Consider the following 72,089-nt stretch of genomic DNA (forward strand, 5'->3'; position numbering starts at 1 on the left):
CCATTCGGAGGTGAAGATCAGGGTCAGTGTTATGGTGATGGTCAGTAGGGTATTCGGGGAGGTCTTCGGGGAGGCAGGTCAGGTGGTAGGGTAGATGGTCATAGAGGAGGCCGAAAGGGCCATTTCTATGCTACATCAGCAAGGGGAGAGGCTTAGGCACCAGATGATGTTATCACAGGTACTATCCTTATTTGTCAACAGTCTGATTCTACTTTATTTGATTTGGGTTCCTCATTTTCGTATGTGTCTAGATATTTTGCTCCCTGTCTTGGTATTGTTTATGAGTCACTTGAGGTGTCGTTGTGTGTTTTGACCTCGGTAGGTGAATCTTTAGTAGTAGATCAGGTCTTTAAATCTTGTGTGGTGACTATTCATGGGCGTGACACTAGAGTTGATCTTATTTTTCTTGATATGGTGGATATTGATTTTATTCTGGACTAGTTATCCCCTCATCGTGCGGTCATTGATTGTTATGCCAAAACCATTACCTTAGCTATGCCTAGTATCCCGCTGATGATATGGCAGGACTTTTGTAGTTGCATGTCAATTGGGGTGATCTCTTTTGTTCATGCCCGGTGGTCATGGCTAGTAGATGTTTGTCATACTTGGCTTGTGTTAGAGATATGAGTAGGGAGGGTCATATAGTTGATTCAGTACCTACAGTCTGAGAGTTTGCAAAGGTGTTTCCTGCAGATCTGCCTGGCCTCCCTCCTGACCGCGATATCAACTTTGCCATTGACATAGAGCTGGGTACCCATCTTATTTTCATCCTACAATACCGCATGTCCTCCACAGAGCTCAAGGAGCTCAGTGTTCATCTTTAGGATCTCTTGGATAAAGGATTTATTTGTCCTAGTATATCACCTTGGGGTACCCCTGTCTTGTTCATTAACAAGAAGGACGGTACTATGTGGATGTTCATCGATTACAGGCAGCTGAACAAGTTGATCGTAAAGAACCATTACCCGATGCCTAGGATTGATGACCTATTCAACCAGTTCTAGGATGTCATGGTGTTTTCTAAGATCAATTTGAGATTCGGCTACCATCAGTGGAGGATTAGGGAAGCGGACGTCCTTAAGATCGTATTTAGGACTCATTATAGCCACTATGATTTTCTAGTGATATCTTTTTGGTTAACTATCACCCTACCATATTTATGGACTTAATGACCCGGGTGTTTAGGCCATAGTTGGACTTATTTATCTTAGTCTTCATTGATAACATTCTAGTATACTCGCGGAGCTGGGAGGAGAATGAACAGCATTTGAGAGTAGTGCTCCTAACTTTGAGAGGTTAGTGGCTTTATGCCAAGTTCTAAAATTGTGAGTTTTGGCTGGAGTCCATAGCATTCTTGGGGCACGTGGTGTCTAAGGATGGCATTATGGTGCATCCAGCGAAGATTGAGACTATTCGTGATTGTGCCAGGCCCACCTCTGTGACTGAGATTTATAGTTTTGTCGGATTAGCAGGGTACTACAGGCACTTTGTTGAGGGAGTTTCTACCATAGAAGTACCTTTGACTCAGTTGACTCGTCAGGATGTTCCATTTGTATAGTTGGTGGATTGTGAAGGATCTTTCAGTGACTCAAGGAGTTTTTTACCACCGCTCCTATATTGACTCTTCTAGTTGAGGACGAGGGATTCACCATTTATTGTGATGCATCTATCATTAGTTTGGGTTGTGTATTGATGTAGTAGGACCAGGTTATTGCTTATGCGTCAAGGCAGCTTACGTTTTATGAGCGCAACTACCACACTAATGACTTAGAGTTGGCAGAGGTAGTTTTTGCCCTTAAGATTTAGAGGCACTACCTATATGAAGTTTGATGCGAGATCTACACTGATCATAGGAGCTAGGTCAGTATCATGGTTTTATGCCACCTCTAATTTTAGGTAGTGCTCAAAGTCTTGCTGGTGATGCTTCAGGTGTTCAGAATGAGGTCGCTTAGGATCCTTTTATGCTTCCATAGGTCAACTAGAGGTTGAGGATCAAGGTATTGGTTGTAGTTGCCTAATTTTGTTATTTTGCTCTATAGTGCTCATTTTATGTGATTTTGGGGTTTTCATAACCATACGTGTCTACTTGGCTTGTTAGTTACCTCTTGAATATTGTGACTGCTTTATCTGGACTCATGTGCATATCTTTTAGCTCTGTAGCTGATTTCTTTTAATAGTGGATCGACTATGTTGATTTCCTATTTTGAGTACTATCGCTTGAGAAACTCATCATTCTTTGTCTTGGTTGTTCCGTTTCGAGTTTGCAGCCGGGCTAGTTAGCTTTTCCTTTTTGTCTCCCTTACCAGTGATTTTACGGTGGTGCCATTGCTTGTTAGATAGGTGGATAGACCTTCTTTGTTTGATACTGGAGTTGTGGTACTGGTGGTTTTGGTTGGATTAGAAGGTTGCCGTAGTTAGAGGTTGTCCCATTGGGTTAGTGGTTGAATGGTTGTTTGTACAATTATGCTTAACTAGCTTTAATTTGATTAGTAACCCCCCTACCATTCTAGTTTTCTTGGCCTAGACAGTTGTCCTCATTACTTTGCATCGATTAGTTTGTAGTTGAAAGGTTGGTTGTCAAGGTAGTATGTCATGGAGGTGTAGCATCTTTGGAGTTACGATAGATTCTGCTTGTTGATTCCTCTTTATGCCTTATTGATATTTCTAGTCCATAGGCTACAGATTTAAGGTTTTCTCTCTTTTACTTATCTGGTGGAGATGTTGGTTGGAAATCTCATATATAGGATAAGTTCAAGGTAATTCGTGGAGTGTGGGATTTTGAATTTGTTCAGGATGGAAAGCTTGATTTCAGAATACTCGGTAGATTGTGGTGTTTGTAAGTGGGAGTAGATGCCCTTGGACTATTACTGATTGGTTGTCCATGCTTGTGTCCTACTAGCTTGGTTTCCCTTGGACTAGGAGGATTGGCTCAGACATAAAGTGGCAGAGTGTTTTGTGGGCACACGATGCCAGTTTTTCAGAAGTTTCTATGAGAGAAGTGAGTCATTGGGGTTGAACTGAAAACGTTCTTGTCGTTTGCGGTACCATTGTCCTTTGGAGTGGAGTGTTCAGTTCCAGAAGGTGAGTTTCAGCTTGGGTTCTTGGTTTTTCAAGTTGAGAATGGTATTTCAGGCTTTGCCCAGGGTATTTCCTTATTTTATTTGTTTTCATCCTTTGATGTTTAGATAGAGTAAGTAACTCTTTCGATGCTGGTGTTGTATGGTTCGGTAGGCAATTTTTGAATGGCATTGAAGGTTTTCAGGATAGCTAAGGACTGGCAGAACGCCCTTAGTGTCTTAGAGAAAAGGATTTGGAAGCATAAGACAAGTATTTGGAATTTTGAGTGAGTTGTATCTACCATAGTTCTTTATTGCTCATTTCAATGGTTTTGGTTTAGTTTGGTCTTCCTCAGTTGAAATCCGGAGTTTTTGGTCAAGTTCGGGCTAAGCTAGCGAGAGTTGGAGCCCAAGAAAGGACTAGAGGAGTTTTTGGAGTTGGAAGTGAATTTGAGGATTTTACTCTCAGCCTAAGTTCTGTGATGGTGTTGTTCGACCCTAAAGGGTGTCTAGTTCTAGAAAAGCGTGCGGTCTTGGAACCCTCATCATTTTATGCCTTCCAGGCTGTGACTATACTTTTACTTTCACATATGAAAGTTCTTTTAGTAGTGAATGTTGTAATGAAACTGAAGGTCATTTTTTGAATTTTTGTAAAATGACCAATTTAACTCTCCCTTTAGTTTCTCTGAGCCATTTTTGATTGGTACTGGGTGTTCATTTTTAGAAAATCCTATGAAAAGTTAAGTTTTTGGAAATTTTGAGTTTTCATAAGCTTTATGTTACGCCCCGAGAGGGTACCCTAGACGTGACCGGCACTCAGGAACCATTTCTGGCTCCCAAGCGAACCACATAGCCTGATCACACATCCGTTCATTCATTTAATCAGCGGAAGACTTAAAATAAAGAGAATATTTGGCGGGCAACTCAAATCATCAATCTAACTCAAAGGATAAAGGCCATGGGCCAACAAATCAACTCCAATATTTGTCATTTAAAATAGTTTGAAAAGAATAATTCAAGGAACGAAATACTCAAACGACCCATCACTATCTAGTCTATGAAGTCTCTATCACTATTATATAAATGGTGCGAATGACATGTTCATTGCTATCTCAAATCAAAATGAAAGGGCTAACTCAACGCAAGAATAACATAAGAGGTGTCCTCCGAATGTAGGGGAGGACTCACCAATACGCTGAGTGTGAATAGATCCTCAATGGTGCTACTATTGACGATCTCTTAAACCTATCTCTGCATCATGAAACGATGCAGGTCCAAATGGACGTCAGTACGTGGAATATACGAGTATGTAATATGGCAGAATGAAACATACCTCAAGGAAGAATAACGTTGGTTCAAATATCTCAAAATCAGAAAGATAAGAAAGACTCAATCAAAGTATCATAAGTCTAAAGTAAGAATACATTTTAGATAAGGACCAATCATAAACCCTCCAATCCAGTATAATCAGGTACGATACAATCCAATTAAGTCATTCAATCTAATCCATACTGTTAACTATAAGTCAATCACATATCATCTAATCCAATCTAATCACATATCCAACCAAATCATGTACAATCCAATCATATATTCATCTAACCCAATCCGATCATATACACTCAACTCAACAATCAACTCAAAAGACTCAACTCAATAAATATACAAATTAAACTATGCAATGTTTTACAATTCAACTCAATCATCTACAATCACAATCAAGCCAATCATCTCAAGCACAAACAATTCAATTGGAAATTTCTCTAATCGACAACTATCACCATATGAGCGAGTGATAGTACAACAAACCGACATTGTTGCCGCATCCGTTCAGACCTTGCCAGGGTATGGACGAATCAACCAATCATGGATCTAATCCAACCAAGTCCTATCATGTCAGGACAATAAAATGGGAAGCATCCAACTTTAACGGTTCAATCCCCTCCTACGTTTGGTGACGTAGTTTATTGGTTCGAGTATGGACTATACTCTTACCCAATTCGGTGCTCGATACTCCTCCCAAGACTCAATATGCTCATATCTATCAAGTGATTAAGATACTCAAAATACTCATTTAGTCTTATTGGACTCTTTTCAAAACACACCTCAAATCTGGCCTCATTGGACCTTCTTTCAAATCGACTAATCTCAAATCATCAAACCCTTCTCTTTAAAATTTATACAATCTCAACTCAATCTCAAAAATCGACATTTTTAAAGTAGAAATTCTCAACTCATTTATATTCAAAATACTTGTGTTCAAAAATAATTAAAAGACTTCTCAAACTCAACTCATGCTTAAACTCTTTTTAAATCATAGATAAAAATAATCATTCTTTAGACTCAAAATAGTGTATAAATAGTTTATGCAAAAAGGTTCACACATTCTTTATTTAAAGCTCTTGCTCAAAAGATCATTTATTTTCAAAATATTCATAAGACTCCAATCAACTAAAGCTATGCAAATCACATACCACATAATCACATTAGACTCCAATCCACTTCATCACACAACATCCTCATCAACATAACCTCTTCATTCACATCATCATCAAATATCATTATTCACATCATCATCAAACATCATCATCACATCATCATCATCATCATCAAATATTATCATCACATTAATCGCCAAACATCTACTCCAAAAATCCTTATTTTAGTCTTATGTTCAATTTATAGAAGCAAAAGGACATTCCTAACTATCCAATTCATTCTTTTCATTCCAATCAATACACATATACACAAAACCATCCCTCTAGACCTCAAGACAGTTATGACAAAGAAATCTTATCTTGGGTTCATGTGAATGAGACATGAATCCATACTCACAACAAAACTCAACTCAAGAATACCATCAATACCTATAAATCTATATCCAAAGATACATTTGTAGCCAATAATATGAAAGATAAATATTTAGTAACTCAAGTCATTAAAATCATCCATCAATTTTTAGTATATAAAGATATTTTAGGGTTTAGGAAAAATTTCAAGAAAACCATCCTAAAAGGTTCAAATCTTTCACAACTCCTATAAAACACATACATGGGCATATGGAAGAACTCAATCCATATTTTAGGTTAGCCTTACATACCTTGTGAAGACTTTGAGGAGACATTGATGTTAGGCCTTCAATGGGGGAGGCTTGAGTCCTTGAAACTCTTGAAGGCACCCTTTGTTGGAGATAGATTTGGAGAAGAAGAAGAGAGGGAAAATATTAGGGCTTTTAGAGAGAGAGAGAGGGACTGAAAAATGGTCCCAAAAACATCCAAGGATAGTGTATATATAATTTAGGGAAATACCCAAATTACCCTTTCTCAAAATTCCGGAAAATAGGCTAAAAATGCTCCTGGCGCGATAGTGGCGCGTCGCGCCACTGCAGCGCCAAGTCGAATAGGCTTAAAAAACCCTGCAACCCAATAGTGGCACGTCGCGCCAGGGACCAAACTGCTGAGGCTGTTTTGTGGTGCGATAGTGGCGCGTCGTGCCCTTACAGCGCCAAGCCTATATTTTCTAGGTTCTGGAAAATAGGCTTGAAAATCCTGCACATCTCGTAGTAGCACACCGCGCCAGGGACCAAACTACTGAGTCTTGTTCTTGTCCCGATAGTGGCGCATCGCGCCACTTCGGCGCCAAGCCCAGGCTTTCTGCAGTCATAACTTAGGCCTGAAATTCCGACAGTACCCGTCCGTCTTAGGATCGTCATATATTTTGACTCCAAACTCCAAAAATTACACTCTTAGTGGCGTTGGAAAGAAGACTCGATGACCTTTAATTTAATAGGTCATGGGCCACCCAGATCGTCATATTTCAAATGATATGGTCATTAGAATTCGACTCTTATACAAACTATTTCGACAACTTACCCAAGACGAATCCTTTTGGACTTAGCTTGGTACTAGGGATCCCTTATAGCCCCACATCACCTCTAACACTCTTTAATTACTTAGCAACTCATCCTAACTCATGCACATGCTTCACAATAATTGAGTTCGACCCTACACGAATATAAGAAAGGTCCGAATCTTAGGGAAAAATTTTGGGGGGTGTTACCATTTCTCCCCCTTGGGATCATTCATCCTCGAATAAAGATCAAGAAAAGATGCACTCGAGGAATGAATAACAATCGATACTCAATCAAATCAACAATCAACCAATCGAGAATTTTAGACAATCAACTATCCCCGCTCGAGAATAAACAAATCGATTTAAGTCAAGAGTAGGGACCTTCGTTATTCTCATTATTAGGCACGAATAGAACATCGAAACTTTGTCAATCGAATCATTCAAACATCTAGATCATCAATCGTCGAACTCCAATTCATGAGTGACATCCTCAATCCCCTTCACAATTTCGTAAGGCCAATATATCGATGCCCAAGCTCCCCTTTCTTTCCAAGCCTCATAACACCCTTCACATACATCCAATCATTCCCTCAAAAGTCAACAATAGCCTTCTACTATCACTCTTATAGTGACTACCACACACCTAAGCCTATTACTCTAAATACTTCAACCACATCTAAGAATTGTCATGCTTACGTTAACACTTCTACCTCCATTATTGTATGAGCTCTTACTCGGAGACACACTAACATACTTTTACCTATCTATTGCACACCACAAGGTCTCATCTCACTCCTCTTCCACACATATATCCTCAACTAGAGAAGTACAACACAACTATCATAATCAAGAACACTCACTCTTCCCCATCTACTCTCACTCAACTCCGTCTACTATCATCTTGGTCAACTCATCATAATTGAAAGCTCAAGACTTACTTTGGTTTATTACCCTATCACCTCCCCCTTAGCTCAAAGGCATCAACTAAATAATACTAACTAGTCACCCAAAGTAACTCATAAATTTAGAACCTCCTATAACTCTACACTATCTCATATGCACATTTTTAAGCCTCTCCTTACCCAAATAACTTAGCATCAACTCACTATTTACATTTGAGGGTCACATACCCCTCCATTCATAGCATACACTTCTCTCAAGTTAATATCTTAATCTCTCGCATACGTCATGTCAAGCCTACTAAATAAAATCTTAAAACTAGCACTATCACAATCATTCATTACACCTCATTACTCACCTCATAGATACTTCACCCTAGTTGTAGGCCTCAATCAATCACCATTCTCACTATTTGAGTCCTACTCCCCTAACTCCTTCTTTCTAAATCCACAATCATCCTACCAACCATAGTTCACCATACCTCGAATCACATTCCATCGAATGGTGACACTTATCACCTAGATACGCAACTTCCTCCTCGAAGGTAATATTCAAATTAAGATATAGAGATGAGGTTCTAGGATACATCTTGCTCTGACTCAACGCACGATCCATATGAATGAGAGTACATCCTTCCAAACCAATAGAGTTAAACACATAAATTAGCTCCTCTCAAGCCTTGTGTAGTCTCTTCATTTCCTCAAGACGTTATCTTAACTCATCAATAAAAATCCCATATTTACGGTTTCAACTACCTTGAGTATGAGGGGTAGTCGAATGGATATGAACAACGCATGAATTTGAAGAGAACTTTCATAGAGTTAAACTCTATCGCATGAACTCAGAATATGAAAGAAGGGAAACAATTCTCAATGTTCTATAGCCTCCTGATTATAAGTGTGGTGCACAACACACCCATAAACAAGAGTCTACTAGACACAGCTTCATAGACTCCCTAGGACTCTTGAACTTTGTGCTCTGATACTATGTTTGTCACGCCCCAAAAGGGTACTCTAGATGTGACCGGCACTCAGGAACTATTTCTGGCTCCCAAGCGAACCACATAGCCTGATCACACGTCCGTTCATTTATTCAATCAGCGGAAGACTTAAAATAAAGAGAATATTTGGCGGATAACTCAAATCATCAATCTAACTCAAAGGATAAAGCCCATGGGCCAACAAATCAACTCCAATATTTGTCATTTAAAATAGTTTGACAAGAATAATTCAAAGAACGAAATACTCAAATGACCCATCACTATCTAGTCTATGAACCCTCTATCACTATTATCTAAATGGTGTCAATGACATGTTCATTGCTACCTCAAATCAATATGAAAGGGCTAACTCAACGCAAAAATAACATAAGCGGTGTTCTCCGAATGTAGGGGAGGACTCACCAATATGCTGAGTATGAATAGATCCTCAATGGTGCTACTAGGGCTGTTCACAGTTTTGGTTAAAACCAAAACCAAACCAAAAATTTAACCAAACCGAATAAAATAACTGATATTTGGTTTGGTTTGGTTTGGTTTGATTTTAAATTTGAATAATCGATAATATTTGATTTGGTTATGGTTATAGAAAAAAATAACCGAACCAAACCGATAATTATATACATAAAATTTATAATTATTTATATATATAATATTAGTTTTTCATAAATAATTAAAGATATTTTATACCTTTTAATTATTAATTTAATATTAATCTACTTATTTTTAAGTCATAACAATCCAAGCCCAACTCTCAAGCTCAATTATAAATTCTAATAAACACTAAACAACAGTCCAAGTCTAACAATCCAAGTCTATTAGCTCAATTCTCAAGTCCAATTCTAAATCCTAAATTCCTAATAAGCACTTAAGCAGCAGACAGCAACATAAGATAAAAGTTAAAACTTTAAAACTCTAGTATTTGTTTTCCTTTTACATTTATATTCCTCTCACGTTGGTTTCTCACAAAGTCACGGACTCACAGTCATAGACTAACAGTGAAGGCTCAAGAGCAACCTCAACTCCTCAACCCTAAGTACAAGATTTTCAAATTTTGAGAAGGTTTGTAAGAAATTTTTCAAATTTTAAATTGATTTTAAGTTGTTTTCTTTTTTTGTTTCGAATGTTTAAGTTGTTTCCTTTTCTGTTTCAAACCTCTATGAGCCGTGAGGAAAAAAGAGCTTCGTAAGAATTTGAAGAATGTAGAGAGAGAATATTTGAATTGTCTCGGCTAGTCATAAACCGAATAACCGAACCAAACCGAACTAAACCGACAATAACCAAACCCGTGGTTATTATTTTACTTGGTTTAGTTATGGTTTTAGACATTTAATAACCGATTAAATTGGTTTGGTTATGGTTTTAATCAATAACCAACCCAAACCGAACTATGAACACCCCCTAGGTGCTACTATTGACGATCTCTTAAACCTGTCTCTGCATCATGAAACGATGCAGGTCCAAATGGACGTCAATACGTGGAATGTACGAGTATGTAATATGGCAGAATGAAACATACCTCAAGGAAGAATAACGTTGGTTCAAATATCTCAAAATCAGAAAGATAAGAAAGACTCAATCAAAGTATCATAAGTCTAAAGTAAGAATACATTTTAGATAAGGACCAATCATAAACCCTCCAATCCAGTATAATCAGGTACGATACAATCCAATTAAGTCATTCAATCTAATCCATACTGTTAACTCTAAGTCAATCACATATCATCTAATCCAATCTAATCACATATCCAACCAAATCATGTACAATCCAATCATATATTCATCTAACCCAATTCGATCATATACACTCAACTCAACAATCAACTCAAAGGACTCAACTCAATAAATATACAAATTAAACTATGCAATGTTTTATAATTCAACTCAATCATCTACAATCACAATCAAGCCAATCATATCAAGCATAAACAATTCAATTGGGAGTTTCTCTAACTGATAACCATCACCATATGAGCGAGTGATAGTACAACAAACCGATGTTATAGCCGCATCCATTCATACCTTGCCAGGGTATGGATGAATCAACCAATCATGGATCTAATCCAACCAAGTCCTATTATGTCAGGACAATAAAATGGGAAGCATCCAACTTTAACGGTTCAATCCCCTCCTACATTTGGCGACGTAGTTTAATAGTTCGAGTATGGACTATACTCTTACCTAATTCAGTGCTCGATACTCCTCCCAAGACTCAATATGCTCATATCTATCAAGTGATTAAGATACTCAAAATACTCATTTAGTCTTATTGGACTCTTTTCAAAACTCAACTCAAATCTGGCCTCATTGGACATTCTTTTAAATTGACTCATCTCAAATCATCAAACCCTTCTCTTTAAAATTTATACAATCTCGACTCAATCTCAAAAATCGACATTTTAAAGTAGAAATGCTCAACTCATTTATACTCAAAATACTTGTGTTCAAAAATAATTAAAAGACTTCTCAAACTCAACTCATGCTTAAACTTTTTTTAAATTATAGATTAAAATAATCATTCTTTAGACTCAAAATAGTGTATAAATAGTTTATGCAAAAAGGTTCACACATTCTTTATTTAAAGCTCCTGCTCAAAAGATCATTTATTTTTAAAATATTTATAAGACTCCAATCAACTAAAGCTATGCAAATCACATACCACATAATCACATTAGACTCCAATCCACTTCATCACACAACATCCTCATCAACATAACCTCTTCATTCATATCATCATCAAATATAATTATTCACATCATCATCAAACATCATCATCACATCATCATCATCATCATCATCATCAAACATTATCATCACATTAATCATCAAATATCTACTCCAAAAATCCTTATTTTAGTCATATATTCAATTTGTAGAAGCAAAAGGACATTCCTAACTATCCAATTCATTCTTTTCATTCTAATCAAAATCATCCCTCTCAACCTAACTATCCAATACACAAAATCATCCCTCTCAACCTCAAGACTATTATGACAAAGAAATCTTATCTTGGGTTCATGTGAATGAGACATGAATCCATACTCCCAACAAAACTCAACTCAAGAATACAGTCAATACCTATAAATCTATATCCAAAGATACATTTGTAGTCAATAATATGAAAGATAAATATTTAGTAACTCAAGTCATTAAAATCATCCATCAATTTTTAGTATATAAAGATATTTTAGGGTTTAGGGAAAATTTCAAGAAAACCATCCTAAAAGGTTCAAATCTTTCACAACTCCTATCTAACATATACATGGGCATATGGAAGAACTCAATCCATATTTTAGGTTAACCTTACATACCTTGTGAAGACTTTTGAGGAGACCTTGATGTTAGGCCTTCAATGGGGGAGGCTTGAGTCCTTGAAACTCTTGAAGGCGCCCTTTGTTGGAGATGGATTTGGAGAAGAAGAAGAAGAAGAAGAAGAGAGGGAAAATATTAGGGCTTTTGGAGAGAGAGAGAGAGGGACTGAAAAATGGTCCCAAAAATGTCCAAGGATAGTGTATATATAATTTGGGGAAATACCCAAATTGCCGTTTCTCAAAAATCCAGAAAACAGGCTAAAAATACTCTTGTCGCGATAGTGGCGCGTCGCGCCACTGCAGCACCAAGTCGAATAGGCTTGAAAAACCCTGCAACCCAATAGTGGTGCGTTACGCTAAGGACCAAACTATTGAGGCTGATTTGTGGCGCGATAGTGGCACGTCGCGCCCTTACAGCGCCAAGCCTATATTTTCTGGGTTCTGGAAAATAGGCTTGAAAACCCTGCACATCTCATAGTGGCACACCGCGCCAGGGACCAAACTACTGAGGCTTATTCCTAGCGCGATAGTGGCGCGTTGCGCCACTGCGGCGCCAAGCCCAGGCTTCCTGCATTCACAACTTAGGCCTGAAATTTTGGCAGTACCCGTCCGTCTGAGGATCATCATATCTTTTGACTCCGAACTCCAAAAATTATACTCTTGGTGTCTTTGGAAAGAAAAATTGATGACCTTTAATTTAATAGGTCGTGGGCCACCCAGATCATCATATTTCAAATGATATGGTTGTTAGAAGTCGACCCTTATACCAACTCCTTCGACAACTTACCCAAGACGAATCCTTTTGGACTTAGCTTGGTACTAGGGATCCCTTATGGCCCCCACATCACCTCTAACACTCTTTAATTACTTAGAAACTCATCCTAAGTCATGCACACGCTTCACAATAATTGAGTTCGACCCTACACGGATACAAGAAAGGTCTGAATCTTAGGGAAAATTTTTTAGGGGTGTTACACTTTAAGTGTTCAAAAGTGGTATCTGGGGTGAAGCAGAGATATGGGTCTCCGAATGGAATTCTGTCTATTCCAACAGCTCCGGAATATGGAAATTGGCTTAGGAGAGTTTATGGAATTAGTTTTGGAGTTATAACGAAAATTTGAGGTCTTGAGTTGGGATTTTGAGGAATTTTAGGCCAAGGATTGACTTTGGTTTACTTTTGGAATTTCGATGCTCGGAATGAAATTCCAACTACTCTATTGGATTTTAGGGAAGATTTTTGGTCTAGAAGAAGTGTTGGTTGAATTTTTAGAGGTCCCAAGCCTGTTTTGGTATTTTGATGGCCTAAGTCGGTTTAGTTGTGACTTTTTGAGTTTTGGGTCAAGGAGACCTCCAATTCAAATTATGACAATTCCATCATCTTCGGAATGGCCAAATTAGGCTAGAAGCATGGTCGTTATGAGTTTCGAGGCAATCGATACGAGTTTGGGGCCATTTGGCTCTTTTGACTTTAAAAGTTAGCCTATTATTGACTTTGGTTAACATTCATGGAAAAAATGCTCGGATGAAAATTCTAATACCGCAGTTAGTTCTGAAATATCGAGTTTGGTCTAGATTGACTCTCTGTTCACTTCCTGAGGCTTTCGATCTAATCTCGAGGCCTGTTGTTGAATGTGGCTTAAAATGACACTTGGGTGTAAACGCACTTTTCATTAAAATCAACTAGTATGATATTTTTAAATGCGTCATTGAGTCCAGAACGTCGAATTTGGGTAGGTAGCATATCTTATTTACGTGCAAGGGGTTCAAAATGAATCCCGAACTCCCAGTCGGAGATTTTTTGGACTGTGCAAAACAAAGTGCAACAGTTGCTGGTGCACTCCCATTTTTGTGCATTTTTTCCAACTTTAAAACCCCATAACTTGAGTTCTAGAGCTCCAAATTGGGTGATTCAAAAGAAAAAATTGTGACATTTTTCAAGGAGAACATATTAGAAGCTCGGAAACTAAATTAAGGTAGTCGATTGAGGTAAAATCTTGATTCTAGTTGTTGCAATGCCCATTTTTGGAGTTAATTTTTGAAAAAAATTGAGAATTTATTTCTTCGTCTATATAAATCCAATTTTAGTGATTCAAGGGTCTACGTTTAATATAATTTTTTGGGAAATCCGTTGGTGAGCTCAGAAACTTGAGGGGAGGCTTCATGTAAGGAAAATTTACGAAACTAGTTGATACCTTTAGTCATTTTCAGATTTAATTTATGTTAAATTTTGGAGAATTGTATCTTGTTAATTTTAGCTCCGTTTTTTGTGATTTTTGAGGCTAAGTTTTGGGGTCCTTTGCAAGGAACGTTTAGTATGTCTGGTTTGAGTCGTAAGGGTTTCATTTGTGAGAAATCACTGATCAAAGATGCTTCCATATTCATCTTTTTTGTTAAAATTTGGGAATTTATTGCATGACCGATTCGTGTCATTTTTCAACCCCCAGGTTGTGCTCAAATTAAATTGTTGAGCTTGGGGTGCTGTTTTCGACTATTTTTAGGGGTCAATTCCGGACGCGGGTCTCACATTTTCTATTTTAGAGAACGAAATTGGTCCGTCTCCAAAAATTATAAAATTAATGTCTAAACGACCGTAAAGACGTTGTGATTCTATTTTTGATAGCTTCGTAGCATTTCGAGGTCATTCAGAAGGGAAAAGCTCCGGTACATTGCTTTGGAGCACACATGTTCAACCTATAGGTAGGCTACGACTTTCCTTCCTTTAGATTGAGCTTGAATGTGTGAAAGTATGTTGAGATTGTTGGAATTTGGATTGGGTAGCTTATTTTTATATATTAGGAGTTAGAAATCATGTTTTAGTCTTTCATTGGGTTTTTAGGATAATTGGAGGTATGTGATCGTTTCCGTTATTTTTTAGTGTTGTAAGTGGAGTTGAATGCATATGATGTTGTTATTGTGGAGCTTATTTGCCTTAGTATAGTGTCACGACCCAACTCTGTAGGCCGTGACTGGTGCTCGAGTTGGGCACCCATACGTACCTGTAGCCCCACTGTTTGGGAGTTCTTAATTTTTCTAGAAAGTTTTTCTCTCCCTCAGCTGTCCTAGTTACGTTTTGGTGGTGGAATCGTCTCTGAGAACTCGAGTTCCGGTTCGCTGCCCAGAGTCAGGTAATTTTCTTTTCATTTTTCCTTTAATCTTATTTCCTTCTTTTAGAATTATGTTTAATTGTTAGCTGTGTGTAGATGATTAGTTTAGGAATTATCTTTCTCGTCTTAGTATATTTTTTACGCTTTAAATATTTCCAGTAGCTTAATTGTTTCAGTAGATTATGAGGTCTTTATGTTAAGTATTTCAATTTGTGTTTAAAATTTTGCTCTTTCTATTATTGTTTCGATCTTAGCTTATTTCTCATCTCATTTAGTATAGAATATGATCTCATTTTAAATTGAATCTAGATTCCAAATGATAGCATGTCTCCAGTTCATAATTATTACAATCTCCCTCCCTGTTTCGTCTGAATTGACTATTGTTTGTTGTAGTAACATACTCGTCTAGTTCATAGCGTTAGAATGTTGACTTTATTTGGTTCACATGTTGTGTTTTGAATATCATGCGGTTTGATAGCTTATGTTTGCCTCTTGTTGGCTCAATCCTTGTTTTAGGATCATATGTCGTATGTCCTGCCTATTCACTAAGTTTTGGCTTAATTTTTGTTCTAAATGCTGATTAGTTGCTCCAAAGGTCTAACAGTTGGTTCGCCTCATTTATAATTAATTGACTGTAAAGGTAGTCTTTTCTCTAAATATGTTGGTTCAACTCACATGTTTTAATCTGCTGCTTGTCAAGATGTTCAGCTTAGTTTACCTTTCTAGCAATACCAAGTGCTTGTCTTAGTGTTAGATTCTAATCTTGACATGTTATTGCCCTTTTAGATGTATTTAGTACAGTTAAAAATGTTGCTTTTAAGTCGTTTGAAGCATGAATCCGGTCATAAGACTCGTCGATTTCTAGTTACAAATGTTGTGTTCTCGTATCCCTGTTTCCTTGTTGAATAGTCTTCTTGGTAAGATTACTAGTTTCGATTTCTTATTACTAAACAAGATGACCAATTTCTCTCTTTGTTTACACTGGTAGTGTAAATTATGTATGGTTTGTGACTTGTCTAAAATTCAATAGCGGTGGTTAAGATATGCTATTTTTTCTGCTAGCATGCTCCTTCCATTTTGAGTCACATGTCGAATGTAATTTGGTTTTTTACAGATTCTTGATCACTGTTGTATGCGATCCACTCTTACCATTAATTATTCATCGTTAATCTGCTTAGTTGTCTAAAGCATGAGGTTATTTATTGAAGTGTGAATGTAGCGATGTTTCATTCTGTCTAATATCTCGTGGGAACATGCTTCTTTGTTGACATTTTTCTTTTAGATTTCTTACTTATCGTGAAATGAGTTTATTGTAGCCCTCTCTTTTTCATCCTTATTTGCTCACTCTCTCTTCAAGATTTACATCAACTCCATGTGTATGATAAGTTGTGAAATGTTTCCTTTCTTTCTTTAAAATATGTTCAATATCAAAATTTTTAACTTGTTCATATCTAAGTCTTTAGCATGTTTAAGTGGACAACTATTTCAGCTTTGAGCTTCCTTTGGCATAATTTAATCAGTTTGAGTATTTTCATAGTCTGTTCTTAGTTAATTTTGGTTCAAAAACTTGATCTTAATATGATTTAAGCTTTTCTTTAAATCTGTTTTAAGTTGTAGTTGTTCTCCAGTTTCCCCGTCCCTAGTATTATGTCGAAAAAATTGCTCTATTTGTGGATGCTCGTAGTCCAAGTGTTCAGATCTGTTGATGTTGGTGGCTGGAATATTATATCTTTAGGTAGTATTTTGGTTCCAAATCAATTCTTTTTTTATTTCAAAATTTGTGTTGAACCTTGTGATATTAGCCACTCTCGTTACGAATGTTTGTTGAATTTAAAACTTATTGTATGTGCTGCCTAGGAGGTTGCAGCCATGATTTTGTCCAATTCTTTATTTATATTAGAGTTACATGCATAGTAAAAAATACATCTTGCTTCTGTTTATGTTTTGAAGAGTACATGTAATATCCTTTTCTTTTCTCTATTTATTCATGGTTTTGTTATAGTTTCCTCGCAATAATTTTCCTCCTTTTCCAATAACTATTTACTTATAGCTTGAAAGTCAGATATGATTGCTACTTGAATTGTTCTTATGTTATGTGAATTTATGTTTCAAAATCAAGTTAGATAATTTTAATTTTCTTAGCTCTTGTGTTCTCTTATTTGCTGGTGTGAATCTGTCACTCTAAAGATATAGCTCTTAAGGTTTATGGCAAATATTTAATTATCCCTGCCCTACGTATTCTGATTTTCTGTTGCTCAAATATATGCCTTGACTGAAATTTATGATTATGTTGTTTCTTGGTTTAAACATGACGGAAATGTATTAGGACTGGAAGTTGTCCTCTATGTTTCTGTTGATTTTTTCTTTCATTAGGAAGAGATTTAATTTACTTTGTTAAAAGTTGTTTGAGTTAAACTAGCCCCTCTTGATTATTTATTAATCCTTATTTCCTTCGTTTTTCTTTGCACGAACTATCTCGCGAGTCCACTGGACTCCCCCATTCTCTCAATTGCATCTCTTCTTCTCGAGTCAACCCCCGGCAAGCCGTGTGAAAGGGAAGCTAATATAGTTGGGTTAAAACCCATGAATGATAGCAGATCGCAGCAGCAGCCCCAAAGGGCTAAAATAATTGAAAGTATGGACTTAAAAGGGTCCTATTTGATCAATGGCTACGCGAAGCAAAAATGGGAGATGCCTTTTACTTTAATTCTTTACTTTATTTAGCGTTTTACTTTTGTGAATTCATGATATTTGTTGCTAACTTCTTGACTTTTTAATTAACTTGGATGAATCCTCAATGGGAAAATTAGAAGTTTTTCAATGATTTATTTTTATTTTTATTTCACTATCTTATTTACTCGAGTTAATTATGTATGCCAATTTGTCTTCTTAGACGAACTTCGGGACTTTGTAAGAATGACTTGGGGATTTTCTATATCGTTTCATAGTTGTTGAACAAGGTTTTTTTTAATCCGCGTTTGAATTTGAACTAATTATTTAGTTCAAAAGCCTAACTATGGATAAAATTGTTAAATTAGAATTATTTTAAAACTTTACGAGCGTCGAAAGAATTTTAGTTATTTCTAAAAAACAAGATTTTTCAAGTAATTCAAGCTTTCTTGAAATTAGCCAAACTTTAAAATTCACCGGTCAATCGCATGTTAGCGGATTCTTTAAGATGTGTAAATTTTTTTTAGAGGATTGTTTGAATCCTTACTCTATTTTGGTTTATTTAAAGAGTTTTTTTTGTTTTTAAATGGTTTCTTAATTTTTCTAAAATTAAGTGGCGACTCTAATTCCTATTTTTTCTAACAAAATTACTTAAATGAACATTTTTCGCCAAGTTATGAAACTTAGTTTTTGACATCGGATCGTAACAGCAGTCTTCATTATACAACCTCAAATATCATGAATACCTTATTTCAAATTCAGAAAATTAAAAAAGAAGAATAACTAACTAATATAATCTTGACGTTGTTGTTATGTTCAATATTTATGTTAGTTTAATCTTCTTATTAGTGTATAATTCAAGATTAGACTTTCATCAATTAGATGTATTTATTTTGCAGTTTTCTTAATTTACTGATTTAATTTTTATATGCATACACATGAAGTAAGAGTGAGATGGTTTTGACATGTGAATTAGAGATGCACAAATGTTTCAATGAGGAGTTACAAGAGGTTGGATATAGTGGGTGGGAGGAGAGGTATAGATAGACCAAAAAAGTATTGAGGAGATGTGATTAGACATGACATGACGCATTTTCAGATTACAGAGATTATGACCTTTGATAGGAGGTTGTGGAGGTCGCGTATTAGTATAGAATGTTAGTAGTTATGGAGTGTTGTCTTGCTTTTCGAGGGGTTTAGCCTCATTTTTGTAGTGTATTGCCTTTTGATTTCATCATCATCAGTTGTTTATTGTGTTTTAGTTATGACACTATTGTGTGGTTGTTACAATTTTCTTATTAATTGCTTTGTTTTTTTGCCATAGTTTTTCGTTTTTTCATACCTATTTTGATATGTTATAGTTAAGCTAATGGTCCTTCAAAATAACTCTTTTACCCTTCACGAAATAGAAATATGACGTGCGTCACTTTACCATTTTTAAACCACTTGTAGAATTTGAGTATATTATATATTTTTTCTTCGTCGACTAAGTTTAAAAGAAAAATCTTTAATGAATTCATCACTCACTAATAATACATGTACGTTATTTTATTAAGAAAGGTGCCCGCAAAACCATCGTAACATTTTACTATTATAAAAGAAAATATACTACTAAAATGTTGTTAACTAATTGTAATAAGTTGCTTTTGCTGAAGTAGAATATATCTTTTTCAATTTTCTCCCAAAATATCAACTTCAACCTAAAAAAATATATACTCCCATCTTAAAAAGCCAGTGTAGCTAATAAATAGTTCTCCTAGTACTCTACTATAATAGTATAATAATTCAAACCCCCTACGGGTGTCCTTCCATTCTCACATGTTAAAGTCTCTGTTCTCTGCAGTAGTTCTTTGTTGTAAAGGAGAAGAGATGAAGTTTTAAGATAAATTATCCATCCACAGTGGCATTTTACTCAAAGGCCTGAAAAAGGAAAAGAAATCGAACATGTTCTTCCCTTTTCCTATTCACAGCATGTGACATCTGACACATTCTTCATCTTCAACTGAAACTTGGATCGGTTACACGCACGCATGTATTGTTGCTTGACGTTATCTTTGATACCAACTCAAGGATTTGGTTAATATTATTTTCTTTGCGGTCAATGGCTGCTTCTTCCTCTAGAGGACGAAGTAGCTCGCCCTTTCAATATCGTATGCAATCCAGTCCCTTTTCGTCTTCATCATCTTCAAATTCCTTCATGAATGGTCGCCTTATGCCTCGATCAGTCTCTTCTTCAACCACACCCTTTATTGGCTCCGGCTCTGGCTCCAGATCCATGACACCCAGCCGGAATTCACGATTTCATGGGAACCGTTCGCCGGTTAATTATCCCTTGGCTGAGGAGTTGATTAATGAGCCGGTGGATGTGTCCAGATCGGCAGAGAGTATTTCCGTCACTGTTAGGTTTCGGCCAATGAGGTAAATACTAGATCTAGCTGATTTGATTTGGATCTATGTACTGCTTTATTGGAGGAATTTGAGCTGTTTTAAGGTTTGAATTGAGTTTCCTGACAATGCGGTATGGATTTGGTGTTATCGTGTGGTGTGTGGTGGCAGTGAAAGAGAATATCAGAAAGGTGATGAAATTGCGTGGTACGCCGACAGTGATAAAATTGTGCGCAATGAGTATAATCCTGCAACAGCTTATGCCTTTGGTACAATTCTAACCATTTTTGAGTCTTTTCATGATTTTGATTCTAGTGGCTGTGAAAAATTTAGTGAATTATTTTGGGAATAGTGTGGAGTTTAAATATTTTCCCCTATCATTTCTTAGAAACTGACATTGCCTTTTATGATGGTTATTCCAAGTTTAATTTTAAAATATTTTTCATATTTTGATATCTAGATAAAGTATTTGGACCTGATACAAGTACCCAGGATGTTTATGAAGTAGCTGCGCGACCCGTTGTCAAGGCTGCAATGGAAGGCATTAACGGTATGATAATTGATAGTTGACTTGTAATATCTGCGAGCATGTCAGCTTTTGAGCTAGACGGAACATGTCTATGAGTCAATTTCATTTTACATAATTTAGTTCAAAGGCCATGTTTGAAGAAAACTAAACTCTGCAAAGGGATTAGCAATAGTCGAGCTATCTACCCAATGTACTGATAGTACTAGGCAACTCACAGCTTCAAGGGACTATGTTCTTGGGCTGATGTTTTTTCATTTGAGTGTAGCGAGTTGCATTTTCCAGTTCAGTTTCATCAACTCATGATCTGCTGATTATGCAGGCACAGTTTTTGCTTACGGTGTTACAAGTAGTGGCAAGACACACACTATGCATGTAAGTTCTTTTGGGATATCTCCTTTTTCCTTGAATTCCGCAGAAGTTTTGCTGACTTCTGCTGCATCCCATACAAAACAGTTTAGGATTATTTAATTGCTAACTACTGACAAAGTTTAAGAATATTTCTTTATAATTTCATTGGGCTAGTGGTCAATGAAAGTGGGTTGAGAATAATAAGGTCGTAGGTTCAAATTTTAGTGGAAGCAATGATTTTTTCCCCAAGCCTTGATGGATAGAGCTACTCAATACTTGTGCTGGTTGGAGGTAGCAGGTGCCCTATAGAATTAGTTGAGGCGCGCGTGAGGTAGGCCTAATACCACACTTAAAAAAAGTTAGTTTAAGAATGTTGTCTTACTTTTATATCTGTAGCATTGTTTAAATTGGATGGTCAAACTAAATATTTACTTCATTTTCAATTTTTGATCGTTCATTTGCCAAGAACCCCCCCCCCCCCAATTAGATTAAGGATTATCCTTATAAAAGCGCCTAAATGCCGGACCAAAACCATGTGGTTTCAGGTTCAAATCCTAGCAGAGGCAAAATACTAGGTGCTTTCTTCCCATCTACGCAAGCCTTGGTGGACAGAGTTACCTGATACTTGTGCTGGTGGAGGTAGTAGGTACCTTGTAGAATTAGTCGAAGCATGGCAAGCTGGCTCAGATTCCACAATTATATATATTTTCTTTTTTGATAACCTGGTGTCTGGGCCAACTGCGCACACCTCGACTAATTTTATGAGATACCAGCCACCTACCACCGGCTCTAGAATAAATGGAAAAAAATCACATATTGTTTTTGTTTTTGCTGGGCTTTGAACCTGAGTCTCATGGTTCTTAACCTACTTCATTGGCCACTAGGCCTCCCCATTGGGTGCATTTCTACAGTTTTATATATATTATAAAAATAAAAAAGAACTTCGTTTAAGAATACAATGTTATTGCTTCATTTTGATTCTTTATATCCCACCCCCCAATCGAAAGTTATCTATATCATCATATTAACTTAAGATATTGGTTCTTATAGGGAGATCATATTTCTCCAGGTATAATTCCGTTGGCGATAAAGGATGTTTTTAGCATCATTCAAGATGTAAGTCAGCTTAAAAATCCATGTTCATTTAAAAGTTTGATGCCACGTTTCTCTTCAAGCACGACTCTAAAGCGCATACCATTCTTCACTTATATTCAAGCTTGATAACAATTCTTGTTGAAAATGCTAAATTGCCTTTATGAAAGTGTGACTAATCTTAAAAATTGTCTTTCAGACTCCTGGATGCGAGTTCTTACTTCGTGTATCATATCTTGAAATTTATAATGAGGTTAGTATGGTGCACATTAGCCATCTACTCATGAATATGATGAATGTGGCACTGAACTAGAAAGATTGAAAATTAATTACACTGAAAGAGCATCCTTTGTTACAAATGCTGTATCCATCTTTATAGTGTTGGTGAAATTTATGATTCCCTTCTTCCTGTAACATAAAAGACAGCTGATATACACCATGAAATGATTTCTGAAGTAGATTTATCATCTCTCTTTATGCTCTTGTCCGCAGCATACTTGTTTGATTTCTCGTACCAAATATTAACTAGAGTTGGTGTGCATGCTCGTCGTGGTTATGATGCCAGGTTATCAATGACTTGCTGGATCCAACTGGCCAGAATCTGCGTGTCAGGGAAGATAATCAGGTATTGGTTGCTAATAATACTAGTTGTTGCTGTTCAGGGAAATTACCGGGTTATTGAGCATGAGTTTGTTATTTGTTTCTAAGACCTGTTCCAGAAGTTTTTTCGGTAGTTGATCTCTGTCCTTTAATATGTTTGTTTTTGAAGATGAGAATGATTCAGGAACAGAAAATAGTGCAGTACTCCTACAGATGATCGTTTCCGAGAAATCATAGAAAATTATCAAGAAACTTGTCTCCCAGCACGTCATATATATTTGAGATTTATATATGATATCAATTTGATATGACTACCCTCTTTATTTCTCAAAAGTAATAAATAAGAAGTAGAAGCTAGCATATTAAGTTTGAAGTGCTTAAAAGGTTGAGATCATTTATTTCCTCACATGTTATTTCAAAATCTACAAGTCCTATATCCGATTGCCTCAGACCAATTCCTGATGTTTCTGGCAAAGTTCTTCTATCTATATTAGAGATATTTATGTTTCTTTCCAAACTCCTGACTTTATATGTTGCTCTGTAGTGCTTGATTCTTGTACATGCAATGTATGTGCAGGGTACTTATGTTGAAGGTATAAAGGAAGAAGTTGTTTTATCACCTGGGCATGCACTTTCTTTCATTGCTGCAGGGGAAGGTAATAAGTGTAAGCTATTCAGGTCTATCTTTGTTGACAGCCATGGTTCTTGTTACCTACATTGATATTGATTACCATTTTCCTATTCCAGAGCATCGGCATGTTGGTTCAAACAATTTCAACTTGTTTAGTAGCCGTAGTCACACAATATTTACCTTGGTGAGTATAGTATGATGGTTCATTGTGATGTATTGCTTATTGCAACTAGAAACTTCTATCCCATGCACTTAATTTTTAAAGGAATGCAAGCTGATGTGCGTAATTATGGATAACTTTCAGTAAGATGGGAGAATTTGACCTAATGGTCTATTGGGTCACTCTTCCTAGTAAACTTGGGTTTCTTTCAATTTTTGTTGAAACGATAGACTGGATAAAAGCTGGATATCCAGAGCAAATGATACCTAAATTGCTAACCATACAACAACATACCCAGTGTAGTCCCACAGGAGGTGTTTGGGGAGGGTGGAGTCTTTGCAGACCTTACCCCTACCTCGTTTAGGTAGAGATGCTGTTTCCGAGCCTAAATTGCTAACCCCATATATATATAATTTCCCATTTAGCAGCCTTTGAATAATAAACCTATAAAACTTTTAGTGCTTCGATAGAATGCTCCGTTTTATTTTTGTTGTTGTTTTTTAGTGTCTATGATAACTTTTATTCCATTGGGATGGAAAATGCCCTCTCTGGTTTAGAAATGGAGACGGAACAGTGGAAGGTTGAGCTTTTGGTTATCAAAAACAATGGAAGTTTGAACTAGAAAATATCTTATTGTGACTTAATTGATTCTGCAGGGTGACTAATCTGTCAGCCAACATAATTTTGTTCCTCTGCATAATCACAAAATATGTTTGTTTTCCAAGTTTTATGATGATAAAAGAATCTGCCAGTTCTTAGAAAGTTGCATGAGAAACTATTGTTGAATGATTTTCTGAAGACCTTCAAAATCATCTCAAATATATATAATTTTCTTATTTGTCTTATTTATTCATTGTCTACCGCCTTATCTGACCTCTTTTTATGCTTTTTTTTTTGAGCCGAGGGTCTTTCGGAAACAGCCGTCTTACCTTGGTAGGAGTAAGGTCTGCGTACACTTTACCTTCCCTAGACCCCACGTTGTGGGATTTCATTGGGTTGTTGTTGTTGTTGTATTCATTGTCTACAGCACTATATGAACTTGAATATCTGTAAAGAACTAATGAGAATAACTTTCTTATAACATCAAATCCCAGGGAAGTGTTGGAAAGAAACTTCTGCTGAAATGGGATTATGGTATTCAACTGTGTGTTTGCAGGTTCATTTATTCAATTAGCAGTCATAGAACATTGGATGAAAAAACTGTTGGAGCTGTAACTATTTTGTTTTTGTTCCGTGAATACGACGTTGGAAAAACTGTCAATTATGTTTGGTCCATTCCTTGTGACGTTGATTTCTTGAAAGCATTGACGTGGTTCGTATCTTGATTGTTGATATTCAATCTTCAATCTGTAATTGCTACTGAATTTGGACAAATAGCTAAATACTTTGGTTTTTTCTTCCTTAATATTCTTTTTTGTACTCTTCTAGTGAGGACATTTTAATGGTTATATTTGCTACTGGGTTTTGGTAATCATGTCTCATTTTCCATTTTACTGCACGTTGTGCAGATGATTGAAAGTAGTGCTCATGGGGATGAATATGATGGAGTGATCTTCTCACAGCTTGTATGACTACTGACACTATTTGTGTTCTGTATTAAACAACAGTGCGTCATAGCATCTAAATGTTTTTGTTTTTCCCATTAGAACTTGATTGATTTAGCTGGATCTGAGAGTTCTAAAACTGAAACAACGGGATTGCGGAGAAAGGAAGGATCATATATCAACAAAAGTCTTCTGACTCTTGGAACTGTAAGTACTAAACCATCAGTGGTTAATGGTCTCTATGCAGTTTTGCCATAACTGTTGCATATTACCACTGTTGTGATATCTTAATTATGTGAAAAATAGAAGAAAAAAAAAGAGAAGACTGTTTACCCTCTAGTTTTTCTTCACAAAAAAATAAAAAGAAGAGAGAAGACTATTACCCTCTAGTTTTTCATCACAAAAAAGAAGAGAGAAGACTACCCATTGAATTGGTTGTAGACAATAAGAGGGCCCCACATGGAGGAGTTGAAGCTGTGAGAAATAAGGCAAATTTAGACTAAATGAAACGAGGAAATGACCTAAATATCTAGATTCCTAATTGTGACAGAACTAGAAAGAATATTCCATTCGACTAACTTAAACACATGAAATGGAGCTAATGTTCTAAGAATAACTAAATCAATTCTCTTGGCCTTCAACAAATTTATTTATGCTCATGATCTATCATTATTTCACATTGGGGCTAGCTGACAAGTAGAGTAAATTTTTATATGTTTATTCATTTTCATTCTGACACCTTGATTCTGCTATCATGCATAGGTCATTGGAAAATTGAGTGAAGGGAAGGCATCTCATGTTCCTTATCGGGATTCTAAACTTACTCGGCTGCTCCAGACTTCACTGAGTGGGCATGGACATGTGTCTGTGAGTATGATGAAGATATACAATACATTTCCATTCTATTGATCCATCTTTAGTGCTTTATTTGATATGCATCTTTTACTCCTAACCTCGTTTTCATCTGTTCTCACCTGATACTCCTGTTGCTTGATAAGACCTAAGGATATTACGGATAGGTCTAATTTACTGCTTCTTTCATGTCTTCTGTAGCTCATATGTACTGTTACTCCTGCATCAAGCAATATGGAGGAAACACACAATACACTGAAGTTTGCAAGCAGGGCTAAACGTGTGGAGATTTATGCATCACGCAACAAGGTTTGCTCTGTTTGCTATTTAAATATTGTGGAATTGGAGTTGTGAAGGGTGAAGCTTGATATCTCTCTCTTTCAGATTATTGATGAGAAATCCCTGATTAAGAAATATCAAAGGGAAATATCATGTCTCAAAGAAGAGCTTGATCAACTAAGAAGGGGGATGCTTGTCGGTGTTAATCCTGTAGAACTTATGACTTTGAAACAACAGGTAACTTTTCAAGTTATATTATGTAAAGTCTGTCTACCGCTAAAGGTCAGAAATGTGTGCTCAACTAACTACATGCTTAAAGACATCTGTGCTTTATAATAAGCATTTGGGGATTAGAATTTTGGCTGTAGTTGGGTTCTGGGGCTGTATAACTTGTTCATGGTCTTTTTGCAGTTAGAAGAAGGGCAAGTGAAAATGCAATCAAGATTGGAAGAGGAGGAGGAAGCCAAGGCAGCTTTAATGAGTCGGATACAGAGGCTAACTAAACTGATCCTTGTTTCTTCTAAGAATTCAATCCCTGGGTATTTGGGTGATGTTGCTGGACATCAGAGGAGCCATTCTCCTTCTGAAGATGATGTAAGCTGTCTTCCTTTCATCATGACTACTGTTTCTTTATGCTGTTCTTTGCCACTCAAGTACATTGGTAGATGGTCTCTGAATCCTATTGTCGATTAAATCTTGAAGATGCATCATACTTTCTGATTTTCACAAGACTTTTGGCCGGTGTTGCAGCTTGGTTAGTTACTACGTATAGTTTCACTTAGCATGCACTAAATTTCTTCTTTCATCTGTTTTACCAGTTTAAGGCTGTCCCTCTATTTCAGGAAAGTAAAAGTACTCTTTCTGTTTTCTTCTTTTCTTCTTTTCTCAAATTCAAAGTATTTAAGGAATATCTACATTACATATTATTCTTATCTTGCAGATTATATGATATAGCATACAACAACAACAACAACAACAACAACCCAGTGAAATCCCACAACATGGGGTCTGGGGATGGTAGAATGTACGCAGACCTTACTCCTACCAAGGTAGGACGGCTGTTTCCTGGAGACCCTCGGCTCAGTAAAAGCATAAATGCATAAAAAAATGTTAGATAAGAATAGAAAATTAAAAGCTTTATGAGAAAAACAACAAACAAATAACGAATAAATGACAAATAAATACAAATAAATAAAGACTAATAACAAATAACGATTAAATAAATAATGAAAGCGTCACAGGTAAAATTGAGTAATCAAAGCATAGAAAGTAATAAATAATAACAGAAATAACAGAAATAACAGAAATCAGAAGTCAAAGCGCAAGAGATCGTAATGCACTACTACACCTATGAATAGAGAAGAATAACGAGACTATGAACTAGCCTTCTATCCTAATGTGGGTCCTCCACACCCTCCTATCTAAGGTCATGTCCTCCGTAAGCTGTAACTGCGTCATGTCCTGTCTAATCACCTCTCCCCAATACTTCTTCGGCCTACCCCTACCTCTTCTGTAACCATCCATGGCCAGCCTCTCACACCTCCGCACTGGGGCATCTGTGTCTCTCCTCTTCACATGTCCATACCATCTCAGTCGTATTTCCCGCATCTTGTCTTCCACCGAGGCCACTCCTACCTTGTCCCGAATAGCCTCATTTCTAATCCTGTCGCTCCTGGTGTGCCCACACATCCATCTCAGCATTCTCATCTCAGCAACTTTCATCTTTTGAATGTGAGAAGTCTTAACTGGCCAACACTCCGCCCCATACAGCATAGCCGGTCTAACCACCACTTTGTAGAACTTGCCCTTAAGTTTTGGTGGCACATTCTTGTCACATAGCACTCCGGAAGCGAGCCTCCATTTCATCCACCCTACCCCAATACGATGTGTGACATCATCGTCAATCTCCCCGCTGCCTTGCATGATAGACCCAAGATACTTGCAACTACTTCTCTTTTGGATGACCTGAGCACCAAGCCTAACTTCAACATCAACCTCTTGAGGTGTCTCACTGAACTTGCACTCTAAGTACTCTGTCTTTGTCCTACTCAACTTAAACCCTTTAGACTCCAAGGTATGTCTCCAATCCTCCAGCTTAGCGTTAACTCCGTGGCGAGTCTCATCGATCAGGACTATGTCATCCGCGAAGAGCATACACCATGGCACCGCACCTTGAATTTGTCGCGTCAATCCATCTATCACCAAGGCAAATAAAAAAGGACTAAGAGCTGATCCTTGATGCAACCCCATCACCACTGGGAAGTGTTCTGAGTCCCCACCTACTGTCCTTACCCTGGTTTTGGCTCCCTCGTACATGTCCTTGATCACCCTAATGTATGCCATAGGTACACCTTTAGCCTTCAAACATGTCCATAGTATTTCTCTTGGGACTTTATCATAAGCCTTTTCTAGGTCGATGAATACCATATGCAAGTCCCTCTTCCTCTCCCTATGCTGCTCCACCAGTCTCCTCATAAGATGGATGGCTTCTGTAGTTGAGCGTCCCGGCATAAATCCAAACTGGTTCTCTGAAATAGACACGTCTCTCCTCACCCTCATCTCTACCACTCTTTCCCACAGTTTCATAGTATGACTTAGTAGCTTAATACCTCTATAGTTGTTGCAACTCTGGATATCCCCTTTATTTTTGTATAGAGGGATCATTATGCTCGACCTCCATTCTTCGGGCATCGTTGCCGTTTTAAAGATGACATTAAATAACCTAGTCAACCACTCCAAACCTACCGAACTCGTGCTCTTCCAAAATTCCCCAGGAATCTCGTCAGGTCCGGTTGCTCTTCCCCAGCGCATCCTACGAACGACACTCTTAACCTCCTCGACCTTAATACTCCTACAATACCCAAAATCGCAACGCCTCTCTGTATGTTCTAAATCTCCCAACACAAAGTCTCTGTCCCCTTCCTCATTCAAGAGTTTATGGAAATAGGACTGCCATCTCTGTTTAATGAGGGTCTCGTCTACCAATACTTTTCCATGCTCGTCCTTAATGCATTTCACTAGGTCCACATCGCGTGCCCTTCTCTCCCGCGCCCTGGCTAGCCTGAACAATTTTCTATCCCCACCTTTCTCTTCTAGTTCAGCATAAAGGCGTTCAAAAGCTGTTGTTTTTGCCGTCGAAACTGCCGACTTCGCCTCCTTTCTCGCTATTTTATAAAGTTCCCTATTCGTCCACTTCTCCACCTCATCTGTGCTTTCTATCAACTTTGCGTACGCCATCTTCTTTGCTTCCACCTTTTCTTGCACTTCTCCATTCCACCACCAGTCTCCTCGATGCCGACTACGACTACCAGTCGAGACTCCCAACACTTCCCTTGCCACAGTCCTAATACAACTAGCCGTCCTATCCCACATACTGGTCGCATCCCCATTACTATCCCAGGCCCCCATAGCCTTCAACTTCTCTCCCATCTCCAGGGCATTTGCAGTGGTCAAACTCCTCCATCTGATCCTAGATCGATCATCCCCGACCCTCTTATTCCTCATCATCTTGATCCCTAAATCCATCACCAAAAGCTTATGTCGGGTTGTAAGGTTGTCTATCGGAATGACCTTACAGTCTTTGCACAGACCTCTATCGACCTTCCTCAGGAGTAAAAAGTCTATCTGAGTCTTAGCCACCGAACTATGGAATGTTACCAAGTGGTCTTCCTTCTTTGGGAAACTCGAATTGGCTATGACCAACCCAAAAGCTCTTGCGAATTCCAAAAGTGAAAGGCCTCCTACATTTCTGACCCCGTAGCCAAAGCCTCCATGCACATCATCATACCCTCCTGAAATAGACCCGATGTGCCCATTGAAATCCCCTCCCACGAAAAGCTTCTCAGTAGGTGGTATACCTCCCACTAACTCATCCAAATCCTCCCAAAAACGCCTCTTATCCTCCTCCCTTAAGCCCGCTTGTGGCGCATAAGCACTAATAATGTTGAATGTGCTCCCTTCAACGACCATCTTAATCGACATCATTCTATCGTTGACTCTCCTAACCTCCACTACCTGATCCCTTAGATCATTGTCTACTAAAATGCCTACCCCATTCCTATATTTTGATCTACCTGAAAACCAAAGCTTATACCCGTCTACCTCCCTAGCTTTAGAACCTACCCATTTGGTCTCTTGGACACAAGCTATATTAATCTTTCTCTTCTTTAGAATTTTAACTAGCTCTATGGATTTGCCCGTTAACGTTCCAATATTCCAAGAACCAACTCTCAGTCTAGACGCTCCTTTAACCCACTTACTCCTCCTTACCCTCGTCCCCGACCCCGTCCCTGAATGAGAACATGACCTTAATCTACCATCACTATCTAAAGCCACGAAAATATGTAGGAATTAATAAATTATTCAAAAATCTAAAGTTAGCTAAATGCAACGATAAGTGTATGAACAAAAATATAGATAAACCGGAGGTACCAACTCCAGTTGAAAAGAACCTGATTCACGCCGGAAACACTGTTCACACCGGAAACACTGTTCACGCCGGAAACACTGTTCACACCGGAAACACTGTTCACGCCGGAAATACTGTTCACGCCGGAAAATGGAAAACCGCGAGACGACGCCGGAAATCAATAGATCTAGGCCAAATCTAAACAGATCTGGAGAAATTCGTTGAAAAACAAGCAAAAGGAAAGAAAAGAAAAAGAAAGAAGAAGAAGAAGAAGAAGTTGTGCCAAATACTATGCAGCCTGTGAGAGAGAACTAAAGCAAAGAAAAGCTGAGAGGCATCTAGGATAAAATATCTTTTTCTGTTGATATAATACATGAAGTCACCCTGAACTAGTATTTAATTTTTCAAAAATACACTTACCTAAACAACAATATACCCAGTATAATCCCATAAGTGAAAGCGAGGTCCGGGGAGGGTAGAATGAAACTCGAGACTCTTTAGAATTGTGAATTTCTAGTTATCACACCACTTGGTGCGCTTGATTGATCTTCTATCCTTATTCCTCTACTCTTTCATCAGAAGATGGATAGTTCTTTGCTTATAGATGGTGAGAATCAGAAAGACCCTTCAGCAGATACTTCTGATCTCAAACACAGAAGATCTTCTAGCAAGTGGAATGATGATATATCTCAGGTTGGGAATGCAATCACTGAATTGCCTCAGGTGGGTGAACATATTATTGTTTTTTCCTGTGGTTTAAAGCTGCCCATGCCCCATAGTAGGTCTTTACCTCTCTAAATTTCACATTCTTAAAACCTTTAAGTGGAGAAGACTACCACAGTGATTCTTAATATTGCTAACGTTAATGCTCTGGAGGACTTGAAAGATTTGTCATTAACATATGATGTTAGTTTTGTTATTTAGGCTTCATGTTGTGAAGGTTATTGTGAATGCTTTCTGAGGTCTTGTATTACTGCAGAATTTGATGTGTCTACATTTATATTCCTTGTGAATTGAGAAGTTACAATGCCGAAGTATTAAGCAAGCTCACCATTTTGTATTAGGAGTGAGAAGTTATTTGGATCCAATAGCTATACTGCATTTATTTCAAGTCCAGTATTGCACATGTAGATATACAGAGTTTCCTGTACCTCTGATGTTTGAATTGGGGTTAGATAGTAAAGCTTCTAGTCAATTATGTAGTGTGTTTAGATAGTAAAGCTTCTAGGAAAAGGTGCAACATTATTTCCCTTTACTCGTTTATCAGGTTTTTAATTTTTTTTTCCTTTTTCATTTAATTGTCCTTTCATTTGATTATAGGAAGGAATTTCAATGTCAGATCAGATGGACCTCCTAGTTGAGCAAGTCAAGATGCTTGCTGGAGAGATTGCCTTCAGCACCAGTACATTGAAGCGCTTGGTTGAGCAGTCTGTTAATGACCCCGAGAGTTCTCAAACACAAGTACAAACTCATTTTTCTTTCTGGACTCAAATGTTTTATAACAATGTGCTGGTCAAGTTGTAATGAGACTGATATTTCTGCGAGTGCTTTTCCTGCTCGGACTGAATGATTTGTTGAGTCACTTATAGAATGTGATATCACTAGGTTCTGCATTCAGCATCTCTTGTAGGGTCTTCAATTTTCTGTTGTTTAGAAAAACTTCAATGAATTTGTCAATTGATGCTTTTCAGAAAGTCATGTGTATATATTCTTGTTTCAGCTGTGCAACAGAGTCGATTCTAGAAGTGTCAGTTCTTAGGCTTCGAATTTCGTCAGCTAGTTAATCAACTAAGTTGGATGAGATTAAGAGTGGCACAAGAAACACACACAGCACTGTAGTTACTTGGAAAAATTGACCTAAAGATTCCAGCAATTTAATGTCTCCATAATTCTCATGCTAAGTAGTCATCAATCTACCTTTCATTCATTTGATGATTAAATAACCCAGTGGGGATACACGGAGCACATATTGATACTACACGGAGCACATATTGATACACGGATGATGAAATACATCCAGTGCTAGTAATGAGTAGTCATCAATCTAATCAACATGTGTTTCGTGAGCGTCCCTACCGGACTTGGTACTATCATCATCAAATTAAAGGAATGAAAAGTGGAGTGATGACTACTTATAATTAGCATGAAACATACATGAGAATTATGGAGATGTTATTTTGTTGGAATCTTTAGGTTGATTTTTCCAAGTAACTACAGTGCGTGTTTTGTTTGTTTCTCGTGCCAGTCTTAATATATATAGTGGATTAACTAGCTGTCAAAAATTCAAAGCCTAGGAATTGGAATCTTTGGTCTTCAAAGTTCCTAGGATCCTAGTGTCAAGTTCAAATCCCTACAGAGACAAAAATACTAGGTGATTTCTTTCTATCTGTCCTATCCTTGGTTGGCTGAGTTAACATACATGTTGCTGGTGCGAGGTGATAGGTATCCCGTGAAATTAGTCGATGTGCCCAAGCTGGCCCAGACACCACGGTTGTAAAAAGAAAAGGTTCCTAGTATCTTGAATGTTTGATGACCTACCACAAGATGTAGCAATTTGTTCATTGTGATTGTTTTGCTTCTTCCTTATGCAATTGCAGCTGGCTGAAGCACATGGAGACAAAATTTTCATTCGATCCTTTCAGTAGCTGTATTCTTTTGAATCTGGACTTATTGTAGTGCTGAATTCTTATGACAGATTCAAAATTTAGAGTGTGAAATTCAAGAAAAGAGAAAGCAAATGAGGATGTTGGAACAACATATTGTTGAAAGTGGTAAAGCATCTGTTGCAAATGCATCCTTTGTTGAAATGCAGCAGGTGATACCTTTTCTACTGTCATTGGCATATCTCCACCTCTTACATGGTCTGTACTTTGTCTCATATTACTATCTTTGACAGACTTTGATGAAATTGATGGCACAATGTAGTGAGCAGAGTTTTGAGCTTGAGGTTGGTTACCCTATAAAAGCTCAGTCAAGTACACTTCAACGGAAAAAAAATCTAAAATGTCTCATTCTTGTTACAAGCTTGTAACCATCTTTTGGATTAAGTTGTTTACAAATTGATCTTCTGATGCCAGATCAAATCTGCAGATAATCGGATTCTCCAGGAACAGTTGCAGAACAAGGTCAAACAAGGCAGTCTTGTCGCAAATGGAATACCCTAGTTGCTAAATATTATTGATCTTTCCCTATTCATTTTATAATAAGTAGTTTATTTTCTTTCCTAGGCATAATTTGGCTGTTATATTATATTGTTTTCAGTGCTTAGAGAACAAGGAACTGCAAGAAAAGATTTGTCATCTTGAACAGCAGATAGCTGCAGTCAAGGCAGAACAAGCGTATCCCTCGTCAGAAAGATGTGTATCTGATGAATATGTTGATGAGCTTAGAAGGAAAATTCAGTCCCAGGTGATTTTAAAAGCTTTCTGTCCACTGACATATTTGGTCTGCATCTGTTCTCTAGTTCTTGAGGGTAGATAGTAACTTCTGCTGCTAGTTATTGATCTGATGAACAGAGGATCACTTATCGTCTGTAATTTTTTTCCTGTTATGGCTTTCCTTGGGGTGGGGGTTTCTCAGGAGCAAGTATAGACTGATTACCTCTGAGATTTAAATAAGTGGTGCAGAATGCATCATGCCTTGCATTTCAATATAACATAAGGGAAATTCAAGGACTAAATGAAGGTTTAAGAAATCTTCCTTCATACAAGTTTGACTAAAACTGAAGAATGAAGAAACCTGTGCTATCCAAGTTGATGGATTTTAGTATTGAAAAGTACCGGTAGTAATATGTTTCAGAATAATAAGTAGTTTAAAATTTCTCCAACTAAGGAATTGAAATGATTTGATTAATGGATTTGATGAGTGTGCCTATTATCTCCCTTCTCTTTATCCTAAGTTAATGTCTCAAGCTTTACCTTTGTCTCTCTTTGACATTGTTAGCTGTTCTGAGACTCAAGTTTTTGCTTCAAAATAATCCAATTCATGTTGCCTAAACACATAATCTTTGTTGTGATTGACTTTCTGTAATCTTTGTTTTCTTGATGAAATAGGCATTTTAAGGTTTATTTTTGAGAATGAATTGGTATTTTAAGTTCTTATGTTTGTATTAAATGAAAATAAAAGTTGCCATGAATCTGTGTATTAGACTTTTGATCTTCTAAAAGATACCAGTTCCTCCCCCAAAAAAACCTTCTGATCTTCAATTGCTTGGATTATCCCCAGTTATCAGACTAAATCTCAAGACCCTTTGTTTAATGACCTCCATGATTGTACAGGAACATTAATGTGGTTGGACATGCAATATTTGAATTCATATCATGGTTCTGATATGTTTTGCAATTTGAGCAGGATATTGAGAATGACAAGCTAAAGCTGGAACATATTCAGATTGTGGAGGAGAACAGTGGGCTGCATGTGCAGAACCAGAAATTGTCAGAGGAAGCTTCATACGCAAAAGAATTAGCATCTGCTGCTGCTGTTGAACTGAAAAATTTAGCTGCTGAAGTCACAAAGCTCTCATTACTGAATGCAAAATTGGAGAAAGAATTGTTGGCTGCTCGAGAGATGTCGAATTCTAGGAATTCCATTGCACAAGCTGGTAACGCTAGTAGCAGAAAGCATGGTGAAAACATAAGACCAGGGCGTAAAGGCCGGGTTTCTGGCCGAGTAAGTGAAGTTTCAGGAGTGATTCATGATGATTTCGACACGTGGGACCTAGATCCTGAAGATCTAAAGATGGAGTTGCAAGCAAGAAAACAACGTGAAGCAGTTCTCGAGGCTGCCTTGGCTGACAAGGAGATTGTGGAAGATGAGTACAGGAAAAAAGAAGAGGAGGGAAAGAAAAGGGAGGCTTCTTTGGAAAATGATTTGGCAAATATGTGGGTGCTTGTTGCTCAACTAAAGAAAGAGAATAGTGCTAGGCAAGACTTGAAGCTGGCAGCTGACTGGCAAATAGGTGGAGAAGACAATATGTTGAATCCAGAAATTAATGTTGGTGACAACAAGGACCTCATCCCTGATGTTTGCCAAGACGGGGGTCATACAAATGCAGCTGCAGAGATTCTGAAGGAAGAACCTCTGGTTGCCCGCTTGAAGGTAATTCAGCCTGTCCTTTTCTGATCTTGTCTGCACCTTTCTCTGACATGTAGTGTTTGACATATCCGTCTCATTCATCTGAATCTTCTGATGATGTTTATCTTTTAGCCACATGCCATTTGACAGGGTGTTCAGAAACCAACATATCTACATAAACACTTGTAAAATGCTACCTAAAATCGTAAGTTGGAGAGCAATTCTAGCTATAAGCTACATTCTTTACTTTCTGGTATGCAACTTTCTTCTATAAACCGGGGCTGTAGTTTATTATACTTGTTTATTCTAATGGTAGTTGTGGAAGAAGATCAAAGTGGTAATTTGAAAGTATTTTGAGGAAAATATTGCCTGGAGAGTTCACAAAAGCTGAATATTATTATTTTTATATCATGGCCTATATGTCCATCTTTGCTTTAAAAAAAAGCTGAATAATCGAATAAATTTAATTCTTAACAGATAAAGATATATAGAGTGCTACTTTCTATAAATATGTCAAATGGATTTTCCAATATGAAAGTATGTTTTATGTAAATTCGGATGAAGAGTCGGGGATAGATATGTAAATGGGGCAGGTCAAGCTTTTCCCCTCTAAAATTTAACCCGTCTGCCTTGCCCCGTTTACAATATTCTTTCCAAAATTTTCGCTGCCCTGCAAAGCCCTTCCCTTCCCTATTAACTGTTAGTCCTATTCTTTTCGATGCTTTAATCTTAATACTATTTGATTTTTAAAACAATAAGGATTGGGTATTAACTAATACTGTTGACTGTCTTATTATTAAACATAGAGGAGGATTGTGTTTTAATCTTTTATCAATTTTTCCATTATTATCTTTTATTATTGAATCAGTGGAAATTAATCTAGAATACAATATCTTCCAAATTAAATATGTTATCTGTCAATGTTTAGATTATTCAACTTCGGGTCCCTATTTTGGTTGAATATTATTCCCCCCGTCTCAAATTATTTGTCGTGTTTATCTTTTACATGCTCTTTAAGAAAACATTAATTAGGAGTTTTTTTGTGTGACTATTTTTACCCTCATTTATCTCTTAAAATATAATCTCTCTTCATTAATAATATTTAATCTATTGGGGTGTTCGTGATCTTCAAGAACAATTACTACTAATGATAAAAGAGAAAATAATAAATAATTTTGTCTTGAACATCTAAAATGACAAATAATTTAATCAACTATTTTTATAAATCACGACAAATAATTTGAAATAGAGGGACTACAGTAGAACCTCGATAAAGTAATATTCGATAAAGTAATAATCTTGCTAAATGAATATTTTTCTCCGGTCCCGATTTGCGCCGATTTGCGCCAGTTATATTAAAGTAATATTCTCGCTAAATGCATTAGATAATAATTAAAAATAAAGTATTAAAGACCCAGAAAAAATATAAAGTAATAATTACTAGAATACATCAAGAATTTATATATATTTAATCAGTCAATAATACTAGACCAATAACTATTTCATTTTAAAATGTGATTGTATAGTTGATTGTTTTTTCTTTCGATCAAAATCAAAATTAATCTCATCCTTAACTTTTTGAAGAGCGAACACAATTTTTGAAATATTTTGTTCGTGTTGTACCAACTAGTTTGACAATGTAGTCATTGCTTGAAATGCCTCCTTTGACTATACGTGTGTGATAATGCTACTATCATCTTGTTTAGGATCATTCTCATCGTCATTATTCATTACAGATTGAATAATCTTTTCTTCTGTAGGTGATTCCATAACTGTATCATTCTCGTTAGGGTAGTTAAAAAAATGTTCAACATCCATCACATTTCTGTAGGCTAAATTAAAGATGACATCATTTAATTCTTGGATACCTTCATCTAATTCACCAACTTCTTCGATACCTTTATCTAATTCACCAACTTTTGGTTCGGGAACATTGTTTTCTTCCAACCGGATCTTGCAATGCCGAAAACAATTTGCAATTGTTATTTCTTTCACATCAAAATTTCAAGCCAAGTTAGCAAAATTAAAAGCAATCAAAATATTAATTTTTTCAGTATTTGGTGCTTCAACCTCAAGGCGTTGTAGGATGCTGAAATAAAGACGATGACGATAATGAGCTTTGAATGCTCGAATAATCCTAGCATCACATGGTTGAATCGTAGACGTTGTGTTAGGAGGTAAGAAAAACAACTCTACATTTCTTAGGCCTTCAACTATCTTTGAATGAGCTGGATAATTGTCTACTATTAACAAAACCTTCCTGCCATTCATTCTCTTATCAAACCAACCAACATATTCTTGGAAAAGCAAGCCAGTCATCCAAGCTTTCTTGTTGGATCTATACATGCAATTAAGATTGTTCATGTTCACATTTTTAAAGCATCTAAGATTTGCAAACTTACCAATAATCCACTATGGTACTTTGTCAGATCCATCACCATTGCAACAGAGAGCAAAAGCAATTCTCTCTTTGTCTTTTTTGCGACCTTCAAGCTGCTTGGTAGCAAGTGAATGATCAGCTTCCAATCGGTAAAATAGTCCAGTTTCATCCATATTATAAATATCTTTCAATTCAAATTGATCTAGTTTTAACCGTATGCTAGGCAATTTGTTTTCAATGTTCTCCATGATAACTCACCAAAATGTCTGTAAGACTAGATTCCGTATCTTGACTTGAAACGTTCTAACCAACCAGAAGAGAAGCTGAATTCTGGATTAGTTTCACCATACATTTTCAGGAAAAGATCTTTTGCTTTTCCTTGGATAATTTCCCCTGACATGTTCACTTTCTCTTGCATTTGAAAAAACCACTCGTATAAAACTCTCTAAATCAGGGGATTTTGCCGGTTTATGCCTCTTGGCATCGCTATTTTTCATCTCATTTGACAATTACTCTGTTGACCTTTGAGAGTGCGATATTGTTGATTGACTAATAGTCAAATCAAACTTTTGTTTCACCGTGCTTGCAAATCTTTTTGGCTAATAGTTGGATTCTCTTTCTTATGCTCACATATTGCATTTCTTATTTTATTAGTTAAAGATGATTTTTGTAGGTCTTTCAAATGATGAGAAGACATTATACTTGGATTATGATTTTTAAACATCTAGCTTTTTTCTTTTATAGTTAACATAAAATCTCTTCATATTCTATATACATGAATACAATTAGAAACATTAAACTTCACTAAACTCGTTTAGCTTTCTTAGATTTAAATAATAAATATGCAAAGACTACATTTTTTAGTTTCCTAGATTTAAACTTTTGAAATTCTAAATTCAATTTTTTTTTTCTTATGGCACATACTGCAAAATATTCTCTAAAATAATAAATATTTATTTATCGGTAAATAAATATTTTATGCATTTATCGATAAGCTAATAATCTCGATAAATGAATATTTTTTTTCGGTCTCAAGCATATGCATTTATAGAGGTTTTATTGTATTGGACAATAATCAGAACATTCCCATTATAGTATGGTGAAACTTCTGACATTACACTGATCAAACAACAACATTCTAATATTGAATTAAAACACATCACATGAAGAACAACCAACTAATATTCTAACATCCTTTTAACATTACGTGATATGATCGATATTAACAGTTTTCCTGATTGCATCTGCATTCCTTTTTTTAAATTAATATCTAATATATATGTCATTCTATACATGCACATTATATATTATGTATATATCACTAATATCTTTGTTTTCATACAATTATTTTATGGTTTTTCCAATTTATATATGTATTTTGAGTGGACCAAAGTGACCCTTCTGGTTACCTTGGTAAAAAGGAAAATAATTTGTTCATCTTCTTCCTGTCTGCACTTTTTCTTTGTATTTTAAGGGGCGGGTCAAATTGATAGATAGACTCCACTAAAATAAGTAGTATTGACAAAGTTCATCACCCCCTTAAAACCCATTGAATTCACCATCTATTTGGTGAACTTGTATGATTGGTAGTACTCAGTAAGCTACCAACAAAGGTTAGATAGTCAGATGAAAGAATGGGCCAAAGGCCCAAAACAACCTGCCCCCTGTATTGCCTTGCCCCACTCCATTTCGGTTTACTAGAAGGTGCTGCTCACTATTGTTATTTGTGTCAAAATGACTTCAAAAAAATATGGGGTTTTTTAGTGACGTTTTACATTGGCACCTCCAGGCTCGAATGCAAGAAATGAAGGAGAGAGAACACAGGTACTTGGGTAATGGTGATGCAAATTCACATATATGTAAAGTGTGTTTTGAGTCGCCTACTGCTGCAATGCTTCTTCCTTGCCGACATTTTTGTTGTAAGATGCTATTTTAATTCTTTGCTTCCATTATTTGTGCTCTCATGTTATAGGCTGTTCTGACGCAGTCTTAATATTGCAGTGTGTAAGTCTTGTTCCCTTGCCTTCATTGAGTGTCCAATCTGCCGGACAAAAATTGCAGATAGGATTTTTGCTTTTACTTGACTTTGCTCTTCATCTGCATGGAATGGTGGTGCACAAAAAGGTTTGAGTCCTCATGAATCACACACTTTACACTTACCTTTGTGCACACATACATTCTGAAAAATATTTCTTACTCTCTTTCTTCTCTTTACTGCAGGAGTTCATTTATTTTTGTCAACTTGCCATTTTCTATGATATTCTTTTATTAGTTCAACTGTATGTAAATTTCCGGCTACCCTATTCAAATTCTATATCATTTTTAAAATGTACTTAACCAAGGACTATTAAACAAGAAGACGCAAAGCAACAGAGGAAGTGAAGCAAATTAGTAAATCTGAAGTTTTCAAGGAGTTGCTATATGATCTCCTTGATCTTTAAATGTCTTGTATAGAACAGATGAGCAATACAAGATATATGTTAATGTTGTATTTTTTTTCAAATGTTTTTAAGTGTATATCAGTTGTCTGTATTAAAAGTGGCTGGATGATGTATAAGTTATAGTGGTTAAAATTGTAAATTATTGGCTGAGCTGTCATTTAGTTAGTTATGCAGTTAGATATTTGTTAGAGGCGGTTGGTAGTGACGCAAATATCCCGAACTTTTTAACAGTTCAAGTATTTTCTTTTTCTCTGTGTTCAAGGACAATTGTGGGTTTTAGTGGTACATAATGTAATGATTCTCATGATCCTTTTGGTGCTTCCCCCCCCCCCCCCTGTTTTGACCCTTTCCATAGTTTTACTATATCATTTATGGCTTGCGGGGATGGTGATATACTCAAAATTACACTTTAAGATGATGTAATATAGTCGTATGCAAATATAGTTACTCAAACAAGGTTACAGTTGAATCTCATAGAGAACTTGGAGAAATACTTGTCATGACTTAATCCATTGGATCGTACGGGTACTTATTCTAACACCTAGATAAGAGAATTTTTATCATCCAATTTAAAATGGGTTATGCGGAATCAATAAAAAACCCATAATTAACCTTTATAAACTACAAAGAAGGAATCTCAATATTAACCTTTGTTTCAACTTTGAAAATACAAGCAAATTCTTTGAAAATACCAAGAAAAGTCTTCCTAAGGAACTAGTCTGAACAGGTTACAAGACTACAAGAGTTGGAAAGTGAAATGAAAAGGAAAAGTTGCAGAAAAGTGATCTGGTGCAGGTTTCCACGAGCCAACCTACGATCCATAGGAAGGTAGTCGTAGAAAACCTTTGACACTTGAAATTTTTTGGAATCTTAGGGTTTGACCTACGAGAGCCATCGACGGATCGTAGGAGTTCCTACGATCCATTGATGGGGCCCATAGGAAGGTCTCTAAGAAGTTGCAATTCCAGTAGCTAAAGTTAAGTTTCATGAAAAGGTCTTACAGACTATAGGAAGTTTTATGGGTCGTAGGATGACCTGTAGAGTGAGAATCAAAGACTATGTTTTTTAAATTTTCAAATGTGTAGGACGAGAAGTCCCTACGACCCATGAGGGAGTCTACGATCCGTAGACCTTGGTCGAAGGATTAGGAGTGCAATTCCAGTAGCTTCAATAATTGTGAACAGTTTCTATGAACGACTTCTACGATCTGTGGAAGATCTTACGGACCGTAGGGTCACTTCAGCAAAATTTATCTAGGGTTATTTTGGACATTCTCTATTTTTTTAACTGCTAAATGACGTCGTTTTGGGTTGAATTGGACAACCTATAACAACCCAATCCCTTCAAACTACCCACATTCCCTCTAATTCTCTCAAAATTCTCTAAGGCTCTCAAGGAACTCTCTCAAGGTATTTTTCTCCAAGTCAAGATAGGGTTCAAGGATTCAAGTCTCCTTTTCAATTTCATAGCTAAGGATCATCAAGTTATGTGAGAATTCACCAATGGATTCCTTTCATCCATTGGGTCCCAAAAGATTTCAATTCTTCAAGTTCTATTTCACCCAATTCAATTAGGGTATATGTCGATTCTTCATGGGTCCTCTTCATTATGATTCAATTGATGTTTTTCTACTTCATCATACACGATTTGATCAAAATACATGATTTATAATTATTTTCATAAGGACCTATATATTATACTTTGAAATTTACTTATGAACTATGAACTATGATCATAAATTTTATGAATGATTTATGCATGCTTTTATGAAAATAATGAAGTATGTTTTAAGGATGCTTTTATGAGAGTATCAATGATTTGTGAAAGGTTTTCTCACAACATGAAAGAAATAATGATTTAGATGCTTAAAAAAGTAAGTGTCTATTTGAATTATGATATGAATCATGATTTGAAAGGAGCTACTCTTACATGATTTTGTGATGTGGATTGGTAAATGATTATTGCCTTTCCAAATGATATGTTTTGATAATTGACTTTTTCTATTCTATTGGAATTTGACTTAGCACCGAGAGGGCTTGAGGTGGAGGCTAGGTTTCATGACCCAAGGTGGACCCTAGAGGTGACACAACGATTAGAATTCCAAGGGACTTCAACCAAGCCTCATAGCATACATAGCATGACAAAACATAGTATAAATCAAGAGTAAACCTTTACAACAACATACCCGGTGGAATCCCACAAAGTGTGGTCTGGGGAGGGTAGAGTGTACGCAGACCTTACCACTACCTCAAAGAGATAGAAAGACTGTTTTCGAAAGACTCTTGGCTCAAGTGAATCAAACCCAGGAAAAAGGAAGAAAATAATGAAGAAAGCGTAAGAGAGAACTCGAACGTAGAATCTCGATAAAAAGAGAATTCGAACATAATAGTCAATTGGACTTAATAATACTTTTATAATCTGATAATGCCTCTACTAGACTTAGACAGGGACATAGGAAAAGACCTATCTCACTCTAAACATAAGAAGTAAAGTAGTCTAAACATATGAAAAAGACATCATGGGTTCGTCCTCGGATTATGAGGACTCATCAAATCTAGCAATACCAAGTAGAGACCAAAACTAGCCATGTTGAGGAACGGGAGCGTCGTGATCTATATTATGAAATAATATAGGCAAAAGTATGCATTAGTACATGAAATATATTACGTATGTGAGAAATATGCATAACATAAATAATCAGACATAATAAGTATGAACATGTGATGTATTACCAAATAACTTGAAAAGCATAAAGTAAAACATAAAATCATAAGATAACGGTTAACGCATCATTAAACATCACTTGAGATCTTGTAAGAAAACATAATTATTTTGTGGGATATGGACCATAATCGATAATAAAACCATGTGAGCCATAACATGGAGTCCGGTGTAACTCCTACACCGAAAAAGAAGAGGCTAGTTGTTACAATCCGAATTAGGGCCAAGCCGTGATACGACTATCGGGATTACGAGGGATCCCAACCAAGCCATCTTAGCATACATTGTATTCATAAGGTAAAAAACATAGCAAAGTGGAAGTAACAACTCAAGGGAATGGGTCTAAGGGATAGAAACTTAATTGATGTCCAAGCGGACTACATCACATAACGTCTAAACATGACTCTAAGTCTTACACTTGGTGGGGGATTAGGAAAATCTCCAAGCTCACCCGAACTAAAGATAAAAGTCAAGTAAACAACGTGAAAGAAAAGTCATGTCCTTGATGAACGAGGACTCACCAAAGTCTTGATATTTAAGAAACTCTAGCCACAAATAGGATGATCGTGAGTGTCTTCCATCCCTACATTATGAGATAATGTAATATGCGTTGGTACATAGAAGGTACTAAGTATGTGAGACATGCATGAACAAGTAAATAAACATGAGCAATATGACATAGGATGCATGACCAATATAATGAACATGAGCAAAGCTTAAAAGCATTTGAAAACATATGAAAACTTATGTTCAATGCATCATAGAACTTCATGGTAAATCTCATAGCTTAACATTCAACTTGTGTGGGCTAGGACCTTTAACTGACATCTTAAGACAATGAGAGCTATAACATGAAATTCAATGATACCCACATCGAGAAGGGGGAGGCTACCTTGCCAGGGTATACTCCATCATGGTACTCAAGTCAACTCAACTGTGCTATATGTGGAACCATTAGCTAGGCCATGAAGGCAATCCTACGTGGGCAACGTAGTTTTGGACTTTAGGTTGCTACTACGATTCCCTTGAATAACTAACTGCGTTATCGGACCAAACCCCACCTATAAGTCCTCGGTACTTAGTCAATATCCTAATGGAATTCATTAAAACATGATCATAAACATTATAGGGAAAGATAGTAACTACCTATCAGTCCATCTTTATAAAATATATTAGGAGTAGCTCATTAACTTTAGTGATTCATAAGAATCCATAACTTTAGTGAGAATTATCCTTATCAATATCTTTAAACATGATTGTGTGAGAATTGTATTTATCACACCATAAAAACTATCTTGGATCATAATTGATTGTCATTATAAATTTCCTTATTAAATCATAATCTCAACTTTATTCATGAAAACTTTACTTAAATATCATTAAACTCATAATCAATTCATGAAAATAATTGTTAACTTCATAATCATGGTTGAAAATAGCTTTATGCATGGGCATTCATAATTCAACTTACAATTCATATATAAATATTCTTAGAATAATCATTGATAATAATTCAAAACAAAATTGAAATAACCGAATGCAATTCATCAAAACTAGGGTTAATAAACTATTGAAAATTGAGGAAAACTTGGTGAAAAATTTGGGACTCCATGGGTGAAAGGAACTCATGGATCAATCCCCACATAACTTGATTGAATTCACTTAGAATTTGCTAAGAAATCGTGATGAAATCTGAAACCCTAGCCTGAAACTTGGAGAGAAACCTTGAGAGAATTGAGTTCTTGCCTTAGAAGAATTTCGATGAATGGTTTAGAATGAGGGAAATTTTAAAGGATTGGATAGATATAGGCTTTAACTTAGCCATAATTGTGTCTAGGTTCATTGATCCGAACTTGAGAAATGACAAAACTATCCTTCACTAAATCCGAAATTTAACCCTACGAGTTAGTTCATACGAATCATAGGAGATATGATGAGTCGTCAAGACGAGTCATCCTGCAGGTTTGAGAAATGGTCCTAAATTTAAGTCTCTGAAGTTTTTGTATGAGTCGTATCTATAACTCATCTTCATGACTATGAGTCGTCATTTGGACTCGTCCTGCAAGTCTTGAAACCTGCAAACTTGAAGTCTCTAAACTTTGGAAATGAGTCATCCTTAAGATTCGTCAACAGGATGATGACTCGTCCTGTCTAATCATAGGACCTCACCTTAGTATACTTCTATATAGGTGCCAAGACTCCCTCTGCGACTCCTCTCTACGAGTCGTAGAGTGAGTTGTACTATTGAGTCTAGTCAACATTTTGAGTAATTTCTCCTTGATTCCATCCTTACGACTTCTGAGGTATTACAATATTTCCCCCTTGGGAATATTCATTCTCGAATGAGATTAACTTATCATAGGAAAGACACGGAAAGAGGACTAGCAACCCAACTAAGTAAAATGACACCTTAAATGCATATGAAAATTTGAAACTTAAACATAAATCATGACTTTAAAATCAACTTTCATGAACATGCATGCATATGAATGACATAGGAGAAAAAACTACGTAAGAGTTCAATTAACTAGAATAGGAACAACTTACTACTTTAGGCTTGAGTAGAGGGAAAGAGGTACGGAAATTGTCTCATCATATCCACCTCCGCTTTTGAAGTAGCACTTTCTACTTGTTGGTTCCTCTACAATACTTTTACGGATGAAACTTCTTTGTTTCTTAGCTTCTTCAGTTACCGGTCTAAAATTTCTACCAGAACCTCTTCATAAGTCAAATTCTCTTCAAAACTCACATTTTCCATTGGTACAATAGAATTCGGATCACCCACGAACTTTCTCAACATCGACACATGAAATACCAGATGAGCCATAGCTAATTCAAATGGAAAATCTAACTTGTAAGCCACCTTCCCAACACACCTCAATATCATATAAGATCCAACATATCAAGGACCCAACTTTACTTTCTTACCAAAATGCATTACACCCTTAATGGGTGAAACCTTAAAATAGACCCAATCATCCATCTCGAATTTAAGCTCTTTTTTTCTAACATCAGAATAGGACTTTTGACGACTTTGAGACATCTTAAATCTTTCTCTTATGAGTCTCACCTTCTCCATATCATCTATTACCAAATATGGACCAATCAAGGCCATCACACCTACTTCAAACCATCCCACCGGGGACCTACATCTTCTCCCATACAAGGCTTCAAAAGGAGACATTTGGATGCTAGAGTGATAACTATTATTGTAGAAAAACTTAAACAATGGCAAATGTTCATTCCAACTCCTTTTAAAATAAATAACATACACTCTCAATATATCCTCTAAAGCTTGGATTGTTCTTTCAGCTTGACCATCAATTTTAGAATGGGAAATGGTACTTAACTTAACCTTTGTATCAAGACCCTATTGAAATGATTTCCATAAGTGAAAAGTTAATTGAGTACCTCGATTCGATATAATGGATAAGGGAACACCATGAAGTCTTACCAACTCATGAACGTACAATTTAGCATAGTCTTCGGAACCATAAAAAGTCTTAATTGGTAGAAAATAGGCTAACTTAGTCATCCAGTCCACAACAACCCAAATGGAATCATATTTCTTCTTAGTACGAGACAAACCCATTACAAAGTTCATATTCACATCTTCCCACTTTCAAGTAGGAATTTCAATATCTTGGGCTAAACCTCCTATTCTTTGATGCTCAACTTTAACTTGTTGACAATTTGGACACCTAGACACAAACCCCACTATGTCCTTCTTCATCCCATTCCACCAATACACTTCCCTCAAATCACGATACATCTTGGTGGAACCTGGATGAATTGAGTATCGAGAACTATGGGCCTCATTCAATATCAACTCTCTTAAACATCAACATTAGGCACACATAATCGACCTTGATAACGAAGTACACCATCTCTTCCATGGGAGAAAGCCTCAATGGATTTTTCAACAACCGACTTCTTTAGTTAAACTAATACCAAATTATGGTCTTGTTTGGCCTTAACTTCCTCCATAAGAGACGATTCCAAACCATTATACACAAGAATACCTCCATCATTGTTATCAACCAACCGAAAACCTAAACGTGCCAATCTATGAACATTCTTAACCAATTATTTCTTACCTTCTTCAACATGTGCAACACTACTCATAGACAATCTATTTAGTGCATCAACAACCACGCTAGCCTTACCCGGATGGTACAACACACTCATATCATAATCCTTCTATAGTTCAAGCCATCTCTTTTGCTGAAGGTTCAAGTCCTTTTGTTTGAAAACATATTGTAAATTATTATGGTCGATGAACACATCCACATGAACACCATAAAGATAGTGTCTACAAATTTTCAAAGCAAACACAACCGCCGCTAGCTCCAAGTCATGAGTTGGATAATTGTTTTCATGCACCTTACGTTTCCTAGAAGCATAGGCTATCGCCTTACCATGTTGCATCAAAATACAATCAAGACAAACCCTTAAAGCATCACAATACACAACAAAATCATCGGACCCTTCCGACAATGTCAAAATAGGAGCGGTAGTGAGACGATCTTTCAACTCTTGGAAACTCTTTTCACAAGCTTCTGACCATTGAAACTTCACTTTCTTTTAAGTTAACTTAGTTAAAGGAGATGAGATCGATGAAAACCCTTCTACAAACCTTCTATAATATCCTGCTAGGCCCAAGAAACTTCTAATATCTGAAGGGGACAATGGTCTAGGTCAATTTTTAACTGCCTCAATTTTCTTAGGATCAACCATAAGCCCTTCACCAGACATAATGTGACTAAGAAAAGATACCTCCCTGATCCAAAACTCACACTTATTGAATTTGGCAAATAATTGCTTGTCCTTTAGAGTTTGCAATACAATTCTCAAGTGATTAGCATGCTCCTCCTCATTCCGAGAGTAAACCAAAATGTCATCAATGAATATAATTTCAAATATGTCCAAATATTATTTGAACACCTTATTCATTAAGACCATAAATGCTGTGGGGGAATTGGTCAAACCAAATGACATAACTAAGAATTCATAATGTCCATACCTTGTTCGAAATGCCATTTTGGGAATATCACACTACCTCACCCTCAATTGGTGATAACTAGAATGGAGATCAATCTTAGAGAAATAACTTGCTCCTTGCATTTGGTCAAACAAATCATCTATCCTTGGAATTGGGAATTTATTCTTGATGGTTACTTTGTTCAATTGCTGGTGGTGAATACATATACGTAGCGAACCATCCTTCTTTCTAACAAACAAAATAGGAGCAACCCATAGGGATATACTTAGTCTAATGAAACCTTTGTCTAACAAGTCTTTCAATTAATCCTTTAACTCTTTTATTTCTGTCAGAGCCATTCGGTAAGGAGGAATAGAGATGGTTTAAGTATCAGGAAGAAGGTCTATGCCAAATCAATTTAAATTTTGGGAGGAACACTAGGTAGATCATCGGGAAACACATTAAAAAACTCATTACAATGAGAACCGATTCTAGAGTAGGGGCTTTGGAATTTGCATCCCTAACCTCACAATATGGTAGTTGCAACACTTGAAAATCATCTTCTACTTTAATGCATGAAATGAATTGACCTTTGAACACGGAATTACTACCCTTCATTCTAGGACTGGCTCATTTATAAATGAATTGGCCTCTCACTTTTCCATTGATCAAACCAAATTTGAGAAATACCCTTCAATTAATACGTATCCAACTCCACCCTCTCAACTGGGCTAACCCCCATAATATCCACAGTTTTGTGAATGATATCAATAAACTCTTATGAATCTTCTTCCACCTTAGAACCCCAAAACTCCAGAGGATTCATCCTTATGAAGTCATGAACTCTTGTTGCTACCGTACCCATATTTGCGTTCATGGGAGCAACTACCTCTCGATTGGCTTAAGCCATAATGGCTTGAGCAAGTACTTGAAAGGACGCCCGGAACTCGGTATTCGAGACTTGGTCATTCAAGGGATCATTCGGAGCCTGTTGCTCCTTTTCAACCACATTACTTCTAGCGGGGTATCTTTGTGGAGGCATTTTCTAAAAATTGCAAAGAACAAGCATTAGAGGGAAAGACTTAGTGTACCACTCTACCGCACGACATGAACCATAAAAGAAGTGAGATTTTTCCTAAGATGTTTTATAGCCTCTAATTCATGTATGTGGCGGTCTTTACAACAATGAACAAGATTCTAATGAATGCAACATGTTAGACACCCTAAGACACTTGAACCTTGTGCTCTGATATCAAATTGTCATGACCCAAACTAGGGTCAAGCCGTGACATGGTGATCGAGATTATGAGGGATACCAACCAAGCCATCTTAGCTTACATTAAATTCATAAGGTAAAGAACATAGAAAATAAGCAGAAGTAACAACTCAAGGGAATGGTTCTAAGGGATAGAAACTCAATTGCTGTCTACATCACATAGCATCTAAACATGCCTCTAAGTATTATACTTGATGATGGCTTAGGAAAACCTCCTAGCTCACCCAAACTAAATAGAAAAGTCAAGTAAACAATGTGAAAGAAACGTCATGTCCTTGATGAATGAGGACTCACCAACGTCTTGATATCTAAGCAACTCTAGCCACGAATAGGATGATCGTGAGTATCGTCCGTCCCTACATTATAAGATAATGTAATATGTGTTAGTATATAGAAGGTACTAAGTATGTGAGACATGTATGAACAAGTAAATAAACTTGAGCAATATGACATAGGATTCATGACCAAAATGATGAACATGAGTAAATTTTAAAAGCATTTGAAAACATATGAAAACTTATGGTCAATGCATCATAGAAATTCATGGTAAATCTCATAGCTTAACATTCAACTTGTGTGGGATAAGATATTTAACATAAATCTTAAGATCATGCGAGCTATAACATGGAATCCAATGATACTCACATCGAGAAGGAGGAGGCTACCTTGCCAGAGTATACTCCTTCATGGTATTCAACTCAACTCAACTCTTCAATATGTGGAACCATTAGCTAGTCCTGAAGGCAATTCTAGTTGGGCAATGTAGTTTGGGACTTTAGGTTGCTAGTAGGATTCCCTTGGGTATCTAACTGCATAACCGGACCAAACCCTACCTATAAGTCCTCCCGGTACTTAGTCAATATTCTAACGGAATTCATTAAAACATGATCATAAACATTATAGGGTAAGATAGTAACTACCTATCAGTCCATCTTTATAAAATATATTAGGAGTAGCTCATTAACTTTTGTGATTCATAAGAATCCATAACTTTAGTGAGAATTATCCTTATCAATATCTTTAAACATGATTGTGTGAGAATTGTATTTATCACACCATAAAAACTATCTTGGATCATAATTGATTGTCATTATAAATTTCCTTATTAAATCATAATCTCAACTTTATTCATGAAAACTTTCCTTAAACATCATTGAACTCGTAATCAATTCATGAAAATCATCTTTAACTTCATAATCTTGGTCGAAAATAGATTCATGCATGGACATTCATAATTCAACTTAAAATTATGCAATTCATGTAGAAACATGATTAGAATAATCATTGATAATAATTCAAAATGAAATTAAAACAGCCCAATGCAATTCATCAAAACTAGGGTTAATAAACCATTAAAAATTGAGGAAAACTTGGAGAAAACTTTGGGACTCCATGGGTTAAAGGAATTCATGGATCAATCCCCACTTACCTTGATTGAATTCACTTAGAATTTGGAAAGAAATCTTGATGATATCTGAAATCCTAGCTTGAAAGTTGGAGATAAACCTTGAGAGAATTTAGTTCTTGCCTTAGAAGAATTTAGATGAATGATTTAGAATGGGAGAAATTTCAAAGTATTGGGTAGATGAGGCCTTAACTTAGCCATAATTATGTCTAGGTTCATTGGACCGACTTGAGAAATGACATAACTACCCTTCATTAAATAAAATGTTTTCCTTGCAAGTTGTTTCCTATGAATCGTAGGTGAGAGTCCATGTGTAATCAATTAAAACTAATATAGTAAAGTAGATTCATGCATAATAAAGTGAGATATCATCAATTGAATCAATATAGAAAAGATCCATGAAGAATTGACATGAAACCCTCATAGAATTGGGTAAAATTAAAATTGGAGAATTGAGATCTTTTGGGACCTAATAGATGAGTGAAATCCATTGGTAAATTCCACAAACCTAGATATCAAAGCCCTAATTCAAAGAATATTAAAGAAATTGAACTTGGAAACCTTAGCTTCCTTCCTTGAAGTTGAGAGAGAATTGGAGAAGATGAATTGAGAGGATTTGAGCGTTTTGAGAGAATTAGATGGAATAGGGTATACTTTAAGGGTAAAAACTGGTTATGGGGGTAGTTATAGATCCAAAATGACGTAGTTTAGGGGTTATAACAAAGTGAAAATGTCCAAATTATCCTTAACTTAAAACGACTGAAATGACCTAGGGATGTCCATAAGTCCTTCTATGACTCGTCAACACCACTTGTAGAAAGCCAAGTCCAAGGCAACTCAATTCTTACGACCACCACCATACAGTTCATTGGAAGTCTTATGGGTTGTAGGACCACTCCGTAGAACTGGTGCACCAAAATACTAGCTACTAAAATTGTACATCGACCCTACGATTTATGTCTATGGATCATCGAAGGTTCTATGGGTATAGACCCTTCTCCTCCTGCCAACTATTCAAAACCACAACAACCAAGTCTCTGAATCTCTTCTCCAGGTCATCTCTATGGATTTTAGAACTTTCTATGGTCCGTAAGACGACCTCATCGAATATACTTAGTCAAATTTTCCCATCTCAGGGCCCTCCCTACGAGCCCCATCTACAGACCGTAGGAACTTATACTATTCGTAGATACTCTCGTACATCATACCTTAGTCTTCCATTTTTGCCAAGTGTTCAGGATTTTTACGAATGCCTTCCTATGGCCTATTTGTCTATCTACGGATTTTAGGTGCGCTCGTACAAGCCTATACTAGATCACTGTGAGGTCCCTAAGTTGAAAAGTTGAATCGATGTGTTAAAAGGGGAAAATTGTGAAAATTTGGGGTTTGATGCTCACCAAAAAGCCTTGTTGACTCGTCAAGTAGGTCTTGGCGACTCGCCAAAGCATCAAGGAGATCGCCAATAAGTTCTAAAATATATGACTCAAACGAAGGGAATTTCGGTGAGGAGGAGTTGGGATCTACAACTCCTCAATTGGTGTAGGCGAGCTGACCATGATCGCTAACAAATTCAGAGAAGTTGACAGGAATTAAAAAAGTTTGGGCAAGGGGATGGAATCTTCGGCGACTCGCCGACATGGTCGGCGAGCTAGGTGAACTCCCCAAAATGTTTAGAGATTTCTGATCATACTGCTGGGAGGATTGGTGAGCTAGGCCAGAGGATTAAAGACTCATCAACATAAAAGCAGAGTTCGAACGACCTTGCCAATTGGTCCCAATCAAATATTTAATGAGGTTATTTCCATCTTTTTTGACTCGTTTAATTCCTAGACTATGTCATCTTAAACCTATATCTTAGATCTATAACTACCTAAACCCTTTGAATCCCCTAATTCACTTCTAAATCATTAGAATTGAAAATTATCTCTCTATAATTCTCACCCAAAGGTCAATTCTCAAGTCAAGCTAGGGCTCTAAGATTTCAATTCTTCTATCATGTTTCAAGCTCAATTTCAATCAAGGTAAGCTTGAAATTATCCATGGATCCTTTTTATCCACGGAGCCCAAAGTTTTTATCTCTTTTTCAATTGATATCAATTCAATGTTTTTAGGATTTTCATGAGAATGCATTGGGTCAATTCAATTATAATTTATTTCAATGTTAATGATTCAATTATACATGTTTTAAGTCGAATTGCATGTTTTCAAGTGAGCTTTCATGGACCCATGCATTATGTTATTTTCAAAGTATGAATTTATGAAGGATTTATGAATAAGTTTATGAGTATGGTGATCTAAAGTATGTTCTCAAGCTAGTATAAAGGTTGTGAAAGGTTTTCTCACACTCATGTTAAAGATGGTGAAAGATTTTCTCACCGACTCACAGATTCATTAAGATTGAAAGGTTTTCTCATTCTGTATGAATCACTTTGTTAATAAGCTAATCTTATGATTACTTTATGATGTTGTATTGATATTTATTATTGTCTTCCCTTATGATGTTAATGACCATGATTTATGACTTTTGTTAGAAATTGACTAAGCACCGAGAGGACTTTGAGGTGGGGTTCAATCTGAAAGCTGAAGAAGCGACCCTAGGGAACTCTAGTATCAACCTCTAATCCCTAATTATGTTGCTTGTGTAGGTTTGACTTTGTGGCCTAGCTAGCGGATCCATAAAATATCTCAATGTTTAAGATGTTCTCACGGAGTCTACCTTAGTCAGTAGCCTCTCTTTTTTTGATGTGGGAGTTACATTGGATTCCATATTATAGATCACATTGTCTTACATGTCGGTTAAAGATTATATCCCATAAATGAACTAAGTTTTGTTTTTATGAACCTTATGATGATTCAAATGATGCATTGACCATATGCTTCTCTTGAGGATTTGTACAAGAAGGTCTTTACCGATTTCTATCAACATGGTGTATCTCTTAGTAGAGGGGAATGAAAAGTGGAAACTTTGACCGTAGGGATCAATTGATAGACTTTTTTCTTGAGGAAGATAATCCAGGATGAACGTTTTTTTCATTTGCTATGCACTTAATGGATGCGTACTCGCATGATCAATCGATGGATTGGGGAATTGCATGAATGATGAGACTAGCCTAACCTAAAGTCAAGGATCTTTCCTCTCTTGATGGTGAATCTTGATTGACTGACACTAGTAACCGATTCAAGAAAGAAGAAGCATGGCATGAGATAGGCGGTGGAGAAATTTCTGATAGAGAATTACTTAACTCAATGGATGGAGGGAGAGCCCTCCAACTCAAGCAAGAAATCAATATTGAGTCAACAATCATTAAGAGGGGTACCACCAAGCAAGATCAAGACCAGCCCCTTATATAGGTATAGGGTTCCAATCCTACGCTTCTTCAAATATTCCATAAATCTAAATAAAGTAGGGACTTCAAATATTGACTAAGAAGGGAATTTGACTTTGAGAAAGAAAAGGGGAGTTGTCATGACCCAAGCCTAGGGCCTAGAAGCGACATGACGAATGAGATACCTGGAAGTACCTCACCCAAGCCTCTTAGCATTCGCTTAACTTTTCATAGGTAATGACATTCAATCACAAGCAGAAATAAAAGGAGATAATAAGACTAAGGAAAACAACATAGAAAAAGAGTCATCAACAATATCAAATATTGTCTATTTGTCCAATAATACCTCTACATCTTTAGACTTGGCGGGGGTTAAAACATGTCCCTAGATCACCCTCAATCAAATAGAAATAAGAACCATGAAAGGTATTCAAAAGTATTTACACATTAACATCTAGAAAAGGAAATGGGATGTTATTCCCGAAATATGGGAACTCACCAACTATGTAGCCTTAACAAATCAACTAGCCATATGGAGGTAAATATGGAGCAACGCCGGTTCCTACAGGGTGATATCATGTAGGCAAGAGAGTATGCGTTAGTACTTTGAATGTACTAAGTATGTAGGCATGCATTAACATTGAAGAAACATTAGAACATTAATATAGTATGGAATATAGTGCAATGCATATATGATCAATCAAGTAAATAACATTTAAAATGTTCATTTATGGGAGATGAATACAACCGACATTTAAGACCATCCAAGCTATTACATGGAATCCAACATAATCCCCTATATTGGCACGGGGAGACTACTTGTCGGGTAGAACTCTATTAACTTTATACATTTGTTTAACATTTAGGGCTATTTGTGGATTCACTAGCCTAAGCCTAAAAGGGCTCCTATGTTGATACATAGTTAATGAGACAAGCAATTGCTACTAGGATTCCCTTACCGAATCTCATCTCAATGCTCCATTCGGTGCTAAGTCAATCCCACAGAATAGTTCATATAATAAGAACATAATCATCTACATAGCTTTAGATCATCAAAACATAATTCAATGGAATAGCTCATTAAAACCCTTATTGATTCAAATACGTGAGAATTGTCCTTGTCACATAAAAAATCCATTTTTTGGCGAAGAAGCCCTTTCATCACCATTCAATCATTCTTTCATTTCATAAGACTCTCTTTTGATCAAAGACATTTTCTTTCATAAACATTTATTTTGGAATCAAGCTTTCAATTCAAACTTTATTGAAACATAGTAAAATTAGGTGGGTTTTATTCAATCAACTTTCAAATTATTTAAGTTAATGCTAGCATGCATGAGAGTAATGAAATGCATCATTGAAGACATCTTTAAAACAACCCACCAATACACTTTAAAACTATTTCCATGCCTTCATATAAAGGACTTTAATACCTTAAAGCTTTTATGCAATTAAGATCAATTATAAACTTAGATAGGTACATAAACTTCAAATACTCAATAACTTATACATTTGGAATTATAATATGAAAATCCATAAAAATTATCATTTGAAATTAAACTATTCGGTTTAGAAAATTTATTGGGATCCATGGGAACCCATGAATGAGACCCACATAACTTTGGGAATAAAGCCCTAATGCAGCTTTGAAAATAGAGACTTGAAGAACCTTGAAGTGAAACCCTAGACTTTGCTTGAAACCATGGGAAAACTTTGAGAGGAAAAGATTTTGTATGTTTGAGTGTATGTGTGAGAATGAGGGGTTTGGGATAGTTTAGGGTCCTTAGATAGGGTCCATTCAGTCTCCAAAATGACCACACTTTGATGTTAAAATACGGGAAAAGACTAAAACGTCCTTTAAAAATCTGAGTCGGGCAGACCCTACAACTAATCCGTACGACTCGTAGGATTTTCTATGAGTCTTAAAGAGGACTCATTCTATAGGGTTTGAGAAATACCCTAAGGACTGTACCTCAGAAGTTTCTCTATGAATCATGTCTACGTGTTGTAGGAACTTCTACAAATCGTCAAAGGGACTCGTCCTGCAGGGTTGGAGAAACCCTAAGGGCTGATTCACTGGACTTCCTCTATGACTAATTTCTATGAGTCATATACTTGACGATGATTCATAGACTCGAGTCATTCTGCAGGGTTTGGAAAACCTATAATTCCATGCCTCTGAAGTTTCTTGACGAGTAATTTCAATGATTCTTTTAAACTTCTATGAGTCATAACATGGACTTGTAACCTTGACCCTCACTTGGTACAATGTCCTTTCCCTTCGTATACTCTCTACGAGTCATTCTTATGACTCGTAGAAGTACCTATGATTTATAGGTGGGCTCGTAGACTTGGGGCAGATCACTTTTCATAGGTTTTTTCTTTGTTTTGACTTTTTAACTCACGGGGTCTTACAGTCACCCTAGCTGCAATAAAAATACAGCACTAACGAGCAAGAAAGGGCCCCTTACTATAGATAGTCCTTAGTACTTTACTAATAACAAACATAAATAGGGCTGACGTTTTTCAGATTGATCGGAATTGATTCTATGCTTGAATAGAAAAAATGCTACTTAGTAGTATAAACTTAGAGAGATAGACAGAGATGGGAATTTTTCATACCTGCTAATTCCTAGGATGAGAAGTAGGTCCCTTGTTTTTGATAGGAAGAGTTCCAACTTTTGTTACTCCTCGGTAGAGTGAGTCTATTTAGCGAACTGGAAGGATGTGGAGATCTATTGATCAATATGAATCTCGAGAGTGGATGGTTGATCTCTACCTCTTTGTATTAGAGGCTCTTCGACCGGGGAGGGTCTTGCTATCATAACCCTTTCTCCTGGTGTATGTGAAAAAGAGTGACAAACTCATTTTTCTTCGATCATAAGTTAGTCCAAAGAATGAGAGTCGCCTTCCAATGTTAAGTCCATTATTCCTCAGAAGCTCAGTGGTAGAGCGGTCGGTTGTTAACCGATTGGTCGTAGGGTCAAATACTACTTGGGTAGATTTTTTAGTTATCACTTTTCTGACCTAGCGCTTGCCTCTAGTGATGTCCTTTTCCTTTCTTTCTAAACTATAAGAATCATTGAACATCAAAAGCGATAAGTTGATTGTTGGTTTTTATTCCTCACTCTCGTATATGTTAGTGTGGTTCATTCCATTCTTAGGGAAGGATCCACCGAAAAGACTAGAGTAGTATCTTCATTAGCAGGAAGGAATTACTCTCCACTAGTGTCATTAGAAGAACAAAGAAAAAATATGTTACTGGTTAGGATAGATGGATGTGGCCTAATGGCTAAAGCTCTGCCAACTTCTTGTAGATTGATCTCTCTTCTCTTTAGGCTCTAAGTTATGTTGTTTTTTTTTGGAGGGGGGAGAAGGGATTGTCTAATTTACTAGTGTCAACAAAGTTCTTAAATGACGTTATTCTCCCAAAATTCTAGCTAAGGTAATTGTCTTAGTTCCTTTTAATTAAATCAATAAGCTTTTTAATTGATTCAGGGAGCCGCCCCCTTAGTAGAATTAAAACCCATTGAGGGGGACTAGTCTTGGGAAGGGGAGAGTGGCCGAGTGGTAAAAAGCGGCAGACTGTAAATCTGTTGAAGTTTTTCTACATAGGTTCAAATACTTCCTCTCTCACTTGTTTATTGTAGACTTCAGAGAAGAGAAAAGAGGCATTCATCAGTGTAGGAAGGCCAACCGAGCAAAACTCTTTCTTTTTTTTGGTCGTGCCATGAAGTGAAATTGTATCATATGTTAGTTAGAGTGGTTGGCAAACTACTATGATGTTTAAATTTCCCATCTATATCCAATCCTAATGAGAATAGAAGCGAGTCACTTTTGGCTTGTCTTGTAGTCGTAGTTTCTTAATTTCAGATGATTTAGGTTCTTTACGCAAAGAAGCCAGGCGAAATGCGCGCACGAAGATTCTTAGTGGTCTGACATACAGTTAAACAGGTTGACTCTCGCTAACTTGGCTAAGTTTGTGTATTTAGAACACTCTACAATGATTACGTGATTAACCAATTGGCTCAGCATGGTCTCACTCCTTCCCACACTATTCCTAACCCCATATCTCGGCAAAGTGGAATGTGTAACCTGTCTACTTCCACTACTTCTTTGTTCATTTCCAATATTGATCGTAAAACACCATGAGCAGCCCTGGACTGTGGGAAAATGGAATAAGATGGAGCCTACCCACTTGGTTTAGATAAAGTAGATAGATCAAAGAAATGGAATCCAGGTGGTTCTGAACTTGCCAACAAGTACTTATCAAAGCTGGTCGATGTGAATGATAAAGTCTTAAGTCAGTCTTTCTGCTCAAAATTTGTCTGTTGTGTATAATTTTAATCCCGTAGAGGATCAATTCCAATGATCTTTTCAAACTAGTACTATTAATAAGCTTAGGAGTGGGGAAAACTAAACATCAATCAAATAAGTAGGTTTATTTCAGAGGAAGCTCTGTTTTATTGAATTTATCCTTGAATTCCATCTGAAGCCTGAACTACCAACCTTTTCTCTTTCTTTGAGAGGCTTTGGTTGGCCAAAGCAATTTTTGCCTTCTATCCATCAGTTGCCCGATTAGCCTTCAGACTTTCTTGTCCCAATTCAACATATTCCTTTTTTTTTTCTCTTGGTTGGTAGTAGGCTGAATCAAAAGTTGGATTTACATTGGATCTTACCCGAATCGCAAACCTAGATCCACTTTCTTCCAAGAGCCATACTGATTGGGAAGGAGATAAAGTGGACGCTGACCTTGCCCTTTGTTATTTTGAGGTCATATCTATTATTCAGAGGTAGCTTGGCATCAGTAAAGACAAAACAAGACCCTAGGGTTTCTTTTACTAATTTAGAGTATACCAATCTCAGAAACGTGCTCGGTCTGCAGCTGCGGAGTCCTCCTTCCCTTGAAAACATCTTCAAGATGGGAGGTATATAGTACATATGTAGGGTGCGGGTCAAATCTTCATCTTTACATCAGGAAATAAGCTAAATCTGTGCCAGTAGCTGCGGTAATACATAGGCTCAAGTAAGTGTATGACTCCGTATGAGGATGTCCTTCTCTCAATGGGGAAACCCATCGTCCCTGCTCATACCTAAGTATCTTTTTTCTCCTTATTTCATTCACTAGATCCTTCTCCTTCTCCTTCATCCCCTTTTATTCATGTCTGATGGGTAAAATCCCTTGGGCCTTCGTTCATTTTGTTTAAGAAGGTTGTGACATATACAACATCTTTCCATAGAAATACTGGACGTAACCACTCCCTTGGTTGGGGGATGTGCTTCCTTCTGAGATTCTCTTTTTCATTTTCTCCATTAGAGGAAGGTTCTCTCTTTATTCTCTTGAGGGACATACTTGATAGGAATTTTTGATTCTTCTTCAATGATTTGGAATTTTTTAGCTTATGTAGTCATCGGCCTTCCTACACGCATGCGTCCGCCAGAAGGTCTATTTGGTTCCAAACGAAGCCAAGCCATTACATATGATGGACGAAGGAAAACCCCCCATTTCATTGCTCCTGGGAACACAAGTTTGATCAAGGATTGGAGAGGAGAGGTGGAGGAAAGGGCTTAGGATAGATTTTTGAGTCTTTGTGTGAGCCATATACGGTGAGATTTAGGGTGCTTAGGCCTACCCACCCTATTTGTTCCATGATCCATGGTTCTGCTGGAGCTACCCGAGCTACTCACTTCAATTAATTAGCCAAAATTTTGACCGGATATGAAATCACTGGTGCTCGATCTAGTGGTATTTTTATGGGGATTCTATTTATCACCATAGGATTCATATTCAAAATCACTATAGCTCCTTTCTAGGTGGCTGTAGGACGGCTGCCTATAGGTGGAAGGGTAGGATGGGTGCTATCGCTCTGCATCCAATATTTCTAACCGTGCGCAAGCCAGGCTTAGAGTGCGTGAAAGTCATCACTACCTCATAAGGGTGTTGAGACCCTAATATGTTACCTAAAAGCGCCTCTTTCTCTGTAGTGTTGTCACATAGATATCCTTCTAGAAGAGCAACTCGCTCTGTAGTATTGTTACAAAAAACACAGTAGAATAACGCAATGGACACTGCTAGTGAGCATTCTGCTCATGAGAAAAGCAAAAAGAGCGATAGTGTTTAGTTAAGATTTGACTATTTGCAGCATGAGAGTAGATTCCCCAAAATATCCATGGGAAAAATGAAAAAAAATATATCGATAATGAAAACTATAGAGGGTTGTATTGGTGAATACCCCAAAATATCCATGACCCTTTGAATGAACAAGTTTCTCATGTGGAGTTCCGAGGTGATTTCCAAGTACTTGCTCAAGCGGTGGAGTGTCACGGCCCGAGAAGGTACCCTTGGCATGGACGGCACTCAGAAACCATTCTGGCCTCTGATAGAAACACTTGGTCTCATCACTCATTCATTCATCAGCGGAAGACTTAAGGACATATATCAAGAAACTGCTCTCAGGAAGACTCAACTCAGAACTCAATATCATCTCAACATAAATATGTAATGCAAGTTTAAAAAATAATAATAAGCAATGCTTACTCAGTTGGGAGTTTCTCTAACCGACAACCATCATTTATGAGCTAGTAATGATAGAACGAAGCGATGCCATTGCCACATCCATCCAATACCTTGCCAGGATAAAGGACATCACCATCTTTGATCCAATCATCAAAGTCCACTTTTTGGGACTTAAGAGGTATAGCCTCCATCCTACGCTGACTACGTAATGCTGGGATTTAAGTCAATTAAACTCTTACCCAACTCGGTGCTCAATACTACTCTCAAAATATGTGCTTATATTAACATCATCATCTAGTCTTATTGAAATTTTATTTAAAATATTAAACTCATCTCATTACCTCTTCATCAATTATTAAACTTTAAAATATCATTTACATCTCATCAAAACATCTTGCTCAAAATATCGTTTAATCAAATTAATTTAAACTCAATTCTTTTTCTCTTTCAAAACTCAATAAAATACATATATAGTATTAATTCAAATTACTTTTTTGTTAATGAATATTAAAAGCCAATATCTTTACTCAAAACCCGCATAATAATATTCATGAACATCAAATAAATTAGGGTTAATGGAAAAGTATCCACGAACAATAATTCTAATAAAATATGAGATGAAAATAATAATAATTTCAATGCATAAATATATCTAACTCAATAGAAGAAGAATTAATTCATTTAGAATTCAAGATTAGGGTGAAACTCAACTATAACTCAATTACGATGATTTTAAATATTGGGTACATGGACAGACTCAATCCAATGCTATGAATAACCTTACATACCTGGAATCTAAAGCTTTACTCCGAATTGAAGAACTTAATGAACACTCTTGAACTCCTAGCATTTTCTCCTCACTGGAGCATTTTGGTGTACTATGCGGAGTATAAGAATCATCAAAATAGTATTTTTACACAACTAAAAACTAAAACTATATTTTTAATATCCCTCAAAACGCTCATAAGTGCATTAAGAATGCCTTGGGAATAGGCCACTCATGTAATGAATTAACCTTAATATTTTTGGCAAATCCAAGATTAAAATATCGAAATATAGAGTTTTCAAAGAAATTGGGCAAAACAGTAAATTGCGTGGCAAGTACGCATCCCTGACTTGCTCGCCTCCACGTCGCGGACCTGGCGATGGTTTTCTGGCCGAATTTAGTTTTTAGTAACGATACTTTAGACTTTTCCCTAATTGTTAGTGTTACACCCTGTACTTTTGTACCTTGGAACGCGTTCTTAAGTCTCTTGAAAGACTTTGGTACCTTGAGAGGTTCTTGAGTTTCTTAAAAAAAAACAAATATATATTCTTAAGCTTCGTAAGTTTCTTGAAAGATTACTAAGTTCTTGAAAGCTTCTTAGAAGTTACCATGTGAGCCGGATAGGCTATAACGCTATCAAACAACTCTAAGGAAAGGAGAATATGATACCCCATGGCAGGGAAGATTGGAAATAAAGTTATAGGAATTCAGAAGGAATTTGAGGCCAAGTAGTGAGTTGTAGGACCCGACTTACTTGTGTAAGCTATTACCTTGGATGTGTTACATACGTAAGCTACTAACTTGGAAATCTTACATACTTAAGCTACTTGAGTACATACCAAGCTTACGTAGCAAGGATTACATAGGTTCATAAAAGAAGACGAGATTAGGAACCCACGAGGGAAAAAGAAGGTGACACATGGAAGCATGAGAGAGTGACACGTGGAAGCAAGGGAGAGTGCCACATGGCAGCATCTGGAAAAAGGGATGGACCCCCCACCTTCCACGCGGCAGCCTATGGTTGGAGGAAGGGATGTATTGGCCCAATGAGGGCTTGACATGTGTCACCACTTAGTGCTTGACATGTGTCACCACTTAGGGGTTGACACATGTCACACCCTAAAAGTAGCCTATATATATGTCCTATGAATCATCAAGTTCAATAGTTCTCTAGAAAACTCAAGACAAAGAGAGAAAATTCAAGAGAAAGAAAAGAAGAGAGGAGAAACCTTAAGAGAGAAAGAGAGAGACCTACAATTTTGGGAAGAGGAAAAGAGGTAAGTTTTCCGATTTCGTTCCGTGAATGAATTATATAGGGTATAACATGATGGTATGAGGGTATTATTAATGAAAATTTATGGTTTTGAGAAGCACCAAAACGTTAACAAGCATCCACAAAGTTGTAGGCGCGCTAAAGAAATTTCTGAGGAAAGTTTCGACGAGTTTGACGAGTTTCGGGCAAGGTAAGGGATTCCCTTTCAAACTAGAGTTTATGATGTTTTTATGAGGCATATTACATGTCTTAAATAAGGTTGAAAGTGGAAATATTGCATAAGGATGCTTGACGTTAGAAACAAACTAAATTTAAGTGGTTATAACTAAATCTAAGTCGAGTAGTGGGTTGTCGTTGTGGTGCTGCGGGTGAAGCTAGTTGGGTTGCGTGTTGAAGGGCTTTAAAGTTTTTTAAAAAGGGTGTGGGTGCTTCTGGGTGCAGCCACAAGACCCTCCATTTCGTATGGTAAAAGATTTTATGAAATAAATGTTAAAAACTCTATTTTGATATCGTAGTTTTGAGCTAGTGGTTTGGAGTTGTATTGAGTAATGTTGAAGTGGTTTACTTGTATATATTATGCTGGTCGTTTTTGTTGGTATGGTTGTTGACATGGTGACCTAGTTAAAATCTCGAGGATGTTGAAGTTACAGGGGAGATGCTGCCCAATTTTCGGTAACTTAGGAACTAGTAATGAACTAGTCGAGGGAAATGGATAAGGAAATGATATCTATGGAGACTTGGTTGTAGAGTTGGAATTGGAAAGTGAAAGGTCATTAACCATAGTATTACTTTCATGTTAAATAGGTTCAAGAGACAACGAGGCGAACGTATTAGGAGTAATCCGTAAGAGGTTTGTAAAGCTAACCGTTTCTTCTTTTGGCATGTCTTTGACATAAGTATGTAAAGCTAACCGTTCTTTCTCTTGGCATGTTTGGACATAAGTATATAAAACTAATTTTTCTTTTTGTCATGGTTTTTATGAAACAAGTATATGACTTTTATATGATTCCAAGGAAGTTCCTATTCGTAGACCCGCTAGGATGGCCAACTTCTTGATTTTCCAAAGGATATTTCATCGTGCCTAGATACGTGTATATGATTCCAAAAGTTCCATTTGGATATAACTCATAGTGATATTCAAAAGGCACTTGATACGACTCTTGTCTTAATTTTTGAATAATATCTCATTTTGTTAACTCTATCGAGTCTCAAAAATGATTTAAAGTGCATTTAGTTTCTCACTACTCCACTCGTGGATGCCTCAATGCTTCCTTCACTAAACCCGGGTTAGGTTTTGTTATCATGCGTACTTTTCTGCATTGTTTGTCGTGCCCCAATGTGAGGGGGCAGGTATGACCTGCATATGGGTTTTGTGGAGTTATGATGTGCTATATACATATATGATATGATTTGATCTGATATGATCATCTGATATAATATGATTTGTTATGGAGATATTCCCTACTCTGGAGTTATGATGTACTGTGGCACCAGTGATGGGGTGGCGACCACGATTTGTTCACCGAGTCCCATAATGGTGCCGGATATGGCATATATTTTTCTGCATACATTATCTATGGTTATGAAAAATATTTTGATATTCTAGATATTTTTCTCATTTTTGCACCTTCTATTCAGGTAATGGCTTTCCTTATTGCAGTCCATACCTTACATACTCGGTATATTCTCCGTACTGACCCCCTTTCTTCGGGGGCTGCGTTACATGCCCGTAGGTATAGACGCTCGGTTTGCTAATCCGCTCGCTTAGGACATCCACCCTGTTGGTTGGCAATGCTCTTTTGTCTGGAGCCCTATTTTGGTACTAACTTTTCTGTTGTATATTTGTACATGTTAGTTAAGGGTACGACGGGACCCTGTCTCATCATATGACTAGGCTATCATTCTGTAGATGTCTGTAGACTTGTGATATGGGTTATGTATATATGTTTTAGGCTTTGTGTTCCGTGATGGCCTTAACGTCCCTCTTGTGATATATTTGTTCTCATGCGCTCTCTAGCAACCCCTTTTTGATTTCTACTTTTGTTTATTCTGCTAACACGCTAAGTGGGGCTAAGGGTACGTATAGGTGCCCAACTCGGGCATCAATCACGGCCTACGGAGTTGGGTCATAACAGTTAGCTAATAAACCTAGACATTTTTAGGACCTAATTCAACTCTATAAATTGACCTAAACCTCTAATTCTATTCATTCTTCTAAAATTAACCTATTCAAATATTTCTCTCTCTACAAAAGATTTTCAAGGACTCTATTAAAGACTTCAAATAAATTCACTCAAGCTCTCCATAAAAATTCTCAAGTTCTTCAAAATTATTTGGTTTTATCACTTAAGGTATGTGGGTATTGATTCATGGATTCTTTCATCCATGAAGCCCAATCAATTTCTCAAGGTTTTCTATCAAATTAAAGTATGGTATTTTATGAGTTTTATGATCTCTATTCCAATTGCATGATTTATGATTTAAATTATGATTATGAGTCTATTTTGATATAAATTGATGGTTATTGCATTGGATTGAAGAGTTTTTCTATGAATTCTCCTATATTGATCTCTAGGGTTCATGATATTAATTAAGGATATTTTCAATTATACTTCTCAATTATATTATCTTTATAAATTATGTATGGGCTGATAGGAGGTATATGATCATACATGTTTTAAAGTCAATTTCATGATTTTCAAATCAATTGATCATGCATTCATGTCTTACCCTAATTTCAAGTATAAGCTATGATCATAAATTTCCAAGTATGAATTATGATTATGTATTTCAATTAAGATCATGGACTATAAGTATGTTTTAAATGGTGATTTTCATGCAAATTATGAAAAGGGTGACTTAGGGCCCAATGTGGTGCCTTAAGGCCTAATGATATGAACTATGTATGTATGATTTTTAATGTGGAAGGAAAATACCCACATTGCACTTATGTTACTAAAATGAGCTACTATATGTTTTCAAACCTATGATCATGTGTCACAACCCGACCTAGGGCCTAGTCATAACATGATGATCAAAACCTGAAGGGCTCCAACCAAGTCTCTTGTACATATCATAAGTATACATAAGGTAAAATATAAAAGTGAAAACATCATAAGAGAGTCTAAAACATGAATAGAAATCTGAAAATATCTTATGACAACATAGACTCCAACATATGTCCAATGAGATGCCTCTAAACATGAGTATGGGCGGAGGCTAAGACATGTCCTTATATCTCCCTCAATACACAACATAAGCAAAAATATTTTGACAAGAAATTAGTAAGTAACTTGAAACTAGTCCTCGGTAAATGAGGACTCACCACAACACCTTCGGATAGGAACGCCTACTAGTTACGTGGATGATTAGGATCTTCAACCTCAACTCCTACATTATGAGACAATATAGGCAAAAAGTGTGCATTAGTATGTTGGAATGTACTAAGTATGAGGGCGTGACATGCAACATAGATCATGGAATGCAAAAGTCAAGTAAAACATATGATAAGTTGGAATACATAAAGTCATGAGAAAATCATATTGACCAAAGCATTTAAAAACATAATTCATATAGATAATATCGTTTAGAAGTATAAATCAAAATACTCATAATTTACATCATGAACCCTAGAAATCAAAATAGGAGAATTCATGGAAAACTCTTTAATTTAATTCAATAACCATCAATTTATATCAAAATAGTCTCATGATCATGCTTTAAATCAAAACTCATGCAATTGGAATAGAGATAACACAACCCATAAAATACCATACTTTAATTTGATAGAAAACCTTGAGAAATTGATTGGGCTTCATGGATGAAAGGATCCATGAATCAATACGCACATACCTTGAGTGAGAACACCAATTAATTTGGAAGAACTTGAGAATTTTGATGGAGAAATTGAGTGAATTTGCTTGAAGTCTTCAATGGAAACCCTTGAAAGCCTTTTTGTAGAGAGAAAAATATTTGATAGATGTATTGTAGAAGAATGAATAGAATTAGAGGTTTAGGTTAATTTATAGAGTTGAATTAGGTCCTACAAATGTCTAGGTTCATTAACTAATAATTTGGAAAAAGTCTAAAACGCCCTAAAAAATCAAATTTTCGGCCAGAAAACCTTCCCAGGTCCGCGATGTGGACCTGTCGCTGCCAACTCAGCCAAAATTGTCCCCAGGTCCTTTTGCGGACCACACTCTTTTGTGGTTTCTTCGAAAATCCGTCTTCTATTATACGGGTCCTTAAAATCCACCGAGACTATTTTTCCGTAGGTTTTGACCCCCTGATTGATATTTCGAACTTGGATTTTTCAAACAAATTAAGGATAATGCGTTACATGAGAGGCCTATTTTCAAGGCATTCTTAAGGTATTTTTTGGGCATTTTTGAGGGGTGTTATATCATGACTATGATATATGTCATTTATGATTTCTATGCTATATATATATATATATATATTCTGTGAGATTTGACTTAGCACCGAGTGGACTTGAGGTGGGGGCCCTACCAAAAGCCCTAGTAACAACCTAATGTCTCTTGAACTACGTGCCACCATAGGAACAAAAGGATTAGAGGTGAATACCCAAATCTCTAAGAGGTGAGTACCCAAAATATCAAGGCTTGAAGGTGATTACCCGAGTCTAAGACCTAGGTGTGAGTACCTGGTTTATATAATTGCTTAGTGGATCCACTTAGGCATGTAGAATCTATCTTGGCAATTAGATTCCTCTTTTCTTCATTGTATGGATAGACAACGGGATTCCATGTTATAGCTCGCATGATATTATTATCGGTTATGGTTCCTATCCCACATATGCACGATCTCTTATATATGCAATGATTTAAATTATGCTTTTTAAATGTTTTGGTCATTATAATTTTCTCATGACTTTACTTATCTCATCTTATCATGTATTTTACTTGACCCTTGCATTTCATGATTTATATTTCATGTCATGACCTCATACTTAGTATATTCAAACGTACTAATGCATGTTTTGCTATATTGTCTCATAATATAGGGGTTGGGGTTGAAGATCATATTCATCCACATGGCTAGTTAAGCTTTTTCTATCCAGCGGTGTTTGTGCTGAGTCCTTATTGATCGGGGACTAGTCATCTAATTGGTTATTTTTTTCAAAGACTTTTTTATGTTTCATATTGAGGGTGATCTAGGGACATGTCTTAGTCCCCGCCCATACTCATGAGTAGAGGCATCTAGTTGGACAAATGTTTTGAGTCTATGTTGTCATGTGACAATCTTTATTTACTATAAATGGTTTAGACTCTCTTATAATTTTTCTGTTTTTACTTTACCTTATGTATGCTTATGATATGTACAAGAGGCTTGGTTGGATCCCTTTGGAGTTTCGATCGCTGTATTTCTACTAGGCCCTAGGTCGGGTCGTGATAATTTAAGAATAAGTAAATAAGTATATTGAGAGAAGAGTTGCTTGAGAAAGATTCATGAATAAAATGAGGAAATAATGTGGGTATTTATAGGTGTAGAGAAGTGGCCTAACAATAAATAAAAATAATTACAAAGGATGATCTTGAAAATTTAATGGAGCATTGTGATGTCATAGGTGATGTTAAATGGAGGACTATTGATTCCATGAGTGCTGTTAAATGGAGGACTATTGATGTCATGGGTGATGTTAAATGGATCTAGATCTTTCCATTGTTGGTGAGATGAACTTTCTTTTAACGGAATACCCTTTTTTGGGGCTGCGTTTGAACAAGATAACTTTCTAATTAGGATTTTGTGTCTTGATATGAATTGAGATCTAGAAGTCTACTTTCATTTGGTTCAAGAATCAACTAATTTGGAGCATCCTAACGTGAGATATGATATTTCTTCTACAAATACTCCATTTCATCACAACACTATGTCTTGCAAAAATTAATTTATTTGACCTACTTATCCTCCGAATCTTAAGATATGGTCTCACGAAAGTTGTAGGTAATGACGTTGGGGTTATTGAGAAATTTTAATCACCTAATTTGGACTATCGTATGAAACGTTATGCCCAAAATACAGAAGTAATATCATTTTCGTCGAGAATTAAAACGTCACATACAATATTTTAGGGGGTGTTAAATATCTCCTCCTTGGGATCATTCATCCTGGAATGAAGATGAAACTAGGGGACATGAATAAAGAATATCATCAAGAAATCAATTTCTCAAAAACTCCGATATTCAATGCTCAAACAACCCATACTCAAATAGTTAATGACTCAAATTCAAGAATATAAATCGACTCAAAGGTAGAAGTAAGGAATATTACCTTTAATATCATCCTCGGAAGGCACGAATAGATAAAGATATTTAGCCTTCATATCTTCTTTAGCTTTCCATGTAGCCTCTTGTAGGTATTAATGTTGGAGTTATTCAGAAATTTGAATCACCTAATTTGGACTACCTATGAAAAATTATGCCCAAAATATAGAAGCAGTATCATTTTCATTGAGAATTGAAACACCACGTACAATGTTTTAAGGGGTGTTACATGGAGGTCCAAGCCAATCGAGAGGTAGTTGCTCCCGTCAACCCAAATATGGGTACAGTGACAACAAGGGTTCGTGATTTTATACGGATGAGTCCATCAGAGTTTTATGGGTCAAAGGTGGATGAGGATCCACAAAAAATTATAGAAAGCATTATCAAGATTGTGGAAATTATGAGGGTTAGCCCGGTGGAGATGTTGGATTTGGCTGGTTATCAATTAAAAGGAGTTTGTAGAATTTGGTTTGTTCAATAGAAATATGAACGGGCTAGTGAAGCAGATCTTATTGCTTGGAAGGAGTTCAAGGAGGTGTTTCTCGACTGTTTCTTTCCCCTTGAGCTACGAGAGGCTAAGATTCAATAGTTTATCAACTTGAGACAAGGTAGAATGAGTGTGAGGGAGTATGCCTTCAATTTCACATAATTGTCTAAGTATGCCTCCCTGTTCATGGGATCCAACCCTAGAGCCCGTATGAGAAAGTTCATGTCATGTGTTTCAGACTTGGTGTCCAAAAAGTGCAAAAACCATCATGCTAATTAGGGAAATGGATATCTTATGGCTCATGATTCATGCCGATTGAATTGAGGATGAAAAGCTTAGGGAGAAGACAAGGGAGTCCAAGAGGGCAAGGACCGATGGTGGTGACTTTTCACACTCTAGAAATAGTTGTCGTCCTCAATTTGCCCAAGGTACTATGGTCAAAATTTTTCAAACACTCTAGTTCCAAACTCCCATAAGGATAGGATGCCTAACCCAAAGGTTCAAGGAGGACTTTTGAGTTGCCAAGCCATTCCTCCATGCAATAAATGTGGAAGGAACCATAAGGGAGAATGCTTGGTGAGATTGGGTATATGCTATAGGTATGGAAAGATGAGTCACCATGTGAGAGAGTATAGAGGTGATAGTTTACCCCAAGATCAGACTCAGACCACAGGTCTTCTAACTCAGCAAGGTGCTACTACAGGGTCCGATAGTGTTGAACGCCAAAATTGATTCGATGCTCTTCAGGGTAGACAAAATTTGAATATGGTTAATGGTATGTTAAAAGTTTTTGAGTTTGATGTTTATGCCTTGTTAGATTCAGGTGCTTCTCTATCATTTGTTACTCCTTATCTTTCTATGAAATTTGTTGTGAGTCTTGAGATCTTGTTAGAGTCCTTCTCAGTCTATACTCCCGTTGGTTATTCAATTAGGGCTAAAAGTGTCTATATGAATTGTCTAGTCTTAGTTTTTCACAAGTTTACTTCATTTGATCTTGTAGAGCTTAATATCATTGATTTTGATGTTATCCTCGGTATGGATTGACTTCATGCATGTGCTTCCATATGTTGTAGAACCTATGTTGTTAAGTTTCAATTTTCTAATGAGTCAGTCCTAGAATGAATGGGTAGTAATTTCATATTTTAAGGTCAACTGTTTAAAACATGTTTCAATTTGGTTGTCTTGACAAGAGAGAACATAAACAAATCTTCTCTAGCATCTTCATAGCTTGAAAAGGACTGGTTTCCACTCATTACACAAACAAATAGAAAAATAAGAAACAAAGTAGGCCACTATTGGTAGCAAGCAATTATTCCTAATAATAAGTAACAAAGTAAGCCATATAACTCACCCCTTTTCCATTTGTTATAACAGAGATCCAATGCCCTAATCAATATAAGAGTATTATAAAACAGGGTTCAAAAAGATCAATCTTGCTTGAAGTTCAAATTTACGTCTTTAGGTTGATACCTCGAGCCCAACTGTAATCTCTTCATTCAAGCATTGGAAAGAGATAATATGATCTTCAACAAATTTCATTGCTAAATCATAATATGTCATTTATACATTTTGTACTTGGAAAAACATGCCTATATCCTGCAGATAAATATTAAATCATTAAGAATTCTAACATCATGAACAAGTACTAGTAATTGATCACAAGTATATGCTAGTTCTTCCTCCAAGTCATTTTAAATGACATAATACTTGCATGAAAAAAAGAAAAAGGTAACTGAGTTTTATGAAGGGTAAAGTGCTAATATATTCTTGCTACAAGGAGCCAAACAAAGCTCAACAAATTATTTAGTGACCAAGAGAAGTGTGAGAGAAAATCAATTTTACTTCGCATCAAAACCCTTTGAAAAACAGGGTTTTTGATAAGAAATTCATGCGACTGAATATCATTGAGTGTTTTTAGCATCATAATGTTTAAAATACTTCCAAACCTATTCTTACCCACAGTTGCTGCAAAATATATGAGCAACATTGAAGGTATCCGTCATCAATTTTCTATCTTCCTTTTGACCCAACCACTACATTCATACTTTCTATCTTCGTTTTCCCTCAATTCAATCAAATTAATTAATTATCAAAGCAGGGCCTGGATTTTTTGAAAAAGAATAATCATATTAGGCATTAAAAATAAGAACATAAAAGTATACAAACCAATTACATCTAAATGATATTCAAATTTCTACTCTTTAGAAATTGTCCATAACCGTAGCTAACTACAAACAAGAGCTTCAACTATCTTTGGCGATAAAGAACTTCGATAACAATCAAGAATTTGACCACCCGTGCTAAAAGTTAACTTCGATGCAACTGTAGAAACAAGAATAACAAGCACATCTCTCACAATTTTGGAGACAGTTGAATCTCTCAAAATCTTAGAGACAATTGGATATCTCAGTTGAATCCTTCCACTAATCCAGGATATTAAA

At 36.5% G+C, this 72,089-nt stretch overlaps 1 protein-coding gene across 8 annotated transcripts; it reads left to right on the forward strand.

The window, feature by feature from the left end:
• Nucleotides 1–19,664: 19,664 nt before the first annotated feature.
• LOC129902650 (kinesin-like protein KIN-7D, mitochondrial) lies at nucleotides 19,665–40,919 on the forward strand. Of its 8 annotated transcripts, XR_008770136.1 has the most exons (26): nucleotides 19,665–20,308; nucleotides 20,447–20,544; nucleotides 20,736–20,825; nucleotides 21,124–21,176; nucleotides 22,203–22,268; nucleotides 22,444–22,497; nucleotides 22,810–22,869; nucleotides 23,422–23,500; nucleotides 23,592–23,659; nucleotides 25,144–25,200; nucleotides 25,282–25,386; nucleotides 25,942–26,046; nucleotides 26,233–26,340; nucleotides 26,416–26,547; nucleotides 26,722–26,904; nucleotides 31,298–31,441; nucleotides 32,039–32,179; nucleotides 33,414–33,533; nucleotides 33,615–33,665; nucleotides 33,796–33,843; nucleotides 33,980–34,126; nucleotides 35,069–35,815; nucleotides 35,942–35,996; nucleotides 37,846–37,968; nucleotides 38,221–38,320; nucleotides 39,961–40,090. XR_008770136.1 is itself a non-coding variant. In XM_055977994.1 (25 exons), the coding sequence occupies exons 1-24, from the start codon at nucleotides 19,992–19,994 to the stop codon at nucleotides 40,253–40,255; spliced, it is 3,186 nt and encodes a 1,061-aa protein (XP_055833969.1). In that variant the 5' UTR covers nucleotides 19,667–19,991; the 3' UTR covers nucleotides 40,256–40,295; nucleotides 40,392–40,919. The 8 variants fall into 8 exon arrangements, 4 of the variants coding, with proteins under 4 accessions (XP_055833973.1, XP_055833969.1, XP_055833970.1 ...); XR_008770135.1 differs by lacking the exon at nucleotides 35,942–35,996; XM_055977994.1 differs by lacking the exons at nucleotides 35,942–35,996; nucleotides 37,846–37,968; nucleotides 38,221–38,320 and adding exons at nucleotides 40,173–40,295; nucleotides 40,392–40,919 and having other exon boundaries at nucleotides 19,667–20,308.
• The last annotated feature ends 31,170 nt before the right edge of the window (nucleotides 40,920–72,089 follow it).

The sequence above is a fragment of the Solanum dulcamara genome, chromosome 9 (genome assembly GCF_947179165.1).
Source record: "Solanum dulcamara chromosome 9, daSolDulc1.2, whole genome shotgun sequence".
Lineage (NCBI taxonomy): Eukaryota > Viridiplantae > Streptophyta > Magnoliopsida > Solanales > Solanaceae > Solanum > Solanum dulcamara.

Excerpts from the sequence above, each read along its gene's own strand:
- LOC129902650 (XM_055977994.1), top strand. The coding sequence starts at position 19,992 with ATGGCTGCTTCTTCCTCTAGAGGACGAAGTAGCTCGCCCTTTCAATAT. Across the intron at positions 20,826-21,123 it reads TGCAATGGAAGGCATTAACG|GCACAGTTTTTGCTTACGGT; the intron begins GTATGATAATTG and ends CTGATTATGCAG. Across the intron at positions 26,341-26,415 it reads TTTATGCATCACGCAACAAG|ATTATTGATGAGAAATCCCT; the intron begins GTTTGCTCTGTT and ends TCTCTCTTTCAG.